General features: G+C 43.9%; 2 protein-coding genes across 5 annotated transcripts; both read right to left on the bottom strand.

Annotated features, from left to right (window-relative positions):
- Positions 1 to 25769: 25769 nt before the first annotated feature.
- On the bottom strand, positions 25770 to 44617 carry LOC125539322 (DNA topoisomerase 4 subunit B (DUF810)). Of its 4 annotated transcripts, none has more exons than XM_048702750.2 (29): positions 44024 to 44617; positions 43826 to 43890; positions 42854 to 43083; positions 42667 to 42730; positions 42424 to 42571; positions 41823 to 41990; positions 41650 to 41748; positions 41285 to 41491; positions 41047 to 41148; positions 38306 to 38533; positions 37400 to 37483; positions 36313 to 36399; positions 36032 to 36217; positions 35793 to 35945; positions 34976 to 35068; positions 34158 to 34229; positions 33581 to 33698; positions 32396 to 32568; positions 31427 to 31493; positions 30238 to 30393; positions 28970 to 29076; positions 28792 to 28869; positions 28599 to 28694; positions 28333 to 28428; positions 28058 to 28241; positions 27335 to 27549; positions 26610 to 26895; positions 26293 to 26492; positions 25770 to 26203 (listed from the first exon to the last, which is right to left on the bottom strand). In XM_048702750.2, the coding sequence occupies exons 1-26, from the start codon at positions 44600 to 44602 to the stop codon at positions 27398 to 27400; spliced, it is 3792 nt and encodes a 1263-aa protein (XP_048558707.2). In that variant the 5' UTR covers positions 44603 to 44617; the 3' UTR covers positions 25770 to 26203; positions 26293 to 26492; positions 26610 to 26895; positions 27335 to 27397. The 4 variants fall into 4 exon arrangements, with proteins under 4 accessions (XP_048558707.2, XP_048558708.2, XP_048558709.2 ...); XM_048702751.2 differs by having other exon boundaries at positions 42854 to 43124; positions 44024 to 44316; XM_048702752.2 differs by lacking the exons at positions 25770 to 26203; positions 26293 to 26492; positions 26610 to 26895; positions 27335 to 27549 and having other exon boundaries at positions 28062 to 28241; positions 28599 to 28690.
- Positions 44618 to 45145: 528 nt separating this feature from the next.
- Positions 45146 to 48400, bottom strand: LOC125539324 (E3 ubiquitin-protein ligase At1g63170). The gene is made up of 5 exons (XM_048702755.2): positions 47769 to 48400; positions 46855 to 46974; positions 46626 to 46758; positions 46273 to 46437; positions 45146 to 45577 (listed from the first exon to the last, which is right to left on the bottom strand). The coding sequence occupies exons 1-5, from the start codon at positions 48302 to 48304 to the stop codon at positions 45401 to 45403; spliced, it is 1131 nt and encodes a 376-aa protein (XP_048558712.2). The 5' UTR covers positions 48305 to 48400; the 3' UTR covers positions 45146 to 45400.
- Positions 48401 to 72089: the final 23689 nt, after the last annotated feature.

The following is a 72089-nucleotide window of genomic DNA, read 5'->3' as shown; positions in this document are numbered from 1 at the left end:
TTGTTTGTGCATTGCATCGTGATTAATTGTTGGTCATTTTCTTGTGTTCTTGGCTTGGGTAGATCCGGGAGACGAGTACGTGATCGAGGAACCTGTTGAGTACGCTAACGAGGATCAAGCTTTCGTCAACTCTGAGAACTTTGTAGGCAAGATGACCATACCCTCGAAATCACTTCTATCTTTGCTTGCTAGTTGTTTGCTCTTTTTCTATGCCGCGATACCTACCACTTGCTTTATCATGCCTCCCATATTGCCATGTCAAGCCTCTAACCCCCCTTTCCTAGCAAACCATTGTTTGGCTATGGTACCGCTTTTGCTCAGCCCCTCTTATAGTGTTGCTAGTTGCAGGTGAAGATGAAGTTTGTTCCATGTTGGAACATGGATATTGTTGGGATATCATTATTATCTCTTATTTACTTTAATGCATATATATACTTGGTAAATGGTGGAAGGCTCGGCCTTATGCCTGGTGTTTTGTTCCACTCTTGCCGCCCTAGTTTCCGTCATACCGGTGTTATGTTCCTTGATTTTGCGTTCCTTACGCGGTTGGCTGTTATGGGAACCCCTTGACAGTTCGCCTTGAATAAAACTCCTCCAGCAAGGCCCAATCTTGGTTTTAACATTTTCCTACCTACCACCACATACCTTCCCTTGGGTTCTGCAGACTCAAGGGTCATCTTTATTTTAACCCCCCCCCCCCCGGGCCAGTGCTCCTCTGAGTGTTGGTCCAAACCAAGCCGCCTGCGGGGCCACCTCGGGGAAACTCGAGGGTTGGTTTTACTCGTAGCCTATCTCATCCGGTGTTGCCCTAAGAATGAGATACGTGTGACTCCTATCGGGATTTGTCGGCACATCGGGTGGCTTTGTTGGTCGTGTTTTACCATTGTCGAGATTTCTTGTAACAGGGATTCCGAGACTGATCGGGTCTTCCCAGGAGAAGGAATATCCTTCGTTGACCGTGAGAGCTTGTGATGGGCTAAGTTGGGACACCCCTGCAGGGTTTTTGAATTGTCGAAATTCATGCCTGCGGTTATGGGCAGATGGGAAATTGTTAATGTCCGGTTGTAGAGAACTTGACACTTAACTTAAATTAAAATGAATCAACCGCGTGTGTAGCCGTGATGGTCTCTTTTCGGCGGAGTCCGGGAAGAGAACACGGTCTCGTGTTATGTTTGAACGTAAGTAGTTTCAGGATCACTTCTTGATCACTATTAGCTTCTCGTCCGTGCTTTGCTTCTCTTCTCGCTATCTTTTGCGTAAGTTAGCCACCATATATGCTAGTGCTTGCTGCAGCTCCACCTCACTACCCTTTCCTACCCTTAAGCTTAAATAGTCTTGATCTCGCGGGTGTGAGATTGCTGAGACCCTGTGACTCACAGATACTTCCAAACAGATGCAGGTGCCGATGATGCCAGTGTAGGGGACGCTACCAAACTCAAGTGGGAGTTCGACGAGGATTCGGGCCGTTACTATGTTTCTTTTCTGGATGATTAATAGAGGAGCCCAGTTGGGACGATCGGGGATCTAGCATTTGGGGTTGTCTTTCTTTATTTTGGTTCCGTAGTCAGACCTTGATTGTATTCTGGATGATGTATGACTATTTATGTATTTTGTGAAGTGGCGATTGTAAGCCGACTCTTTATCCCTTTCTTATTCAGTACATGGGTGTGTAAAGATTACCCCTCTTGCGACATGCCTACCATGCGGCTATGCCTCTAAGTCGTGCCCCGACACGTGGGAGATATAGCCGCATTGTGGGTGTTACACACCAGTATTGTCACAAAAGATTTTCATTAGACCCGATGCACTAGGTATGACACCTAGATCGGATATGAAGTCCTTCATCCAGGCTCCTTCATTTGCTGCTTCCGAAGCAGCTATGTATTCCGCTTCGCACATAGATCCCGCCACGACGCTTTGCTTAGAACTGCACCAACTGACAACTCCACCATTCAATAAAAATACGTATCCGGTTTGTGGCTTAGAGTCATCCGGATCAGTATCAAAGCTTGCATCAACGTAACCATTTACGACGAGCTCTTTGTCACCTCCATAAACGAGAAACACATCCTTAGTCCTTTTCAGGTATTTCAGGATGTTCTTGACCGTTGTCCAGTGATCCACTCCTGTATTACTTTGGTACCTCCCTGCTAAACTTATAGCAAGGCACACATCAGGTCTGGTACACAGCATTGCATACATGATAGAACCTATGGCCGAAGCATAGGGAATGACTTTCATTTTCTCTCTATCTTCTGCAGTGGTCGGGCATTGAGTCTGACTCAACTTCACACCTTGTAACATAGGCAAGAACCCTTTCTTTGCTTGATCCATTTTGAACTTCTTCAAAACTTTATCAAGGTATCTGCTTTCTGAAAGTCCAATTAAGCGTCTTGATCTATCTCTATAGATCTTGATGCCCAATATATAAGCAGCTTCACCAAGGTCTTTCATTGAAAAATTCTTATTCAAGTATCCTTTTATGCTATTCAGAAATTCAGTATCATTTCCGATCAACAATATGTCATCCACATATAATATCAGAAATGCTATAGAGCTCCCACTCACTTTCTTGTAAATACAGGCTTCTCCAAAAGTCTGTATAAAACCATATGCTTTGATCACACTATCAAAGCGTATATTCCAACTCCGAGATGCTTGCACCAGTCCATAAATGGATCGCTGGAGCTTACACACTTTGTTAGCACCTTTTGGATCGACAAAACCTTCTGGTTGCATCATATACAACTCTTCTTTAAGATATCCATTAAGGAATGCAGTTTTGACATCCATTTGCCAAATTTCATAAACATAAAAGGCGGAAATTGCTAACATGATTCGGACGGACTTAAGCATCGCTACGGGTGAGGTCTCATCGTAGTCAACTCCTTGAACTTGTCGAAAACCTTTCGCAACAAGTCGAGCTTTGTAGACAGTAACATTACCTTCAGCGTCATTCTTCTTCTTGAAGATCCATTTATTCTCTATGGCTTGCCGATCATCGGGCAAGTCAACCAAAGTCCACACTTTGTTCTCATACATGGATCCCATCTCATATTTCATGGCCTCAAGCCATTTTACAGAATCTGGGCTCATCATTTTTTTTTGAAATAAAACGAAATTTTATCCATTAGCAATAACCAATACATCGTTTGTGAGAAATGTTACAATTTCACTAATAGGCTCCTCAAACCAAACCGAAGTCGGAAAAAATCTAGCTAATCTAGCAAGTTCATGTGCTACTTTATTTGCCTCTCTATTACAATGTTCGAATTTAGTCATGATAAAATCACAAGCATAGTGATAGCAGTCATCGAAGATTGCCGCCGCCGCTCCCGCTGACTGTCCTCCGTCTTGCATTGTATCAACCACCTCCAGATTGTCAGAGTTGATGATTAGGCGATTACATCCCGCCCTCTGCGCTAAATTTAGGCCAAATTTGAGAGCTAAGGCCTCCGCCATGAGAACATCCGCACAGTAGTCTATCTTTCCATTCCCTCCTGCAATAAACCTACCTTTGTTGTCTCTCAATATTGCCCCCATCGTACCCTCCAGCAAGTCATGGTCAAAAGAGGCGTCAACATTGAGTTTCACAAAGCCCCTAGGAGGACATTGCCAACCGCCCTTTTTTATGGACGCATTTGAAGATGATGCATTTACAAAATTATATGTAAGAGCTATGATCCCCATCGAGATCTGAGTCGCATTTTGAGTGAATTCCTTATGCACTAATTTCCTTCTTTCCCACCATAGATACCAAACAGAGATAGCTACCATTTCTCGAACATTTTCGTACCCCATAATGCGCAGATCTTGATCTGGAAGGAGTAATAAGTATTCCAGTATTGCCTCCCCGGCACGATCAATCTCACAAGCTCTCTCAATAATCATATCTAACCCTAGCCTTTTCCAAACCTCCTTCGCTTTTCTACATAGGAAAAGCAAGTGCTTTGTATCTTCTACACCCTGGGAGCATGTAGGACACAAGGGTGAGACCTTCATGTGTCTATTAGTGAGTGTTTCCCGACATGGAAGAGTACCATGTAGTGTCCGCCATAAAAATATTTTGACTATTGCCGGACAAGATAACTTCCATATCTGACACCATATAGGGTTACGTGTGCTCCGTCCCATCCCGTTGGAATATTTTAGTTTGCTCCCATATTGATAGTTCCACTCCACAGAGTAAGTAGACCGTACCGAAAACAGACCATTTTCTGTATAACTCCAGGCAATAAAATCTGTCATATTATGTTGCGAAATTGGGATTGAAAGAATCCGTTGTGCGTCAATGGTCCACATAGTTTGTCTAATCAGGTCCTCATCCCAATCATTGGAGACCGGGTCAATCAAATCTACAACTTTTGATAATAAATGCCCCCTCCTAGGAGTCACAATCTTTCTAGTGGCACAATTTGGGATCCGAATCTGGGCTCATCATCGCTTCCTCATAGTTCGTAGGTTTGTCATGGTCAAGTAACATGACCTCCAGAATAGGATTACCATACCACTCTGGTGCAGATCTTACTCTGGTTGACCTACGAGGTTCGGTAGTAACTTGATCAGAAGTTTCATGATCATCATCATTAGCTTCCTCACTAATTGGTGTAGGAATCACTGGAACTGGTTTATGTGATGAACTACTTTCCAATAAGGGAGCAGGTACAATTACCTCATCAAGTTCTGCTTTCCTCCCACTCACTTCTTTCGAGAGAAACTCCTTCTCTAGAAAGGATCCATTCCTATCAACGAATATATTGCCTTCGGATCTGTGATAGAAGGTGTACCCAACAATCTCCTTTGGGTATCCTATGAAGACACATTTCTCCGATTTGGGTTCGAGCTAATCAGGTTGAAGCTTTTTCACATAAGCATCGCAGCCCCAAACTTTAAGAAACGACAACTTGGGTTTCTTGCCAAACCACAATTCATAAGGTGTCATCTCAACGGATTTTGATGGTGCCCTATTTAACGTGAATGCAGCCGTCTCAAAAGCGTAACCCCAAAACGATAGCGGTAAATCAGTAAGAGACATCATAGGTCGCACCATATCTAATAAAGTGCGGTTGCGACGTTCGGACACACCATTACACTGTGGTGTTCCAGGTGGCGTGAGTTGCGAAACTATTCCGCATTGTTTCAAATGAAGACCAAACTCATAACTCAAATATTCACCTCCATGATCAGATCGGAGAAACTTAATTTTCTTGTTATGATGATTTTCCACTTCACTCTAAAATTCTTTGAACTTTTCAAATGTTTCAGACTTATGTTTCATCAAGTAGATATACCCATATCTTCTCAAATCATCTGTGAAGGTTAGAAAATAACGATACCCGCCACAAGCATCAACACTCATCGGTCTGCATACATGAGTATGTATTATTTCCAATAAGTCTGTTGCTCGTTCCATTGTTCTGGAGAACGGAGTCTTGGTCATCTTGCCCATGAGGCATGGTTCACAAGCATAAGTGATTCATAATCAAGTGATTCCAAAAGCCCATCAGCATGGATTTTCTTCATGTGCTTTACACCAATATGACCTAAACGGCAGTGCCACAAATAAGTTGCACTATAATTATTAAACTTATATCCTTTGTCTTCAATACTATGAATATGTGTATCACTACTATCAAGATTTAGTAAAAATAGACCACTCCTCAAGGGTGCATGACCATAAAAGATATTACTCATATAAATAGAACAACCATTATTCTCTGATTTAAATGAATAGCCGTCTCGCATCAAACAAGATCCAGATATAATGTTCATGCTTAACGCTGGCACCAAATAACAATTATTCAGGTCTAAAACTAGTCCTGAAGGTAGATGTAGAGGTAGTGTGCCAACGACGATCACATCGACTTTGGAACCATTTCCCACACGCATCGTCACCTCGTCCTTAGCCAATCTTCACTTAATCTGTAGCCCCTGTTTCGAGTTGCAAATATTAGCAACAGAACCAGTATCAAATACCCAGGCGCTACTGCGAGCATTAGTAAGGTACACATCAATAACATGTATATCAAATATACCTTTCACTTTGCCATCCTTCTTATCCGCCAAATACATAGGGCAGTTCCGCTTCCAATGACCATTCCCTTTGCAGTAGAAGAACTCAGTCTCAGGCTTAGGTCGAGACTTGGGCTTCTTCACTTGAGCAGCAACTTGCTTGCCATTCTTCTTGAAGTTCCCCTTCTTCCCTTTACCCTTCTTCTTGAAACTGGTGGTCTTGTTGACCATCAACACTTGATGCTCCTTCTTGATTTCTACCTCTGCAGCCTTTAGCATCGCGAAGAGCTCGGGAATTGTCTTGTCCATCCCTTGCATATTATAGTTCATCACGAAGCTTTTGTAGCTTGGTGGTAGTGATTGAAGAACTCTGTCAATGACACTATCAACTGGAAGATTAACTCCCAGCTGAGTCAAGTGATTATGGTATGTAGACATTCTGAGTATGTGCTCACTGACAGAACTATTCTCCTCCATTTTGCAGCTGTAGAACTTATTGGAGACTTCATAACTCTCAATCCAGGCATTTGCTTGAAATATTAACTTCAACTCCTGGAACATCTCATATGCTCCATGACGTTCAAAACGTTGTTGAAGTCCCGGTTCTAAGCCGTAAAGCATGGCACACTGAACTATCGAGTAGTCATCAGCTTTGCTCTGCCAAGTTTTCATAACATCTGGAGTTGCTCCTGCAGCGGGTTTGGCACCTAGCGGTGCTTCCAGGACGTAATTCTTCTGTGCAGCAATGAGGATAATCCTGAAGTTACGGACCCAGTTCGTGTAGTGCTACCATCATCTTTCGACTTAGCTTTCTCTAGGAATGCATTAAAATTCAACGAAACAACAACACGGGCTATTAATCTACAACAACATAGACATGCAGAATACTATCAGGTACTAAGTTCATGATAAATTAAAGTTCAATTAATCATATTACTTAAGAACTCCCACTTAGATAGACATCTCTCTAATCATCTAAGTGATCACGTGATCCATATCAACTAAACCATGTCCGATCATCACGTGAGATGGAGTAGTTTTCAATGGTGAACATCACTATGTTGATCATATCTACTATATGATTCACGCTCGACCTTTCGGTCTCAGTGTTCCGAGGCCATATCTGCATATGCTAGGCTTGTCAAGTTTAACCTGAGTATTTTGCTTGTGTAAAAATGGCTTGCACCCATTGTATGTGAATGTAGAGCTTATCACACCCGATCATCACGTGGTGTCTCGGCACGATGAACTGTAGCAATGGTGCATACTCAGGGAGAACACTTATACCTTGAAATTTAGTGAGAGATCATCTTATAATGCTACCGTCGTACTAAGAAAAATAAGATGCATAAAGGATAAACATCACATGCAATCAATATAAGTGATATGATATGGCCATCACCATCTTGTGCTTTTGATCTCCATCTCCAAAGCAGCGTCATGATCACCATCGTCACCGGTTTGACACCCTGATCTCCATCGTAGCATCGTTGTCTTCTCGCCAACTATTGCTTCCACGACTATCGCTACAACTTAGTGATAAAGTAAAGCAATTACATGGTGATTGCATTTCATACAATAAAGCGACAACCATATGGCTCCTGCCAGTTGCCGATAACTGTGGTACAAAACATGATCATCTCATACAACAATTTATATAATCACGTCTTGACCATATCACATCACAACATGCCCTGCAAAAACAAGTTAGATGTCCTCTACTTTGTTGTTGCAAGTTTTACGTGGCTTCTATGGGCTTAGCAAGAACCGTTCTTACCTACGCATCAAAAACCACAACGCGGTATAGTGATTGCTTTTTGATATTCAGAAAGAACCATGTTCATTGAATCCGATTCAACTAAAGTTGGAGAAACTAACACCTGCCAGCCACCCGTGTGCAAAGCACGTCGGTAGAACCAGTCTCATGAACGCGGTCATGTAATGTCAGTCCGGGCCGCTTCATCCAACAATACCGCCGAATCAAGTAACAACTAGTGACGGCAAGCAATATGTATATACCCACGCCCACAACTCCTTTGTGTTCTACTCATGCATATAACATCTACGCATAGAACTGGCTCGGATGCCACTATTGGGGAACGCAGTATTTCAAAAAAATTCCTACGATCACGCAAGATCTATCTAGGAGATGCATAGCAACGAGAGGGGAGAGTGTGTCTACGTACCCTCGTAGACCGAAAGCGGAAGTGTTTATCAACGCGGTTGATGTAGTCGTACACCTTCACGATCCGTCCCAATCAAGTACCGAACGTACGGCACCTCCGCGTTCAGCACATGTTCAGCTCGATGAAGTCCTCGCCTTCTTGATCCAACAAGAGGAGCGAAGTAGTAGATGAGTTCCGGCAGCACGACGGCGTGGTGACGGTGTTGGTGAAGAACAATCTCCGCAGGGCTTCGCCTAAGCACTATGAAAACTATGATGGAGGATAAACTAGAGGGGACGGGGTTGCCGGCACACGGCTTGGTGTGATGTGTCTTCGGTGCTAGCCCTACCCATCTATTTATATGTTGAGCCTTGGGGTCGAAACTTGGAGTAAAAACCTACACAAAGTCGGTTTCACCCAAAAGGCAAGAGTCCTTCTCGGACTCCAGGACCAGACGCCAGGGTTCCCGGCGACTGGACCCAGACGCCAGGGACCCTGGCGATTGGACCCAGACGCCAGGGACCCTGGCGTCTGGCCCCTGGAATCCGCAAAACTTCCTTTTGTGCTTTCCAAAAACTTTGTGGGCTTCCACCTTTGGCCCAAATAAAGTGTTCTCGTACCCAAACTTTTCAGGAAACATCTGGAACCCCTTCTGGTGAATTCCGGAACCCTTCCGGAGACCAAAAACTATTATCCCATATATAAATCTTTATATCTGAACCATTCCGGAGTTCCTTGTCATGTCCTTGATCTCATCCGAGACTCCAAACAATATTCGGTCACCAAAATACATAACTCATATAATATTATATCGTCAACGAACGTTCAGCGTGCGGACCCTACGGGTTTGAGAACTATGTAGACATGACCGAGACATCTCTCTGGTCAATAACCAATAGCAAAACCTGGATGCCCATATTGGCTCCTACATATTCTACGAAGATCTTTATCGGGTAAACCGCATAACAACATACGTTGTTCCCTTTGTCATCGGTATGTTACTTGCCCGAGATTCGATCGTCGGTATCATCATACCTAGTTCAATCTCATTACCGGCAAGTCTCTTTACTCGTTCTGTAATGCAACATCCTGCAACTAACTTATTAGTCACATTGCTTGCAAGGCTTATAGTGATGTGCATTACCGAGAGGGCCCAAAGATACCTCTTCGACAATCGGAGTGACAAATCCTAATCTCGATCTATGCCAACTCAACAAACACCATTGGAGACACCTGTAGAGCATCTTTATAATCACCCAGTTACGTTGTGACGTTTGATAGCACACTAAGTGTTCCTCCGGTATTCAGGAGTTGCATAATCTCATAGTCATAGGAACATGTATAAGTTATGAAGAAAGCAATAGCAATAAACTAAACGATCAAAGTGCTAAGCTAACGGATGGTCAAGTCAATCACATCATTCTCTAATGATGTGATCCCGTTCATCAAATGACAACTCATGTCTATGGCTACGAAACTTAACCATCTTTGATTAACGAGCTAGTCAAGTAGAGGCATACTAGTGATATTCTGTTTGTCTATGTATTCACACATGTACTAAGTTTCCGGTTAATACAATTCTAGCATGAATAATAAACATTTATCATGATATAAGGAAATATAAATAACAACTTTAGTATTGCTTCTAGGGCATATTTCCTTCAGATCCCACGTTGCATGCATTTAATTTGCATTTTCAACATTTCAATAAGCTATAACTTTTGAACCGATCATCGGAATTAAGATTTGTTTTCATGGCTAGGTTCCTCGCGATGAGCTCTTCAAAATTAGAACACATATGAGTATGTTTTGACTGACTTTTTATGAGCAACTTCGGTTGAAATGGAAGCAACTTTAGTGCTATAGGAAAGTAACTTACTATTAGTTCTGTAGTTGACTGTCTATCATCGAAAATCCCTTCAAAGTTAGCTACCATGACTACCAAGTGAACTAGATTCACCTTTAAGTTTGCTACCATAACTAGTTTAGTTCCGCCTCCAAGTTGATAGTATTGTAGACAACTTAGTTTTAGAGGTAGGCTAACATTTATCCCGAGTTGCCTGCCATGACTAGCGAGTAGTTTAACATCATCCTTAGTTGCATAAAATACTTTTTGGTATGGTAAGCAACTTAGTTTCATAGATATGTGTCGGTGTCAAAACCGGCGGATCTCGGGTAGGGGGTCCCGAACTGTGCGTCCAAGGCGGATGGTAACAAGAGGCAGGGGACACGATGTTTACCCAGGTTCGGGCCCTCTTGATGGAGGTAATACCCTATGTCCTGCTTGATTGTTCTTGATGATATGAGTATTACAAGAGTTGATCTACCACGAGATCGAAGAGGCTAAACCCTAGAAGCTAGCCTATGGTATGATTGTATGTTGTCCTACGGACTAAAACCCTCCGGTTTATATAGACACCGGAGGGAGCTAGGGTTACACAAGGTCGGTTACAAAGGAGGAGATATACATATCCGTATTGCCTAGCTTGCCTTCCACGCCAAGTAAAGTCCCATCCGTACACGGGACGAAGTATTCAAACTTGTATCTTCATAGTTCAACAGTCCGGCAAAAGGATATAGTCCGGCTATCCGGAGACCCCCTAATCCAAGACTCCCTCAGTAGCCCCTGAACCAGGCTTCAATGACGATGAGTCCGGCACGCAGTGTTGTCTTCGGCATTGCAAGGCGGGTTCCTCCTCCGAACATACCACGGAAGAGTTTGAATACAAGAACAGTGTCCGACCCTGCAAAATAAGTTCCACATACCACTTTAGAGAGAATAATATTTCCACAAATCTAATCTGCTGACACGTTTTGATAGCATGACATCACGCCATGACCTGGTCATTATTCAAACCGTTTCCCTCAACCAGCTCTGCACATAACGCGAGGCGGTTTTCTTGACACGTCTTGTTAAAGCAGAGATCGTGTCCCCCTTATCACGGGATTCTCATCAATACAAACGTGGGTAACCCAACCGTGCCTGTTGGTATGACTCCTAGATCTTAGGTAAGTCCCAAACGGCCACGAGGAGGACGCCTGATATTCACCCTCTTTATAAAGTGGACAAGGCTTTTTCTTTTTTCCCTCCCGTGCTCAATCGAATCCTTCCCCGCCTCGAGTTCTAACACCCAAAGCTCAGGTCAGGTGCTCCAGACCTTCAACTATTTCCGGATCCAACCTTCAAGGTCGGTGGATGCCTTCCTCCGTCATAGAGGAGGACATCAAGAAGTTGAGGGAGGCCAGATATCTAACCGCCGAAGTTCCGCATAGGCTGCCCACCCGAGGGCAGGTCGTCCCTACTCCCGAACCCAACGAGAGTGTTGTGTTCATCTCCCACTTCCTCCGAGGGCTAGGCCTCGCTCTGGATCCCTTCATTAGGGGTCTTATGTTCTATTACGGGCTGGATTTTCACGATCTGACCCCAGATTCCCTTCTTCACATCTCATCATTTATTGTCGTATGTGAGGCCTTCCTCCGCATTACCCCTCACTTCGGCCTGTGGCTCAAGACCTTCTATGTGAAGCCGAAGATGATCGAGGGGCGGCACGCAGCATGCGGGGGTGCTTTAATAAGCAAGATCGCTGACGCTCCATGGCCAGAGGGTTCCTTCCCAGAGGTGTCCGGATTGTGGCAGCGGAAGTGGTTTTACATCACAGCTCCCCGAAGTGCCAAGTGGGTAGCTGCTCCCGCCTTCTGCTCGGGCCCTCCACCACAACTGATGTCATGGATCAGCAGGGGACTGAGCTGGGGTCCAGCCAAGGACGTGCCAATACTGCAGAGCCGTATCCGAGATCTCTTCGAGGGAGACTTCAGTCTGGTTATGGTAATGCAAGTTATGCTGGTTCGTCGAGCCCAACCTTGAAAACGCCGGCCCCTCCGCATGTGGGAATTCAACCCGGAAGGACCACGAGTTATTCGGCATTTCCTCGGCATGACGCACGAAGAGATGTACAAATCGTTCTTCGGACCCCCAAATAGAGTGTCCGGACACCACCGAGGACGTGGGCCTGAGCTGCAACCGCCCTGCTGCCCAAGTAATTAATCCCATGCCGAACCTGCTGTCCTTACATTTATCATGGCATCATTCTAAAGAGTCGCTCTTTGACCAGGACTGGATAACAGAGGCGATGATGATCAGGTGTTCAGCCCCCCTTCCTGAGGGCTTGGACAATCCGATATTGGACAAGATGCTTGAGCCGGCGCCTTATCCAGTGTCCTCAAAGGAAGGTGATGGGGGGAATAAAGAGGGCGAAAGCGAGCCTCACTCGCTACTTATTCTAGCCGGGGGAATGAGCACATCTGCAAGGGAGGACAATCAAAGGGAAGAACCTGACATTCTCCCTCCCCGGCGAAGGAAGAGGACTACCTCTGAAGATCCGGAAACTAAGGTTTCAAAATGGGAGAAGAAATCTTCATCAGAGGGTCCTGCCTCGGAGGGTATTCTTGCCGCACAATATCTGCGCGGGGATCAGCCCTCTACCGAGCTGTAAGTAATCGAAAAGTACTTAACCGTGAAAACATCCTACCTTATTTCCGAAGACAATAACCAATGCTTATAAATTGTAGTCCGGATCGTAGCCCTTCTCGATAGAGTTCATCTTCGGGGGATCTTCTTCCGGAGATGATGGAGAGCGAAACGCCTCCCCCGGACACCCCGTCTCAAGAAGCGGGCGACCTTGAAGTGTTGCCGCAAAGGGTATCTCTGGATCCACTAGGGCCAGAGGATAACCCTTTGGCTGCTCGGAATCCCCAGTATCCGGCTCCTAAGGAGAGCGACAGCAAGGGTCCGTACAGTGTGCAGTCGAACGCGTTGAAGGATCTTTTGGGGCAAGCGGCCGTCTCGGAAGCGCATCATACGCTGATGGGTACGGTAATTGAAAGGATTTCATCCGCTGAAAGCGGTTTGCATGAAGCCTTCATGAGTCTGTTGAAAGGCTTCGAGGTACGTTAAATAATGTATGTTTTTAACAGTACCGCATACGTTAGATATGCCCTATGCAGATAGTAGCCCCTGAGACTCTGTTGTCGTCGAAAACAGCGGCAAACAGAGGATCATAGTCCCAGGTAATAACCAGACCGCCTTTATGTGCAGGTGGCTGAAGCTCCAGTGGCTAGCCGGACTAATGGTTTTGCCGAGCTAAAGCGGCAACTTGATGCGGCAGACGCCGACATCGTGCTTGTCAACAAGCGGCTTGACGAGGCACAGGGTGAGTGATTTTTCTGGTGATCGTCACATAATAAGAGTAGCATGATGTCATTATCTTTAATGTGATGTGACTGCAGATGGAGCTGCCACCGTGGAGACCCTTTGGGCGTAGCTTGCCCGAGCCAAGGAGCAAGCAAGGAGTAGCAATGCGGCCGCTTTAAAGGCGGCCGAAGAATTAAGGGCCGAACAGGCTGCGCATTGCGAGAGCAAGGAAAAAATAGCCAAGATGGATGTAGAGTTAAAAGATGCCGCTGACCGTTACCAGCTTCTTGAAGAAGAGGACCGGGTGAAGGCGACGGGCCTGGAGAAGGCCCGGGTGGCTGCAAAGGAAGCCCGCTCCAAAATTAGAGCAGCGAAGGAGGAGCTGAATCAAGCTGCAGATATCGTTTCTGGGAAGCCCCTCTTGTTGCGGACTAAGTTCGGAGATCCGAAGTATGCTCCTCTGGACCGGCTATGGAGTTTTGCGGACGTGTACATGGATTTGGCTGCAAGTGTTGCTGATGCGGCCGAGTACTTCAAGGATCAGAAAGGTCCCGAAGTGGAAAAGTTGTTCTGGTCACAGTTCCACGCTCCAGTCCGTCCGATGCTGTTGAATGAGCGATTGGCCGAGTGGGCCGAGCTCCATAGGTTGTCCGGACTTGCCATGAGGTCCGTTGTGGATCACATGTGGCCGGGAGGGCCAAGGCCGAATAGCTACTTTAGCTTAGTGCAACAATTCCTTGGTGTTGTGCCACACATCAATGCTGTAAAGAGATCGGCATGCATAGAGGGTGCGCGGATGGCCTTTGCCCGTGTCAAGACATACTGGGCGGAGATGGAGGCCACCACTGTTGCGACACAGGGTTCAGCCGTAGGCCGAGTGGCTGTCGAGCACTACTTTGAAGAAGTTCTTGAAGGCGCTCGTTCGATAGAGGCTCAGTGCTCGAAAAATGTTATGTTCAAGTGACATGTATTCCCATTGTAAAAACAATGTTTTATTGAATTATCAAGGCTGTATTTATACTTTTGCCCGAAAGTACTATGGTGCCTCCTGTGCGGCCGTTTATGTATATATGTGTATAACCTGAAAGTTTGCAGTCGTCGGCTTCCTCCCCCACGCATATAATGCGGGGGTGTTCGCAAAAGATGCATATCCACACTTGATCCAACGTCTTGGTCTGTTAAGGAGGTGATAGCGTAGCGAACGAGGCAATCGAACTATATTGCTTTAACACTTTTAGTTAGCCATAGGAGTTTGACAATGGGGCTACTATATAGCCCCTGGTGCTTCTGCGCTCGTCCGAATACGGGGCGCGTACGTACATGACCGGGAAACGGTCCTTCGTTAATGCGGAGGAATCCTGAAGATTCCGATGAGTCATCGAGTGGTTGACCAGTCTCTCGCTATATCATGACAGTCAGTTTTCGGCTTTCTCTACTGAGGTGCTCATCCGGATGAACCAGGGCACAATCGCAGTAGTTCTCCCAGTGCTACCTTAGCCGATATAATGGAACGTAAGGTACCAAAACGTGGGAGCCGGGCAAACCGAACATTTGACCAAAGACATGATTCGGAGCTGATGCATATAGGGCCAAACTCGCGACGCCGAACACTCCCTAAGGTGTTCAGTCTTTATAACATATACCGGGCTAAACAATGCCCTTAATAAGAAACCCCATGTGTCCAGGTACGTGCAGAATCCTGGCGTGGCCACATGCCAATAACGCCGGCACCCTTCTCGGTTGTGTGGAGTATCTGGAGGATGTGAGCAACAAGAGACAGTAAAAAAGGTTTACGCAAGGTCTTGATCTAAAGAGAAACCTTTGGGCGGGTCCCTGCTGCACGTCTGCGCCTATGTCTCCGTTGTGTCGTGTCCTGGACGGGTGTAGCACGATTGTCATCTGCAAAAGGAAAGAGCTTAGGTGAAAGTTGTCGTGCCAAAAAAAAGGTTGGTTATTATCAATGAACTATCAAAATTCAAGAGAAACCAAGTTGAGCCGGGCTGGCCCTGATTACACGCGGGAAGCCCCTAGTATCATTTTATGAGGGTTCAAAAATCAATCTCATGCAAATATGATGGAACACCGGATTCGTCTAACCGTGTCCGTGGTCTTGACGATCTTCCATTTTTTCTGGTTGGTGAGGCCATCTAGTTCGCGGTTGTTAGAGTCGTCGCGTCCTCTTCCGTACGTAAAAGACGTTCGGTATTTCTGCTAACTGTGATGATGCCACGTGGACCAGGCATCTTGAGCTTGAGAAAAGCATAATGTGGTATTGCGTTAAAACGAGCGAAAGCCGCCCTTCCAAGTAGTGCTTGATAATCACTTCGGACTGGAGCGATGTGAAAAGTTAACGTTTCGCTTCGAAAGTTATCGGAAGAACCGAATACCACCTCTAGTAGTAGAGAGCCCGTACAGTGGGCCTCTTGGCCTGGTATTACTCCCTGGAAGGTAGTATTACTGTGGCTTATTTGTGTTGGGTCTATCCCCATTTTGCGGACTGTGTCCTGATATATCAGATTTAGATCACTGCCGCCGTCCATGAGGACCCTTGTGAAATGGTACCCATTTATTATTGGGTCTAACACCAAGGCCGTCAGTCCTTCGCGTCGGATATTTGTATCATGATCCCTACGATCAAAAGTGATCGGGCAGGCCAACCAGGGGTTGAACCTAGGAGTGACGGGCTCTATGGCGTGTGTGCATCGGAATGCATGATTGCTTCTCCTCTTTGTCACATGGATCACGTTTACTGTTTTAACCTCTGGTGGGGACTTTTTCTGTCCTCCGGCATTTTGGTGGCGAGGTTCATCTCCGTCTTCGCTTGGTGTCTCTTCCCCTTTGTGTTCGGCGTTTAGCTTATCGGCCTGCTTGAAGACCCAACATTCTCTGTTGGTATGATTTGCAGGTTTGTCTGGGGTGCCGTGAATCTGACAGAGTTTGTCAAGAATTTTGTTTAGGCCAGATTGTCCTTCTCTACTGCCTTTGAAAGGCTTTTTCCGCTGACTGGTCGGGAGCCCCTGAATCCGGCGTTTATCGCCGTGTTATCTGGGCTACCTTCTTTATTTCGACGCTTATTTTTGTTGCGCCGTGGTTTACCATTGCCATCCCTGACTTCGGATGTGCTTGGGTCACTGGTGCTGCTACGGGCCAACCAGTTGTCTTCGCCCGCACAAAAGCGGGTCATGAGGCTTGTTAGGGCTGCTATTGTTCTTGGTTTTTCTTGACCGAGGTGTCTGGCGAGCCATTCGTCTCAAACACTGTGTTTAAAAGCTGCTAAGGCTTCGGCGTCCGGACAGTCGACAATTTGGTTCTTCTTGGTGAGGAACTTGTTCCAAAGTTTTCGGGCGGACTCTCCGGACTGTTGGATTATATGACTTAAATCGTCTGCATCCGGAGGTCGGACATAAGTCCCTTGAAAATTGGCCCGAAAAGCGTCCTCGAGCTCCTCCCAACTTCCAATTGAGTTTTCGGGGAGGCTTTTCAGCCAGTGCCGAGCTGGCCCTTTAAGCTTGAGGGGCAAGTATTTAATGGCATGGAGATCATCTCCACGAGCCATATGAATATGGAGGATGAAGTCCTCTATCCAGACTCCAGGGTATGTGGTTCCGTCATACGCCTCTATGTTCACCGGTTTGAATCCCTTTGGGAATTCGTGATCCAACACCTCATCAGTGAAACATAAGGGGTGTGCGGCGCCCCTGTAATGGGATGTGCCATGGTGTTCAGACAGTTGTAGTATTCGGTGTTGGTTGTGTACCGTAGCGCGCTTCCTAGATCCATAGATAGATCTGGTCGCGCCGGATTTTTGACGCAAGTTCTCACGTAGATCGTGTGTTGACTTATGCGCGACTTTGTTAGCCGCTCTATCGTGTTCGCAGGGTGGTGGGTCAGGCCGGTTGGTCGTATCACTTTTCGGCTGTATGGGCTCTAAGGCCTCATCATCGAATTCCGGTAATAGCTTGCACTTTGGATAGCTAGTTTTATGGTAACTTCCACCATACTTTGTTACTTTGTTCCACTTGCTGTTGAGCATATCTTGTGCAACCTTGAGCCTTTGCTTCTGTTTCTTCAGGCTCCTCGCTGTGGCAATAAGCCTTCTGCGGAGGTTCTCTTGCTCCAAGTGTGTTTCCGGGATGATGTGTGCATCTTCGTTCGGACTGCTTTCTTCCCCATACGGGGTTTGGTGAGGCTTATCCTTGGCGTCATCGTGTTCGGGCGTCGGATCCGTACTATGTTTGCAGTTTACATCTTGATCGTTTTCTACCACCGGGGTGGTGCAGTTGTCGTTTCTTCCAGAGTTGAGTGGACTATTATTCCCTCTTGCGCTGTTATCGTTGTTTTTGCTATGGGGGGACTTAGGGTGGCGCCGCTTGGGTTGCTTGGAGGGTGCATCCCCCGCTGTCTCTTTGCCATTTCCCTCTCTGGGTGTATCCACCATGTATACGTCGTGTGATGAAGTGGTGGTCCGGCGCCCTGTGGGCGGTGGTTCCTGTTTGTCTCCGGCATCGTCGTCCATACCGTCGATGTCTTCAGAGTCGAAGTCGAGCATGTCGATTAAGTCATCAACAGTGGCTACTAAGTGGGTAGTGGGTGGGCAGCGAATGTCTTCGTCGTCCGCATCCCATTCTAGCCGGACATAGTTCGGCCAAGGTTCTCCAGATAGGGAGAGGTACCTTAATGAATTTAGCACATCTCCGAAAGGTGAGTGCTGAAAGATATCCGCGGAGGTGAACTCCATGATCGGCGCCCAGTCGGACTCGACGGGCACGGATGTGAGCGGCTCGGAGTCCGTGGCCAGAGATGAATCCAGTGGTTCAGCGACACGGCTCTCGTAAGGGGTGAAGTCAGTATCCGGCTCTATCACCACTGAGAGTGCGGCCTCCATGGAGGGGTCCATCCCTCCGCTCTCAGGTGGCGCGACTTGCTCCGGATTGAAAGCCGGAGTGGTTGCGGATGCGATCTCCCGGACATCGTTCGACGGCAGAGTTACGTCATGCTCGTCGCGACTGTGCGGCGCGTCCGACATGGGCTCGAATCCATCGAAGATCAAGTCTCCGCGGATGTCGGCCGTGTAGTTCAAGTTTCCAAATCTGACCTGATGGCCAGGGGCGTAGCTTTCGATCTGCTCCAGATGGCCAAGCGAATTGGCCCGCAGAGTGAAGCCGCCGAATACGAAGATCTGTCCAGGGAGGAAAGCCTCACCCTGGAACGCATCGCTAGCGATGGTCGAAGGAGCCATCAAACCTTGCGGTGATGACACAGTGGAACTCTCAATGAAAGCACCAATGTCGGTGTCAAAACCGGCGGATCTCGGGTAGGGGGTCCCAAACTGTGCGTCCAAGGCGGGTGGTAACAGGAGGCAGGGGACACGATGTTTACCTAGGTTCGGGCCCTCTTGATGGAGGTAATACCCTACGTCCTGCTTGATTGTTGTTGATGATATGAATATTACAAGAGTTGATCTACCACGAGATCGAAGAGGCTAAACCCTAGAAGCTAGCCTATGGTATGATTTTCTGTTGTCCTATGGACTAAAACCCTCCGGTTTATATAGACACCGGAGGGGGCTAGGGTTACACAAGGTCGGTTACAAAGGAGGAGATATACATAGCTGTATTGCCTAGCTTGCCTTCCACGCCAAGTAAAGTCCCATCCGGACACAGGACGAAGTCTTCAAACTTGTATCTTCATAGTTCAACAGTCCGGCCAAAGGATATAGTCTGACTGTCCGGAGACCCCCTAATCCAGGACTCCCTCAATATGCAACTTAGCAACACTTGTGGACAACTTCTGAATGTATTGTAGGCAACTAAGCATCACCAGCAGACAACTTCGGTGTGTTTGTGGGCAACTTAGAAAAACAATGATAAGCAACATCACAATATTTGTAGGCAACTAATTTGCAAAATTAGAAAAGTGAGCAGCAATGGTAGGCAACTGTGCATCAATGGTAACTGAGCAGTGACGATAGGCAACTAATTACCAATAGCAGGCAACTGGACATCTATGGTAGGCTAACATTTTATAGTATTTGTAAGCAATTTCATTACTATGCTCATGAGATATATGCTTCTAGTGAACCTATGGCCCCACTCGAGGCATCTCTCTCGAAAGCATGTATATGTATGGTAAACAAATTGTTGTTGGGCAATTGACAAAATAGCGTAAATTATTACAATGAACATTCATGTCACAATCTCACAAAGGCATTACGTCTTTGATAAGTAGATTGTAATCCAACTTCACCTACTACTACTATTACTCCACCCCAAGACGAGTATCTATAATGCATCTCATTTCATAAGAAACACAGTAACATAATAAGCAAGATGACATAATGTAGATAGGAAGAGAACAATCAATATGACCAAACCTTGTCGTTTTGCCCTTAGTGGCAACAACACAATACATGCCTTTTTCATTTCTGTCACAGATCACCGCAAGATTGAGCCCACTACTATGTACCACTCCCTCTGAAGATAAATCAATCAAACTTGGCCAAAGTAGACGAATAAATCATAGAGCATACATAGCTATATAATTACACACGAGAAAGACCTAAAGAGAACCAATAAATCAATGAACAATCTGATCATAATCCACAATTCATCGGAGCCCAACAAACACAACACACAAATTACATCGAATAGATCTCTGAAGAGATCATTGTATTGGAGATCAGAGAGAAAGAGGGCTCATGATGGTATTGCTTCAGAACAAAGGCTTGTTGTGGCGATAAAATTGGTTTGGTGTCGCTTTGAGGGTTTCAGACTATATGGATATTTATAGGCCAAGAATTAGGGCAAACGGAGCTAGAAGTGCCCACAAGGCAGGGTGGCGCCCCTGCCTTGTGGGCCCTTGTGGGTCTTCTGGTCCTTCCGTGAAGCTTCTAGGGTCTCTTATTGTCTAGAAAAAATCATCAAAAAGTTTCATCGTGTTTGGACTTCCGTAGATATGGATTTTCTGGAAAGCTAGAAAAAATGCACAAAAAAACATGAACTGGCACTAGACACTAAATTAATAGGTCGGTCTAGAAAAATAATATAAAATAGCATAAAACATACAAGAGTGATAATATAATAGCATTTAACAATCAAAAAATATATATACGTTTGAGACGTATCATTAAGTAAAGATTTTTGGCGGCATTAATAGGACCTTGCCATCAACCAAATTTATGACATTGTTAGGATGAGTTTTTTCCAAGAAGGCATAAGTCCTTCATTCAATTGTTTTACTTCCTTATTATTTATTTTGCTTATTTATTTTTTTCTTTAATTGTATTTCATGTACTTCAAAAAACTCAAAAATAACAAAAAAGATTTGAATTACAGCAAGTAGCAAATTTTTTTATTTTAACTTAGTTATCATGGTACTTCTCTTGAAAATGCCAAACTTTATGGCTTTAAAAGTACCAATAATTATGATTTCATTAATACACCTATTTCTCAGCCAATTACTAAGTTTGAATCTTAAGAAATGAACCTTGCTTTATTGAGCTTGGTAATGAAATATCAATTTTATAGTTCTCATAACGAAGATGTTACCTCTCATTTAAATGATTTCATTGAGCTATGTGATATGACAAAAATATGTAAAGGTGGAGGTTGATATTGTCGAACTAAAACCTTTTTATTTTCACTAAGAGCTAGAGAAAAAGAATGGTTGCTATCTTTACCTAAGAATAGTATTGATTCATGAAATAAATATAAAGATTATTTCATTGGAAAATACTATCCTCCTGTAAAAATCATACAATTAATAAATCTTATCATGAATTTCAAACAACTTGAGCATGATCATGTAGCCCCAGCTTGGGAAATAATCAAAATTATAACTAAGATTGTCCTGCATGGGTTTTGATTGATCGGATGGTATTACAAACTTTACATGATGTATTGGACTATATGTCTAGGAATCTACTAGACTCTGTTGCAGGTGAGACCTTCATGGAAATTATACTTTGGGAAGAGCCACCAATCTACTTGATGAGATGATGGCAATTTATGGCCAATGTCACACTAAAATAGCTCCAACAGGTAAGAAGCTAAGTTATGTAGAAGAAATTGCTTGCTTAAATTATAAAGTTGATATGAGTATGTCTAGGATTACTTCCAAACAAGTTCTTATAGATCCTAAATATGTTCCTATAACATAACTTACTAAACAAAATAATGATCAAGTTGATGTGAACTTTATTGCAAGAAACAATTTTAACAACAATGCTTATAAGAACATTTTGGTAACAACTATGCTAGAGCATCTTCTCAAAATACCCAAGATTCTTATGAAAGTTCTTACGACCATAATAATATACCTACTTATCACTCCTGAAGGGGTCACTTGTTATCTTGGGTGGTGAATTTTATTGATCTGGATTCTAGTAACTGCGATGAAGATCTGGTTAGATAAACTTTATCGTCTAGTGATACACACGGGTTCTTTCCATCCCTCTACCTCAACATGGCATGCAAGATTTTGTCTCTTGGAGCTTCATGGAAAACGGTTCATTTTTGGTCTGGTCAACCTACTTCGTGGAATGGGACCATCAACATGGAACGAAAATGAGAAGTACTAATGGCATAGGACAAACCAATGTTAACCCTATTTGGTGTAAGGTTTGGTACAAAGGTTAAGATTTTTATTTGACGTATGTTGCATAGTACACTCCCGTGTCGTGTTACACTTGCAAATGGACATATGAAAGTATTGCCACGATGTTTGTCCTGCTTTTATGGTCCGAAAGTAGGGTCGGCCCTGAGGGGGCGGAAGGGGCGGCCGCCCCAAGCCCCCGATGGCTTGGTTCTTTGTTCCCTATACATGTTTGATGTTTAGCCCATATAGTAGATCGATCGATTGATTTTAGAGAAAAGAAAAAGGAACCATAACAAATCGATTACTTCTCGGCTTGCCGCACGCCGCATACTTCTTGCCTACTACTCCTCTCCCTCGATTTGCCAATGAATCAACCATGCCAATGTCTATGGCACCCCACCAGCGTATTTCAGATGTGTTTTTTGGCTGCTAGGCACAATTAGTGGAAGTAGGTAATGTGATTTTCCAGATTCCAATCAATCTTATCTTCAATGCAAATCCCCTCTTTCAATAGTCTTGTCAGATCATTCATTTGTTTGAAGAAGTTCATCCTCATATATATGTCCTCCTCACACTGATTTCTTGTGTTGATTGGGATTAGAAAAGAGGAACTCCAAGTTTTCTCGTGACTCGGAAGCGGCGGAAAAATCTTGCAATTTCTAATTTCAAGCCATCTAGGTACTTTGTTCCATGCCTTTCTTAACATTTTATTTTAACTAGCAGCATTCTTAATTACTTGTATCATATGTTTAGGTGGTACTTAACAAGATTTGTTGTTAATTTAAAATTGTTAGCTAGAATCCATATGATAATAGAGTAAAAGAGGAAAACATGAATATGAATTGAGTGAGTTCCAAAAAGAGGATTGGCATTTTCTTAAACATATAGAAGTACTTCTACCGCTAGGAATTCTGAGGAATTAGCTTTAGTTTATCGTTGAAGAACAACCTAGTAAAAAATATGATGATATTTTAGTTGGCACAAAAGTGCCATGATTCACGTAACATAAAAAAAATAAGTGTTGATTGATAAGAGCGACAAACTATCATTATAAATGTTTATGCTCTCGGTTTTTTTTGGATAATCCAGGTGACAGGGCAACACAAAATATAGTGTACTAAGTAGTACTGTATTTATTTGCACTTAAAATAGGAAAAAATGTGGCCTTAGGGCCCCTCTACATTGGCCCCTGAAATCTCAGGACCAGCCATGTCCGAAAGATACAAAACAGATGTTATTTCTCTGCAAAAAAGCAAGACAAGTTGAAGGAGGCTAGGGATCAACGAAATTATTAATACAACCGGCGAAGTTGATGTAATGGGAAGGCGGTTCTGGGATTCCTACTTCTTTTACCAAATTAGAATTTGTCTGTTGTGGATGTTCAGAATGTTCTGGGGGTGATTGCAATTACTATGTGGTATTTGTGGTGGGAAAATATGTAAGTTGGTCCATGAGGAGACAATTCAAAGTGCCTTACAAATTTCAATGGGGACTCGTGCACTCACGACTAGCTTTTTGTCATTGCTTCTTCTCCAAGGCTACCATGTAAAATGGGGATGGATCATGCCCCCTCGTGGTTTCGTCAAACTAAATGTGATGCATCTTTTGATCAAGACCTGCTTAGGGACACAGTTGGGGCGGTCCCGAGGGATAACAAGGGCAAACTCATTGAATGTGTGTGGGGGGGGTGCGCAAATATCTTAACGGTTGAAGCTTTGGCTCTCAAATTCAGTCAATCACTTGCACAAAGGGCGGGGCTACAATTGTCTCGTTATTAATTCCGATAGTTTGGAGGTCATTGAAACCATGAAGAATGGAGGACAATCAACAGGTGCGGCGGTGGTGTTTTTTGACGACTCTTATCATTTTGCTTGTGATCTTCGTATTTCTAGGTTTGAGCATTGTAACAAAGTAGCAAATAAGGTCGCTCATGAGCTTACTAGGTTGGCTTGATTTCATCCGACTAATTGATTGGTTTGAGGAGCCTTTAGATGAAATTATGGCCCTTCTCACAAACGATGTTTCAAATGAATAAAGTTGGTGGTTTGATTTTAAAAAAAATGTCATAAAAGAATTAAGTGCTACACACACAAATCAATACTATGGCCAGTAGCAAGCTTGAAAACCTAGACAACATATCACACAAAATTGATAATCTGGCACATGATGTTGAAATGCTTAAAATAAAAAAATATGCCTTCTAAAGATGATATGTCTAAGTCTTTAAAAGCTATAGAGGCTAAAATATATTATACACACTTGTCATGATTAGGGCTGGAAGGGAGAAAGAGAGATTGCAAAGAGAAACTGGCTGAATTATTTGCTGAAAGTGGTATTGAAGAGGTCGACTTTAGGTACCATTGAAACCACTATTACCGAGGAACTTAAAGGATTATATGTTCGCAATATTCCTAAAAAATGGCTTGGAGAGGCCATGAATTTAGTCAATGATGATCCCACTAGTTTAATATCATTGCAATTATGCAAAAAGTGGCTTTGGAGAGGTCAAATCTTAGGTAGTGTTTATCTCACTATTTTGGATAAAGAAACTTACAAATGTGATGATTGTACTCTTGCTGAAATGATAAAGGTTCTACAAGAATTTGTTAAAATGCCTAATGCTAAAGAATGCAATAGTCTTTACATAACACATTACAGAAGGCGTCATAAAAAGCTAGAGAAGAAAAACTGAAACTAGAAGTTCTATTCCAGAAAAAATTAGAAGATGGATGGGAACTAAGATCACAATTAGTAACTTTGAGTTTAATGATTTATGTGCAAGCATTTTGTATGATGTTTTGAGTTTAAAGACTATGTCTGATTGTTTCTTGAATTTACATTTAGCAAGCAAATTCAACTATCAAGAAGCCATTGGGAAGAGTAGATGATGTCCCTATTATAGCAAATCAAAATTATGTTCCCCTGACTTTACAGTAACGGATATCGAATGCAATCTTTCATGTCCCGTTATGCTAAGAAGACCATTTCTGAGAACAATTGGGGTTGTTATTGATATGAACAATTGGGGTTGTTGTTGATATGAAAGAAGGTTTGATTCCCTGTAAGAACAGGGATGGAACACTTCTCAATGAAGAAAATCAAACTACCAAAAAGTCACTTTGGTGCAAGGGTGCATTTGAGCCCTATATTTTGAATAGTGTCAAAATGGTATTTTTGAAGTTTAAAAAAATCCAAAAATAATTCCACATGTTCATATGGATGTATGTTAAACATGTGCAAACTCTGATGATGAAATAAGTAACCATGTGAATTACACACAAATGACAAAATCGTGATTCTGAAAAGATGAACATAGCATGGATTATTCAGCATTTAGAAATCATCATTTTGTCTTTTTATAGCTCACATGTTTACTTATTTCATCACCAAAATTTACACATGTGTAATATCCATCCATATGAACATGTAGAATTCTTTTCAGCATTTTTTGAAATTTTAATGTGATTTTTAAACTATTTAAAATAAAGTCCTCTAATGCACCCATGTTTCAAAAATCCACTCTCATCAAACTACCCTATGAATCTATTATGAGAGCAACATATTCTTTGGGAAAACGATAATGGAAAATCTACACCTATTCAGTTAAAGAAGTCAGGTTTATCAATATAGACAGATCCATAGCTTAGGATTTAAGCCCTACCGGAGCAAGGTCAGTGGGGCACAGAAAACAGGGTTGCCAAAAAATACTAAGAAATCATAGAGGCACATGAAAGAAAGTCATATGATGCCACATACTAGTCAAAAAAGAACCTCCAAAGTTCAGAACACAGCAGTCACGCTATAAATGTTTTGAGTAAGCTTCCCATTGGCTGATCTCAGTTTATATACTGGATTCGCTTCAGTATTAGTACATACATACATATAGCCATATCAGAAAAGTACTGTCACTGTCTTGCTATTCATGTATATACCATTCCTCTCTTGAAAAAAAAAGATAGAATAATTACCGACGATTTTACATAAACAGGAAAAAGGAAACCATCTCCAACAAATTGTTTGACAAATGGTGCATCTATTGTACTAATTCATCGCCATAAAAAAATCAATATTTTTTGTAAATAAAATTCATTGTCATCCACAGATTCGGCTATACTGGCTGATATCTGCAAACATTTTCTGGAATACAATATTTAGAAGCTTGGTTTTGAAGGAGGTCGCCCAACCCTTCCTTTTTCCGCATATTTACACATGCAAGCCTGTTTTCACTTCTCATTAAGTGCTGGACAATGCAGAACAAAATTTGGCGTCTTGTGAGTGAAAAATCAAGCTGTTCTATGAAAAGATCAGAAATGCTCGCGGACAATGTACCTGGTGATCTTTCCTGGAATCTGTTAGTATCTGTGATACTACAATACAACAGATCTCCACATATATTGATCTGCAGCGAAGATTTAATCAAGCTGGGGAGGCAGGATTACGTCACCACAGGTGGCTGCTATGATTTCCACATGGAAATTGCACTGAGAAAGAACAGAAACTTAACATGTAGTATTTTCAGAACTGAGACCCTGCAAGACAGAAAATAGGAACATTATTTTCAGAACAGAGATCCTGCAAAACAGAAAAGATAACAATTTATTTTTTTCGCTTGGCACATCGTATGTGGTACTAGTGAAGTAACTTACCTGTGATGCTTCTCTTCCTTGCGAGGGAAAATCTTCATCTCTTTTAGCTGGATCATGATGATCTCAGGTAAAAAGCTCAGTTCGTCATTCACAAACACCAATTGAAGCTTCTTTGCTTCTTCCTCATCTCTTGCTTAGTGCCAGGTGGCATCAAATGAGGTCGTAACCGTTTAAAGATCGGGACGCCATTAATCCATTATGTGTAGAAAAAGGCCTTATAGCAATGCCTTCGTTCGCTACTTCGTGAACATATGCAAAGTTGCATCTTCTGTCCAAACAGCGTGATCTGCAACGTTGACGAGCCTTCTCATCAAAACAAATAAATAACACCCTACTCGTTCTGAATTTTACAAGTGCAATAACTTTAAAAAGTTAAACAATAATTTAAGAGTGCATAAAAACACAAACATGAAGATGTGGATATAATCATTAGGAAGGATGTTGTGTTAATCATATAATCACAGGGAATGCTTCATCCCTTGTGGATAAAATTGAAGTCTACAATATTCATCAGACATTGTAGCATTATATGCAGGAACAAATGTTTGTGCATAGTAACTCCACAGTCCATGGAACGGGCATAAGTAATTCAATGCAGCATGTGAAGGCAATAAGAGGTAAAAAGAGGGAACATTAGGTTCAGCTTGACTGCAGAAAACAAAGGGATAACATCTATTTGCACGTATCCATGTGCTATACAAATTTAGATTTTTCTTATTACTTGCCTATTTCACAGATATGTGAAGGACATGTGCAAACTCAGCAGAATTTTCCAACCGAGACACCTTTTACTGCCAACTAGCTTCTTGCAGTTTCTTCTTCATAATCCTAAAACTCTGCTGCCCAGTTTCTGACCAATTAAATGAAGCACCCCTATTCAGCATGTCTGAAAATATAGGCACTTTAGATGGTGCATCCTTCACAGGAACATCGTCATAATCTGCATCAACGGAGAACTTGCGGTCATTACATAATTCTTCAGATATGTAATGAAATGATTGTACTTCAGATATGTATAACATTTGAGGTGAAGTCTACTTCATTTTACTTCACAGGAACTGAAATGATTGTAATTCTTCAGATATGTATAACAGTTGAGGTGAAGTCCGCATGCTACTCGAAACACGCATCGGCAGTGAGGAGCATGGGGCACTACGGAGTGGTGATTACAGAACTGACATGACATCATTTGGTTGTTTATGACGAAACCCCACAGACAATTAGGGGGGGGGGGGGGGGGGGGTGTTAGTGGAGGATATCCATAAGTTTGATCCCATAGGTTTAGCATTTTGGGGCTGTGAGTATGTAAGGTAGATCAGAGTTATGTGCATGTGTTTTGATAATGATGAACTGAAGCAGAGGATCAGGGACCAAATTACAGAAAATAATAGCGCGTATTACTGTTGCTGAGAGACTTAAATCATAATGCATCACTAATTTTGTCTCACCTGAGGACCTTGGAAGATGATACTGGATTTTCAAAAATGTGGAGGCACCATTATCCTTTTTATGGCACAAAACTCGAAGGAGGGTATGGATATCATGTACATTTCTTCTCCGAGCAGCTGCGGGTTCAAGATGGTGTGACATATGTTCACTTGCTTTCATCAGCAAATCAATGATAATATCAGCCTGAAAAACAGCAGTCGGTAGCTTTCCTTAAGTTAGTTACTGCATAGCATTTTTCTTGGATAAAAGATTGAAGGAAAAAGAAGCACTAGACCTTTAGCACATAGAGGTCTAAAATCTGCTGAGCTAATTTAGCCTCCTTTTCAATAACATCTGATGGTAAACCTTGGCCTTCTGCTATAAAAAGATCCTGCAAGAAAATATTCAACAGTTATAAAAAATAAATCTTACAATCATATATCCAGTTTCATAAAGGTGTCAACTTGTTAAAATGATATGCTCAATGTCTTGCAAGCCTCTTGCTTCTTTTCTAACTCACAATATGTACAACATACATGTGCTTAAGTCTTATTTTTTCACCTTGAGAATAGCCAGATCATCTTTCATCAAATTCACATCTGTCTCCAAAAATGCGCGGGATGGACCTCCATCAAGTAGGACCCAAATGAATCCTTCCTAATTAAAGTTAACATTTGAAATTTAACCATCTTGTACATCAAATAAATAAGATATTTTTGAAAAAACTGCACCTATGAGAGCATTAGACATATACCATGCATGCTTGAAAAACTCTCAGCACAACTCGGTCTCTCAACACGTCAACGATTAGATCACATACCTGATCAAGAACCTGCAGCATATGTCATTCATCAGTTAATAAGGCTAAAAGCAAGACATGCTTACTGACTGAACATGTAGGTAACTAGGTATCCCAAGTTTGGATTCACTGCCTGTTCAATTGTAGGGATAAAAATCTCCATGCGTGCACTTTCAACGCTAGTACGGTACAAGGAGAAAAGAAGCGAGTCCCTCATATCCCAGAAAACAGCCCTTGTTCCTGCAAAACATTTCTCTGGCAACTCAAGTGAACTGTATCGGGATAATGATTCTTCCAAGAAATATCAGGCTAACGCAACAACAGAAGAGTGCAAAACTATTATTCCTTATACATTTAAAATGAAATTTCGTTTGTGTATTGCTCGGGAACGAACACAGGAAGTTCCACAATTGCAGCAATAGTACATCGCCATGATCTATGGTGTACCTTACCCAAAGCACATATTGGTCTAACTGAAGTGCTATACAATGAGCTAGTTGTATTATAATGGCTCAGTGGGGGTATGTGCACATTACGAGGAAACATAAAGTGAATGCCCTACCAGAGAGAGAGAGAGAGAGAGAGAGAGAGAGAGAAAGAGAGAACCTACTCCAATATAAAGCAGCTCAAGAAAGAACAGCTCAGCCAATTGCTAGAAGTTATGACAGTATACACTAGATACGCCATATGGATTTTATATTCTTGTTCATATATTTCCCAACTGCATATTTATGCAGCCAAAGGAGCACTAGATTAGCAATTTGATGGCAACTCTAGCAATATACTATCATGGGCACATGGCATCAGATGTCCAGTCCGTTCAGCCCGTCAAGTGTTGAGTCCCATGGAGTTGGTGCACCTAGGGTAGCCATAGCACAATACAAGGGTCGGCTGAATAGGCTTAAGAATAATTCAGTCATCTTGGGGGCAAGTTGATATTTAAGTTAGATGGAAAGTTATCTTATCTTTAGAAGGAAATTTTGGTTTAGACATACATTCTTTCTCTAGAGGATGAGTTCAGTTGGTATTTTAGGGCTGAAACGGTTCTGGTACACGCGGCTCTGATTCTATCAGTTAGGACTTCTTCAAGTTCAGCGCTCTCACACATTAGTTCCACGAGTCCACGGTCTAATCTCATCTTTCTTTTAAAATCCCTCCCATTCAGCCATGCTGATCAGCTCAATACGGTAATTACCCAGATGTACTAGTCGAACATTACAACACTTCCCTAGATTTTAAGAGTTAAAGATAAACAAATAGCAAAATGTTTCTAACAGGTTGCCTGTTCCATGATGTCATGACTACGAACTATCGAATAGAATGTATTCTTAAATATGCTTGCATAAAGTTTATTTCAACTAATAGAAGTGAATTGTGGAGAGCACAGACTAAGTAGCTCACCAATGAAGTTCAAGATCGTGTCAGTTATATTCACCGCAGTCCTTCGCACATCATCAAATATTGTAAATAACTCATCAATCGATTCATCAGAAGGCGAACTTTTTGAAGTAGCTCCTTCACTGGCCATATAAGACAAATAGTCTAACAATCCCACAGCTGCAAGAAAAGAGGAACAAACATTAGTCATGTATAATTTTCCTTCCATATACTGTAACTCATCAATCGAATCATCACACGATGACGATTTTTCAGAGAACTCCTTCACTAGGCATATAAGACGAGAAGAGTCTACCAACTCCACGACTTTAATATAAGTACAGGAACAAATACTACTTATGCATAAGGTATCGTCTATAACACTAAGCTTGGCAAACTTCACATAGGGACAACTTATAACTCTTGCTTCATTTGTTTTGCTCTGTTCTGTTGGTTTTTATATAAAAAAATCTGTTTGTTTTGCTGTTATGCCTAGGAGTCTATGTTTCTGTTTTTGTCTTGCTGTACTTTTGTTATATTGCTGTTATGCCTAGGAGTCTATGTTTCTGCTTTTTTCTTGCTATACTTTTGTTATATTGACGCCTTCAATCTAATGAAAAAGACAAGCAGTCAGTTGTATGTCAGGAAAAAAATCATAACCCTTGCTTACGGTATCAACAGTCTAAGAAGCCCATGGCATAAAGGCTCGAATTTCTCACCACCAATGCTCCTAGACATGCATATGAAATTCCTCTAGAGCAGCTCGTTAAACAGTATTTGAGCTTGTAACCCTTTTTAAGGTCAATCTAACAGCCCCCCAACCCTGCATTGTTCATAAGTCTCCATTGACCCATATGATTGCACAAACAAATGCCGCCCCAGTTAGGGAAGAAAAAGGCATAAAAATAATTGGTTACCATGACTTCAAGGATACCTTGATAACAACCATGTGATATGAAAATTACAGAAGGACAAACTTGTTTGGTATTGCTGTGGAAGTGTGGATTTTGAAACACACTTACTTCCAATAGATTTGATCATACTAGTTAGTTAATAGCATTGTTTTTTGGAGTTAAAACAACAAAATCTTGCTAGAACTAATAAGACTAGTAAGTCGAAAGCATGTTTTTGGATCTACAACAACAAAATCACTCACTAACTAGACACAATGCAGCACTGTAACAACAAAAATGGGCCACAGAGGGTGGATTACCTGACTGGACATCGACCCAGGATTGTTTGATGCCCTCTTCTATGGTATCAAGTTGATCTCTAATGTACTGCAGCATTCAGCAAATAACTGGATCATAAGAAAATTGATACTAAAAATAGTGCATGTGGTGACAAGAATAATGGAAGCGATTCTGTTTATCTAGACCATATAGAAGATTAAAAATGCCGGCAAAGTTATAGAACTTTTATGAAATCATTCCATGACAAGATTAGGGATGGCAGAAGGGATGGTTTGAGCGGGTAACGCTATCCAAAACCCGCCAATGCAAGCCTGGTACTCGTCTGGCCCTCCTTTCATAGACAACAGGTATGGTACCAAGATGGTAACTGGAGGTGCGACGTGCTGAAAAGGGTACAGCTGGATGTTCGTGGGCAATGGGCTGCTAAGAGCTATTTGCAAGTGCGGAGCTCATATGAAGCAACTGGGTCGATATGCTTTTACCTAACACAAAGCAGGCTTACACAATTGTGTGAGAGGTGTGGAGTAGTGAAGTCATTTATTACGTATTTTGATATTCGAGTAACCATGCCCTCTCAGTCCCAGTGACATTCATGGGTATCTTCCATGTAGGAGACAAGCCCCCTGTGCCCACGCTCCACGGGTGCACCCGGATCCGTGGGCAAGACTGCCATTTTCTCATATGTGTTTTGGAAACTCAAAATTATTAAAATAAAACTTTGATTATGGAGGGGTTATGCTTGGTGCAGTGCCGACCTGCGTGTCGAAACTGACTGAGGATTTTTGTAAATATGATGTTTTTCCATAACTGAATAACCCATTTTCAAAACAAAACAAAAACCTTTGATTCTACGACCATGGCAGCATTTGATCAAAATGAACACAATTGGGCATCTACAAAACACAGGTCACAGATGCATTGCTGAAAGGGTTTAATGAAAAATCCAGTCATGCGGTTTGGGAAGAGGTGGGGTAACCAAAATGTCTTGCCTGAAGGGTGTTGAGTTTCACACATAATTGTGGGACTGTCAAATTGTTCAATTTATTAGCCACCTTCTCTTCACGAACTGCAGGCTCAATAGGTTTCCTTCTGGCAAATGGATTAACTGATTCCGCATAACGTGTCAAGACTGGCGCAACAGGTAGCAGGGTAGCTCTAGAAACTGCAATCGAGAAATAACAGATGAAGAAAAAACAGTTATTGATACAACAAAGCAAAAGTAATTAATACCGTTTTTAGAAGATACAAAAAAAGCACTCCCTCCGTAAAGAAATATAAGAGCGTTTAGATCGCTACTTTAGTGTTCTAAACGCTCTTATATTTCTTTACGGAGGGAGTAGATGCTATATACTTGTGAAACTGCTACATGCTATTGTGCTTCATAAGTATTAAGGCATTGCTTAAAAGCAAAGAAGATGATGGCTGTAGCGGTATCCCACAGCCTCTAGGATGTAGTAGGCAAATGTATCAGTCTTTTGATCAGTTGATTCGGTTCATGTATATTTTCAGTTTTTGTTATATGCGCAAAGTTAGGGACTACGATGACACAGGCATTTAAACAACTCACGCAATTAAAAAAAAGCTTCTATAGCAATGCATCAGCATTTAACTTCTGTAGCAACGCACAAGCATTTAGCTGGTATGTCTAATAATCCAAGTACTAATTCAAATATGTACTGAAAACAGTACCACATGTGGCAAACTCATAATCTTTTCAAAGATACATGGTGTTTCACATTAAATTATAATAGTCCTTAAATTGCAAGAATACCAACACAGAGATCTCATGATACCCATTGACAGATCTGTTAATAGTAAACCTAGTCACAAGGCTGTGCAAGTAACACCAGCATCAGTGTGGTGCCTAAGAGTATGATGCCGACTCAGTGTAGTCTTCGTTCCAAGATCATTTGAGGTCAACAGTTCACTTATAAAGTGGGCAGTTCCGTTGACACACCTGACGTGATGAGATTAGGACTCATGTTGGTTACTTACTGTCATACCTACTACTCCCTCTGTTCGGAATTACTTGTCTCGGATATGGATGTATCTAGAACTAAAATACGTCTAGATACATCCATTTCTGCGACAAGTAATTCCGAACGGAGGGAGTACAAATGAGACCTCGTGGGTTCAAGATAGGGCATTGCCATTTACGCAGGATTAAGGCATACCTTGTTGATTTTCCATGTGAAGCAAATAGACTTGAAGGCTGCTAGTGATCCCTATAAGCAGACTCCGCAGGTGGACAATATCCAGAGGTAGACTTGAGTTAAAAAACTGATCAATAGTCTGCACATAGAATGATCAGATAAGCCCCAAGCAAATATAAGAGTATTAACTGAATAAAAAATGAGAAAAATGTGAGTTTGTAATAGAACAGCCGTCAGAATTTTTTTGAAGAACTTCAACATTCAGGCAGTGACTGCAAATATTGAAGATTCTGCCTCCATACTGAACTTCCAAATATTCAGCTTGCATCAAGATCAGATAGCATTTTTTTTAAGGGAAGCCCCGGCAATATAAATAGGAGGCTAAATTTGTGTCCATGATGATGAACCCAAGTGGTGGGATTGTACACCTACTCGTCCAATCAAATGAATGGGCTAGGCTCATTTCCTAGTAATCACCATGTTTACTAATAAGTTTGCACCAAGTCATCCAAAAGCAAGAGATTTTTTTTTGTTCTCTTCATTTTCTTCAGGAACATAAAATATGGTGGTAACTGAGCTCATTAGAAGAAAAGCTGACCTCCTCCACAATCCGGAAGACTTCAACCATAGATGTTGCTAGTTTCCTGTGAACTGACAGAGGCTCCCAATCCTATGGACCAGAGATGAAACAACAGCCCGCATGAACAATTTGTCTTGGACACTTAAAAGAAGACAAAAAAATACATACGAAAGACAAACAAAAGAAATTTATGATGCATAACAAAAGTCTGAAGTAAGAGTTGGCTATTAAAGAGGAATCTTAAATAGAAAAAATTGAAGTACCCAACTAAAGAATGTCATATGGGCTACCGTTATCTTGTTGCGACGGCAGTACTAGTTACAGAGTTGTGTCAATAACAACAACCATATGCGTCTGATTATATTACATATGTAGCACCAGTACAGTTCTGTTGAAACTTACCATGCCAGTTTAAGTAAAATCAACACTGAGCTATCCCACTGCACTAAGGTTGTTCAAATCTGACATTGTAGTTAATATATTATTATCTTGTCACAATAAATGAAGCTCAAATTTTCTTCTTTCTTGGCAAGATTCAACCTGACTGCAAGACTGTAACTACCAATTTAACATCATAAAATGCATTGAGCTAGCAGTCAAGTTACTGTATGAACCATGTGGCACTAAAAATGAATGTGATCAAATTTGCACCAAATAATACCCGCATGCACAATTTTACAATCACGCCACTTTATACCAAAATCTACAGAGGGATTTTCCTATTTTCCATGTGAGCATCAATGCAAAGTAAATACAGAATCATTTTCAGGATGTTCTAGCAAAATTAACTATGCACTAAAAAATCTTAGCAGTGAATTTTGCATAGGGTAACAAACCTCAATCTCAATGGTACGCTTTGTCCACTCCAAAACATTCTCATGTTGAGCATGAAGCCACTGAAGAATGATGGATGAAGAAAAACGATCTATCTGTTTAAAATTTAAAAGGTGTCATTTAGTCCAACATAATGTAACTGTGGAAATGCCACTTGGCATACCAATACAGTTTGATCTAAACTAAAAATGAGAAGTTGCTTGCAAGGTATTTTGAAAGTTAAGTGCATGAAATTTGTTAAGTCCAACATAATGTACTTTAATGTTTGCCTTATAAGTAAATGGAAACTGATTGCTGTTGTGAGAAGTTGCTTGCAAGGTATTTCGAAAGTTAAGTGCATGAAATTTGTTCCATGTGACTCCCAACTCGGTTGTTTATAATTTTATTTTATTTTGCAAAGTGTATAAATAGTTGTCCTGGCATTGTAATAAGATTAGGTTTTGACGTTATGAATAAACTACTAGGGAAGACATTGCGTCAAGATGATTGTGTCAAGAAACAGCAAGGTATCTACGAAATCAGGATAGCTTAGCAGTTTGACAGGCACAATAAAAAAGGTTCTTAGTAGCATATCAAACCACTGACTTCCATAGTTCTACATTACTTTGGTACCATCAGCTATGCAATTAGCAGAACGGATTATACAAGATATTTCATGTTTATAAAAATCGCATCATAGGGGTAGAGGGAGAAGATTATTTTACACTCATTATGTTAACAAAAGCCCAAATGTATAAAGCGTTCCCAAGTATTTTCAGGATAAAGCATACTTTCAAATATTCATGTATAACAAGCACAAAGCACATCCTCATGCCTTACCATGTATGGTTTTAGGAAGTTAGACAATGAAGACCCAGCAGCTTCCCCGTACATTGAGTAAAGCTTCTGAGCTATACAGAGCTCAAAGCTATTCGATGCTCCCAGTATCTCTTTCAAGTTTTCTGAATGATCCGTCCCTTCCAGGAACAGCTCCTTCATACCAATGGTAGTAGCAAACATCATTACAAGTTGACACAACAAAAATATTGCAGCTGAGCCGGACAAGGGAGTTTACTAACCAGTTGTTGGCCATAAAGTAGGTGAAAGACAGTTAGTGCTACTCTTCCAGCTTCAGGATAATATTTGTGAAGTACTGGGCTGAATGCAGAGCACTCTTTCTCCACTAATAGCTTTAGCTCACTTGCAAGCAATATCAATGGATGCTTAAATTCTGCTTTTGATTGGCCATCTGCTGCAATTAGGGCCTAATGAAGCATAATGGAAATATGAAACATTAAAAATCATGCTCTATTTTTTGCCAAATGTATTTGATAGTGGGACACAGGATGATTTAACTCACATGCTTATATGCAGCTTGAATGGATCTGACAACGAGTATGTGGATCAATGTAGATTCTGCTGAACTGCCAGGCGGGGTCCCAATGAGCTGAAATAAATCCAAAATATATCAAAGCATTGCACTGTGGACCCTGAAAGCAACTTATGAGGCAAATTTGAGTGTCTTAATGGAACCAAAATTTATTAATAAGGCCTTGATTGGATGGAAAGGATCCCAGGTCATTCAAACAAGGCCTAATAAGGGGAACAAGAGAAGGTTAGCATCCCAACACAAAAGACAAACTAACTGATGAGCCAAAACACTCCAAGTGACTTTACATGACAAGAGGGATCAAACTGACCAAAAGGGAGCACTCATGTCCGTGTTTTATTAAGACTGCGAAAAGAATTTGATGGAAGTATTATGAAAAATATCAATTCAGGCCTTCAGGATGATGATCTGTAGCTTATCTTAACTCCTTACAACATTGATTACATTAGCAACCACGGTACAAACATGACTAGTGAACAATCTGATCCAAGTGAAACTTTTTTTGTTTCTTATATCTTCTCACATTCTGTAGGTCATGACTAAAGTCTAGAAGTAGGACATACAAAGCAAAATGTGTGATTTACCACATAACATTTTTAAGGAAAAAATTTTATGAGGAACGTTCATGTACGGCCAGCCAGCAAATATCTCCTAGTTTGAGCAAGTTGTAAACGCTTCTTTTCTGAGAATTTCCCTGCTGAATGGAGTTTAGTGTCAATTATCATGACTATGTCAGGCCTTGCAGGGTATATATAACTTTGATAGTTTGGAATTAAATATGTCACATCAATATTCAGAGATTATCTCTACTTATGTCAAACTAACACAAGAATATTTTTATTTAACCAGAATGGGTAAGGCACTGTAAGGGCAGGATGCATCGGATATACACTCGAGGAACTAGGTATCGATTTAATTAAGAAAAAAGAGGCACGCCAATTCAGTTGGAGAGGACTCAGTCCTGGCCCACTCCCCTGCCCAATTGAGCTAGGCCCCATTCCAGGTAAACGAGGGTGCATATATAGAAGTACTATAGTAGAAATAAAAAAAATCTAACCATGGATTCCTCGTCATCATCATTAAGATTTGCCGCTGAAAGTAACACCAAGTTCAGCATGCTCTCGAAGATTGAACAGTTAGCCTGTACCAGAAAGGCAAGATTAAGAAGCTCTTATGGCAAACTTTGTCGCAGCATTATGCCAGTTTTGCGGATTGGTTTCTGGTAATATAAATCGGAAGGACCAACCCCTTTTTCCCCTATATAAAAGAACTTTTAGACAAAACAAATGTAAATCGGACTAAATCATTGTTGAAACTGATTAAGTTGAAGGCCATGACTCATGAGACAAATAATAATGGATGACTAACCTGCATCTGCAACTGTCTAAGTGTTTTGAATTTATGTTTTTTTTCTCGAATATGCATTTGTCTAGGAGAGAAAATGTCAAGGTGACACAAAGTACAGGCAAAGGCCGAAAAGAGTAGAAATCTAGAAAAACTAACCAAAAGCCTAACTAAACAAAAACCTGCAGAGACACAGAAAACAGCCTACAGAAGAATTAAAGCGGAGAAATAGAAAACTTATGCTTATTCAGTAATAAAAGAATTGGCGGGCCATGGTTATAATTCAACAAACTATACTTCCATCATCTGCTTGGCCTATGATAAATTTCTAACATGGACATGGATATAAACATTTGTCAAATCATAGGTCACAAGACAGTCAGGTTAACTTCAGTACCAGCCTGAACCTAAGAGTTCATCTAAGAAGTAATATAGATGACCTAGGCTATAAGCATCTATGCATCCTTCATGCATTACAGAACAATAACTAAATGATATAACTTGTGTTAATAGGTTTGGTAGAACATGAAGGCACATCTACCTATAAGTTGATGGCCTGATGGATTAAAAAAATCCTCAGCTGAAATATTTAAAGATCCAAACAAGGGAGGTAACAAACCTGACTGAAGTATAAGTGATAATTCTTCAGTTGTCTGCGACACCACATGTTTATTTTAAGAAGGGCACTGTCCACCAAATTTAGAGCGCCGTTGCTTCCAAATCCTTCCACAGAACAAACAAAGCTATCCATATACAGCTCTGCTTCTCTAACATTATTATGTAACTGAAGTTTCTGTATCTGAAGATCTGTCTGTTTCAGTAGAAGAATTTCCCTAGTTTGAGCAAACTGAAAAAAAGGAAATTAACCATACAAATCAGTATGGCATCACTGGCATGGTACTAGCACTAACAAAATGCTCTTGCCAAGAAAAACATTTTTGAAGAATGGAAGAAGGAAGCTTTCCATGTAAGAAGTGAGCTGAGCAGAATAAAATCGAATTAGTTTATCATTCACAAGACAATCGGTCTGTACCAGTTGTTCAAAAACAAGTCTGAAAATGTTTCTCAATTCTAAGTTCGTATTGGAATATGTCTATATACATCCGTATGTAGTTCGTATTGGAATATCTAAAAGGGCTTATATTGAGAAACGGAGGGAGTACTATAAACATAACAGTTGGTGGCGCTGGCCCGTCTGCCGCTCCCTTTGCTCTGACAAGTGGGACCCTTGCAATTTTCTAAACCACCCCGGAAGTTGAGTTGTTTTTGCCCACAAGAACCACCCAATCATGTGGCTTAACCCAGGATTTAGGTCCACAACTGTTTTGTAGTACTATATTATCAGCCAAATTTGGACCAGCATGTGTAGTCTATGCAATATATTGTCCATGGCAAAAGTGAGTTCACTGTTTCAAATATGCCTGTCATTTTTCTGGTAGTGATTTCAATACGCAAATAAAAATACTGTTAATATTCCTTCTATCTGTTTGTGACAAATGGATCTTCTGCAACTCCAAATCTAACAGTATGCATGATTATAATGCCACAGTAACGTGACGCAGTAACGGACGAACAACTTGCTACTACTCCCTCCATTCCATAATGTAGTGCTTCCTCTATCCACGTGCTCCAACTTTGACCGTAAATTTAACTACCAAGACCGATTGCGGCGGGAGCAAAAATTATATCAGTGAATTCGTATTCGAAAGAAGTTTTCAATTATATAATTTTTTCTCCCGCCGCAGTTGGTCTCGTAGGTTAAATTTATGGTCAAAGTTGGACCTCGGGAAGCGCGGGCGCACTATATTTTGGAATGGAGGGAGTATAAAAGAAATGCCTATTATTCAACACAGAACTCTGGCTAAAGTTCAGTTTTCAGCATTGGACTCTAAAACTGTTTTGAGTTGCAAACATAATCTGCTGGAACATACTTTTCACCCTCAGATGGTTCTGCGGGTGGTTTTAACTGACATGGATGCCATGTGTCCACCACCTCACTGCCATGAACAAACAAATACTACAATGAGGCACAATCTAAAACAAGCCCCACCATTTTGATTAAAAAAATCACAATAAATGCTAGAGATGGAAGAAAAATTGGTAGGAACAGATGAATACATGGAACTTGGTATAGCAATGATGTGTGGACACATGTCATCCACGTCACCCAAAACCACTTGTGAAACTACCAGAGGGTGAAAAAGCATGGTTTCTGTTAAGAGTTATATTATATTGCATGTATAGCCTGCATATTCTCCCCGTTGTATGAGGGGTTTTCTGCATATTTCCCACCTGTACATGCATATATATATTGGCCATTGGCCCTCAGGAAATACAAGTTGCATATTTCCTAACATGGTATTAGAGCCCTAGGGTTTTTTTTTAGGCACGCGCAACTCGTGCTTGATCCTCTCTCGTGCCGCCGGTTTCTGTTCTTGCCGGCTACGCTGCTGCCTACCGCTGCTGTACCTCCCATCCACCCACAGGTCAACGCCCCAATCCCACAGGCCAAGTCCCCTAGGTCGAAGGCATGCGTCGCCCGCCTGCTGAAGCACTCGCCTGCAGGTCTTGGCCCTGGAGCTCGCTGCCGTCCTGGTCAACTCTGCCCTGCCGGATCCATCCAGCTTCAGGCCTATTTGCTACGTGGGGTAGTAATCCCTCGGATCGCCGTTCACTTTCTACTTACTGTGTTTTTCTTGGTGGTTCTCTCATTGCCTGGAAGACAAAGAAACAGACTGCAGTTTCCTGTTCGAGCGCAGAGGCTGAGTTGCAGTCTATGGCTTTGTTGACGGCAGAGGTGTCTTGGTCATGATGGTTACTTCAGGAGTTTGGTGTTTCTGTCCTACTCCCCTCTTGTCAGACAGTATAAGTATTATCAGTATAGCACGTCGCCCTGTGAAGCATGAGCTCACCAAGTGCTTCTATTGTGCGCGCTGGTGTGCAGGATCGGGTTATTGCTCTTCAGTATGTGCCTTCCGAGTTACAGTTGGCGGATTTCTTTACGAAGGTCTGGATTAGAGTGCAGCATCCAAACTCAGTGTTGTGGATCCACCCTGAGTTAGAGGGGGGGGGGGGGGGGGGGGGGGGTAGAGTTATATTATATTCCAGTATAGCCTGTATGTTTGCCCCATCGTATGATGGGTATTCTGCATATTTACCACCTATATAATACTGTATATATTAGCCATTGGCCCTCAGGATATACAAGTTGCATATCCCCGCAGAAAAAAAATATGAGTTGCATATTTCCTAACGGTTTCAATGGTTGAAGGTTGTGAACCAACCGGTCTGAAGAGTTCAGGGTTGAAAAGTAGAATTCTTCCGATAAAAAAAGGGGAGCAAACAGTGTAGCAAATAGACCTTCTGGAAAAGCACCCAAGCATACAGGGCATCATGCAACTTTTGGGTAATGCCCAATATAGGCCAGGTCAGCTTCATTGTTTCAAGTATTTCATCAGCCTCCTGGTAGCAAACAGAATAACACTGTCAGGAACTCAAGATGCAACCTTTGACTTAATGCCACATTGTCGTTCAAGAACAATTCTGGTACATATGCAATAAAGTGAGTTTTCTAAGCATACCAAAAAGAAAAACAAACCTCTACAAGTTGCCCATCTTCAAGAATATCGAAGACACTGGAGAGTAGCTTCTCATATAGCCTAGAATTAAAATGATAGCTCTGAGTCCAATGGTAGGTTTCGCCTTTAAGGCCGAACTTCTTTGAAGCTGTAGATAGTCTTGTGTTGTATCTTTCAATGATAGTCAAGACCTCAATACGCCCATCAGGAACACTCACGACCCAGTCCTGGAATAGTTTATGATGCAAATATAGACGCAACTCAGTATTGAGACCGAGGGCAACTTGAAGAGAAAGATTAAATAATTGATGTGGCTTATGAGACACTAGTAACATTAATGATTAATCAATACAAAACGATGTAAGATATGGATAATGGTACTTGCCTCTGTATTTTTTAGCTTGGAGAGAACTATCCGCAATGTTTCACTCATGTTGCACTCATGAGATGCTGAGAACAGAAGTAATTCTTCTAGAACATTTACCTGGAGAGAAGAATTGTGAATAATAGTTTGAACAAGCATCCATGCTGTAGAGAGAAACAACTAAAGATTCTTGCCTGTCTTCTTTGCCATTGTACACGCAATCTTTCTGTTGGGAAATCAAATTTGCCAACAGAGCTTAATAGTTGTAGTGCTATGCAAGGCACGTCAAGTTGTCCCTGCACCATCTTCGAACCAATACGTCTTAAAGCTCTCTTAGCCAATGTATCCATAGATTCTGATATCTGAAATAATGTGTTCTTATAGTGAGTTCTATCCACACTAACCCCTTGTATTATAATCAGGGAAACAGAATAAAAAGAAGTTCAAAACCACCAAGAACCAAAAAGAATGAACTTCTCCTAGCTAGAACCTTCTGTCCTTGGGTCAGCATAGGAAAATTTAGAGTCCCAAAAAAAGAAGAAAATGGTATTTTAATGGGCAGATAAAAGGGAAAACAAATACAAATAGAGTCCTTTGATAGTCTAATCTTCCAGAGATCATTATGCAGTATGCATACTTCCAGTATGCACACATGGAATGAAGGGAGACCACATGAGTTTGGCAACATGTGACCCTTGCTATCATTGCCAAGTATTTTAAAAGCAAATCACAAAAGTTATTTTAGTTAAACTAACAAAACGATGGGACAATACAGAAATTGGTGAAGGACCTTGCCTCCATTTGTACTCGGATCAAATCAAGATGGTGGGTATAATAATTTTCCATCTGAGGTACTGAATTAGATCCTTCAGTCTTCGACCTCAAACCCTTCAAGAATTTAGGCTTCTTTTCTCTCTTCTCTTCAGCGAAGTACATTTTTCCACTGTTGGTTACATATCATTAAGGAAGAGATCACAACAATGAGTTAATGGTGTAAATATGAATATGGACATCGAGTCGGGTTTATGTGTGAATTACCTGACAAATAGAGAAGCGAGAAGGACCTCATAAGCTGTTTCTCTTAGATCATCATCAGACAATTCTTAAAGGTCGAATACAGAGTACATAATTAGTTCAAGAATACAAATTAGGAAACCCTACTTGCCCTTTGTAAAAAGAGGGGGGAGCCAAGCACAGCACAAATGAAGCATGGACATTTGTCTACCTGCATTTAATCTAGGTAAACCTAGAGAAAGAAGATCCATTTCTTTGGCTTGCCGAGGAGACGTATTTGCCAGACTAAGATCCTTCAGAACATAGGATGCTCCCTGAATGTTAACTGCTACTTTAAAAGAATCACTATGTTTCCTTGCTCTACTTGAGTTCTCTTCTGCAGGTGGTTCGGGTCCAATGTCCGGTGCTACTTTCTTTGGAGGAGAACCAGAGCCTTCTGGCCTTGAAAGAAGAAAATATGAGTTCCCTGATGGCGAGCTCGTCTGTTGAATGGAAAATTCTTAACAATTGCAGAAAAATTGCAAGCAGTTGTTCATGGATCATTAAACTGTTATTTAACTTCTAGCATTTAATTGGTGAATTGCGCACCAAGGTGTAATGGGTTTATGTTTAACACTTCATACAAAACATCAAACATGGTAGGGCAAGACGAGTAATTAGTATCTTCATACAAAGTATTGTGCAGAAGTGCAACACACATATAAACCTCGAAAATGATGGAGGGCTGCTTAAATCTGGTAAAACTCTATTCTTAGCATCAAAGGCTAGTCATCTCAAATTATGCGACTACAGTAAGATACTGCTTAGCGTTGAGGGGGGATTTCATGTCTAGCTGCATAAAAATATTTGCACCATACAGCCATGTCATTAAAAAAATTACTACAAGGTGAATATGCTTCCATTAGACTTCAGCATAGGCTTAGAAGAGTCAAACCATGGCTCTGTAACGCTGCTATTGCTGTTGTTGCACGCGATTTGAATGCATTCTTACTAGTATTAACTAGAGGGGGGCAAACATTAGGATCACTCTTAGCTTCCATCCCCCCGCCAGCTCCTAGGAATTTCTGTTGATATAACACTACTCATTGATTGACCAGGAGCAATTATCCAACGAAACAAGGTGCCAGATCAAACTTCGGAGCTGAAATGGATGGGAAATTTCGAGCGGGCAGCTCAAGCATACCATGATCGGGTACCTCCTGTCGTCAAAGTACCTCCTGGTGGCCTCCGAAGCGTCAAACTGCGCGCCTGATATATCAACAAAAACACACACACCAACCGACAGTTAGCTCAATTCAATTTTCAGAATAAACGCTCCACCCGCGCCGCACACACACGGCCGGGTACGGAGGGGGGAGGGGCATGGGAGAGGCCGCCTTACCGGAGGCGACGCAGTCGAGAGCGTAGTCGGCGCTGACGGCGTCGAGATCGACGCGGGAGAGGTCGACGGCGCGGCCGCCGGCGGAGGAGAGGAGGAAGCCCAGGAGGCGGCGCCGGTCGCGGCGGTACGCCTCCAGGAGCGACGCCGCCGAGTCCATGGCTGCCGCTGCCGCCGCGCGCAGAACCTCTCGAGGGTTTCGGGGGGCGGAGGAGGAGGGAGCGGGGCGGAAAGCTGCGCGGTGCGAGTGCGGAGTGCGCAGAGAAAGTAGCTGTGGGAGAAAAATAACGGAAGAATGGGGGGAGGGGTTTGGTCCGCGACCGGCGTGGGGAACAAACGAGGCCGCACGCAATCGCGTGAGCAGAAACCGTCAAACAGTAACGACGATGGGCAGCCGCCTTGTTCGGCCCTCGGCGGTGAAGGGAGCACTGAAGACGGAAGGCTAGTAGCGAGAGCGACCGGCGTACCGGGTACGGCCGTCTCTCTCCTTTTGAATATTTTCCCTGCGGCAGTTCCTCTCAAATTTTGACGTTCTCTCCTAAAGTATAATATCTGGTCATCGATGGTAGGTCTCCTGCTCATCTGGTGAAGTTTCGGGCTCCTAAATCGCGCCCGATGTGCAGGTGTCGTCTGTCCACAAAGGAGGTGATTTCTCCAAAATCCAAAAGAAGAGAAATTTGCGGGGAGGTGATTCGAAATTCCTGAATCATCTGGCGGTCTGGGTGGGTATATTCAATACTGCTGGATCACAGACCAGCAGACAACCGTGGGTCCTCCATTATGTGAGATTCCAGAACGGCTACATTTCGAATATTTCACCTTTTTACTGAACACTCGGTCAATCGAGCCACTGCTTTTTCCCGATGTGATGGTTTACTGAAGCGAAATTGCACCAGTACTACGAACAGTCCTCCCTTCCATGGCAACCAGCTCAGTAAAATGCTTTGAAAAATTATACTGTAAGATATAAGAGTACCAGTCAAGAAAAGCAATGCTGGAGGAGAACCGCATATAAGTTACCACACGAGATGCATCATTGAGCAAACCAATTTACAGCCCGGAATTATATCCCTGGCCTCTTTCATCAGCTGTAAAAAATCAACCAAGAATTTTGCAAGCCCGATGTGACACAAACAGGTAGGAGGATATAGTATGAATCGCTCAAACATAATTATACAGCCCACTGGGTAACTAAGCATATAGTCCGAACTGCAGAGATACACCCCAGAACTAATTCTGTAATATGGACAGCACTTTAGTCACCTTTAAGACATGACATGGTTGACACTATCAGCACATTTGGGATACAAAAATTTACACCACATTAGCGAGGACTCAGGCGTGAGGTTGGAACCGATGGCATTCTCAAGTTGGATACATTTATACTTCCTCGCTTCCGCTGCTGCTGCCGCCCTTCCGGATACTGAACTTGCACAGGGGGCATGTTGCGTTGATGTGCAGCCACTTGTCGATGCAGGCACAGTGGAAATGGTGGCCACAAGGGAGTTCACGCAGCTCTGCACCATCGTCGTATGCTGAAATGCAAATGCAGCACTCCTGCATTGACAAGGTGAACAATGAATGGATGAATTATCAGAGTAATATCATAAAGCGCCACCTATGCTAACAATACAGCATGGTGCATAGACTTCATAAAATTCTTATGCAACAACTGGCTTATATAGGTTGGCAGCATTGGCTGCAATAAATGTTCCTGCCGGGAGTTGGAAGATAAACCAGGTAGCGCAATAACAGAAAAGTAGTGCGGAAAACAATGTTATATCCTGGAGTGCACAGGTTTTAGTTCCTGCCGGGAGTTGGAAGATAAACCAGGTAGCGCAATAACAGAAAAGTAGTGCGGAAAACAATGTTATATCCTGGAGTGCACAGGTTTTACAGAAGCATGAATGCAGAGTTCCCTATCATGAGCCATACAACAAGCAAATGGTTTAATGCTCGTAATTCTTACCGATGAAGACTAAACTTAAGTCATGCATGGGCTAACATATTTTCCCAAACCAATAACTAAGTGCACCAAAGCCAAGTATTTCATTAGTATGAGCTGACCAAAACAGAATAATGGTTTTATTCCATCCCATTGACTGGACATGATTCAGTCATGATGAATGATGAACGAACAATACTACATGAGATGGTCCAAAGTATAATCGAACAGGTTCAGAGGTGCAGCAACTCATGCATTGTTAGGGCCAAGACATGCATGACCAAAAGATGAGGACATGAAAACTTACTGCATCTTCAGCTGCAAGTGCTTTCTCTATAGGTTGGTTGGTGCCACACTCTATCATTATTCCACCAGAAGACTCAGTGGCATCAGCAGAATCCTTTTCAGGTTCATCCACCCTACGGAATTTGTATTTCGGAATTTGCCGAATGTCATCTTCAGATGCTCCTTCCTGATTTTGATAGTATGGCAAAGAAAGGTTAACTAATTGCAAGACTGGCATACGAGTGTTAACTGCTCACAGTTAAATCTGTAGGAGAATCAACAGTATGACACAGAACTGGATCCGTTGTTCTAGATTATATACGTAGCAAGCATCTATAATTGTATCACCGTATTTTACATACTTGAAAGCCATACCTGATCAGAGACAGCATACAGAATTGCTATAATGCAAGGGAGGCAGCAACAAACGGCAATACCAATAATGCAAGCCAGAGCGACACAGAAAACAACAAAGAACACATCAAACGCCAGAAAGACTATGCAAAGCCTGCAAAGCAAGACATAACAAAAACATGTTTATGATACCGAACAGAAGAAATAAGGAAAGTTGAAAAGTGGGATATCACTTCAAACATATATGTACCAGTATAGTTGAGGTGCATCACGGATAACCTCTTCACCCCCGGCAGATATCCAGTAAAATCCAATTATCCACCATATGAAGGAGAACATTGTATTCGCAGACTCCAGATGCTTTGCCAAACTGCCAGAGTAAACCACAATGATATAATCAGGTACAACTGAACAAGACATAATGGAAATATTGCATGCTGACACATGAACACTCGTATATGGAATCACATGATGACTATTTAAATAGACACATCATGAATACACCACCAATGTGACACTAATAATCACTGCATGTTTTAACGAGCAGAAGAAAGAGGGAGACATACAAAACGTGTCATAAAAACAAGGAAGAGAAACTTATGCCAGCATGATCGCGGATAGTAAAATATAATGCTATTATCAAGAGCACAACACTAGAATCTTTGAACCCCCTTCGGTAGCAGAAGTACACCTAAACAAGATGAACGGGACATAACAGACCAAACTAAACTTCACAACTGTATTTAGAACTCTGTACCATGAATCCACTCCACCTTCCTTGCTTCAGCCACATTTTTTATTCAGCACTGAAAATTGCAGATTAAGAAACCATCCATGGAACCTACAAACATACTGTTGCAGGACTATAACTTTTGGGGGTAGAGAACTGTATAATACTGACACGGCTTTTATGCAATGGTCTGTCTTTCCTTGTAGAATGGCGCACAGGCACTATATCAATCAAAGTTTCTTTTTTTGCGGGTGTATATCAATCAAAGTTATCACTACCGCGGCTATGGGCTACTTGACGAAAAATCAATTTTAGGAATTAAACTTTCATAAACCGGTTTCGCTGAACTTTCGAGGTAACTTGAAACAACCAGGGTTGTGCCTAAACAGCTTAGAAATGTCCACTACTCCTACTTGTCAAATCCCTCCAATTACCTGACGTAATCGGTGTCGCGACCACGAAGATGGTGCTCGCTGGCATCCTCGTCGCTGGACGAGGACGAGCCGTCGCTGCCCCTCTCCTCGTCGGCGGGTGCTGGGGCCCCGCCGCGCTGGCTTCGGCGCATCCGGTACTCGACGGCGACGCAGACCATGTGGACGACGCACTGCAGGGCGTAGCCGGCGACCCAGGTCCGGAGCGGCATGGGGGATTTCTCGTTGCGGCTGAGCACGAGCACGACGGCGGCGACGGTGATGAAGGAGATGTTCCAGAGGAGATCGAGCGCCACGACGGGGCGGGAGTAGGCCCAGTCCGCCTGCCGCTCCTCGAGGTGCTCGGCCGCCGCCTCCCGCACGAGCATCGACGGCTCCCGCATCGCCCGCCGCCCGCTGCGGCGCAGCAGGCGCGCGGCGCCGCGCAGCGACGGCCGGCGGAGCGCGTTGCCCCGGCGCTGGCCCCCGCCGCCGGCGCCGCCGCCGCCGCCGAGCAGCGGCGCCGAGTCAAGGAGAGCGTCGCCGCGGCTGCTGGACATCGGGGGAGGGAGGCCTGCGAGATCGAGAGAGGGGAAGAAGTCTATTTCCACGGGGGGAGGGAATTGGGATGGGTTGGAGACTGGAAGAGTCCTTTCTCGTTTTTCCCCCTTTTCCTCCCCCGGTTCTATGATGGGGAATGCGGGTTGGACCAGCTGTGGTTGATGATGTCACATTGCAGGCAGTTCGCTGCCGACGAAAAAAAATGGATAATGTACTCGTCCAGTATTGCAATTTGTGATTTATTTTCACCTGGTTATTACTACCTCCGCAAGGAAATATAAGAGCGATTTGATCTATGCGCTCCTCTCCATAAATAAATATAAGAGTGTATACTAGTAGATCATTATTTCTTTATAGAGGGAGTACACATTAAGTTTATGGTGTTCACATTGACTCCCCCTGCGCCACCTCTCCTCTAGGGACACGCCGGAATCCCCTTGTCGCGTTGTCGTGTCCCCCCATCCCACCTTCCCTCCTGTCTCGCCGCTGCTCGAGGGGCCGCCGGCGAAGGCCGTGTGCGCTCCGGGGAAAGTGGCGCGTGGGGCGCATCTGGATCCTCGTGTTCGTTTCCTCGTCAGAGGAGGGCAACACGCTGTGCTGGATCTGGAAACTCGGAGGCGGGCGGGCGGGGGCGGCGGCTTCCCTTTAGCGTGGAGGTGGCAGCTCGGGTGTCAGTCGTGGCGCAAGGTGGAGCTAGGGCTACGTGGTTGGCCTAAGGCTGGGTGGCGACGATACGGGCCCCGATCTGGGCCAGCACGTATGGGGTGGAAGCTCGATTCTTTGTCGGCGGCCATGCCTAGGCGCGACACCTTTCGTCGCATCCCCCTCACAAGGTGGGCGTCAGTGGCTCCTACACTACGTTGGTGGTTGCTCCGGTGCCCAGATCTGGGTCATGCGGGTCTCCACCCCACGAGGGTGGTGGTGGTGTGACCGTGGTCGTTCCAGCTAGTGGTGGCAGTGGTGTGGTGTTTGGCGTTGTGGCGGTGCAGGTCTCCAGGTGTGTTATAATTCTCAGTTATCGGACGCTTCCCATGGGAGGGCGCTGTGGCAAATCGAGTGTAAACCCTACTCCAACCGGAGCCAGCGATGATGACTCCTATGGGGTCCGTAATCCTCTTTGGAGGCTGATACGTCCATTTTGCATCATGTTTCTTACCGTTATTTATAATGTTTTTATCCATAATAATGCTTTTTGGAGTAATTCTAATACTTTTTCTCTCATAATTTACAAGGAACACACCAAGAGGGAGAATTCCGGCAGCTAGAAATCTGGACCTGGAAAAGCTACGTCAGGCCACCTATTCTGCACAGCTCCAAATGATTTGAAACTTTACAGAGATTTTTTATGGATTATTTGATAAATACTGGAGCCAATAAACACCAGAGAAGGGCCACCAGGTGAGAACAACCCTGAAAGTGCGTTATATCGACTAGAGGGGGGGTGAATAGGCGATTTTTATGAAAGTCTTCAAAACGTGAAAGTTATGAAGACAAACGATAGAAATAAACCTATTACCATGCAGCGGAAGGTAGACTACACTAGGCAAACCATAGTCAAGTATTCAATGGAGTGAAAGCACAATGACTAATAGCAGCAATGTAGTAAGGATCATGTAGGAAGATATTATGAAGCCAAACAGAACACGCAGTCACTCAGTGAAGATAAAAGATAGTGCAATCATACAATGACTTCATAAGGACCAACAGTAAGTAAAGGGAAGGAAAGGATGAAACCAGCGACACGTTGAAGACAATGATTTGTTGGACCAGTTCCAGTTGCTGTGACAACTGTACGTCTGGTTAGGGCGGCTAGGTATTTAAACCTGAGGACACACAGTCCCGGACACCCAGTCCTGAACACGCAGCTCAGGACACCTAGTCCTCACCGTATTTCCCTTGAGCTAAGGTCACACAGACCTCGCCCAATCACTCTGGTAAGTCTTCAAGGTAGACTCCCAAACCTTCACAGACTTCGTTCACCGGCGATCCACAATGTCTCTTGGATGCTCAGAACGCGACGCCTAACCGGCTGGAGGATTCACAATCCTCAAGTGTAATAAGTCTTCAGATCACACAGACAAGAAGACTTAAGTGATGCCTAATTCTCTTTGGCTCTGGGTGGTTAGGGCTTTATCCTCGCAAGGAATTCTCTCTCAAAGGCTTCGAGGTGGGTTGCTCTCGAACGACAAAAGCCGTACACTAACTCTGAGCAGACAACCATTTATGGTTGTAGGGGGTGGGCTATTTATAGCCACTAGGCAACCCGACCTGATTCGTCCGAAATGACCCTGGGTCGCTAAGGAACTGACACGTGTTCCAACGGTCAGATTTCAAACTCACACGGCAACTTTACTTGGGCTACAAGCAAAGCTGGCTTGTCCGACTCTGGACAAGATTCGCTCTCATAGTCTTCACTCGAAGACATAGGTTTTGGTTAGGCATCACTTCAGTCATTCTGACTGGTTCTCTTGGACCCCACTTAACAGTACGGTGGTTCCTATGACTCAACAAAGAAGAAAAAGAACTACGAAAGATCTAAGTCTTCGAGCTCCATAGGCTTCATGCGATGTCTTCTCTTGTCATAGTCTTCAATGTGAATATCTTCATATACCACCTTTGACATCAATGTCTTCATACATTTTTAGGGGTCATCTCTGGTAGGAAAACCGAATCAATGAGGGACTTCTACCTGTGTTATCCTGCAATTCTCACAAACACATTAGTCCCTCAACTAGGTTTGTCGTCAATACTCCAAAACCAACTAGGGGTGGCACTAGATGCACTTACAATCTCCCCCTTTTTGGTGATTGATGACAAACTAGTTGAGGTTTTCAACGGGGAATATAATATGTGAAATTGTAAAGGATAAGGAATTGTCTTCATAAGTTGCAAGGGCTCCCCCTGAAGATGTGCATATAAGTAATTTGCTTTTGGAATGCAAATGCACATGGCAGGTTGTGCTTGTGGAGATCCTCTTCAACTTATGATGACAATCCACTATGCATGTGAAGGTATGTGAAGATAATGACATGCATAATGGAAAATGGACGTCTGCAGAATGATCTAAGTGTGGAATTTATCGTCGCACATGCGGAATTTATCATCGCATCGCGAGGTGGCAAATAAGTAGCAGACGACCATCGAGTTTAAGTGTTACAACTCAAAGAACCAAATGTATCAAAACGAGAGTTGTAAACACGAAGGAAAATATGAAGCACCCGCCCATATGGACCCGCTTGAAGACTATCAAACTCATATGCTTATCCCCCTTTTGTCAGTAAGGACTAAAAAGGTTTGAAGACATAGAGCATCTACTCGTTCCCATGAAGAGTAGGTGAAGCGGCAAGGTCGTCGGTGGTGTTCGGCGGTGCAGAAGAACTTGGAGCAGTGTCAAAGTGTGCTGAAGGAGGTGGCGGTGAAGTAGCATCGTCTTCATCCTCGATCACTCTGGCATTCACAGTTGCAACAGAGGAAGAGAACTCAGAATCTTCAAGAGATGGAGTTCGTCGCAGCACTGCCCTTCGAGGAGGTGTGGAGTCAAACTTGAAGCGCTCAGAGAAGCCATCCTCTTGAAGATCATCTTCAGAGCACATCAGCGTCAGCCCTTTCCATGTGCGTCGAGAGGTTTCATGGGCAACAAAGGCATTCTTGGTGGCAAGATTGCGAATGCGATTAATATCCACCAAGAGGCTTTGCATCTGACGCTTCAGCCAGTCATGATGCTTATCCTGTTTCTGATGAAGAACCACAAGAAGCTCTCGGTCATTGAGAACACGAGTGCGCTTCTTGGGTCGTTGGGCAATTGTGCTATCAGTGGCTTCAGTGAGAGCAGGATGCGGTGCACGTGTAGTGCCAGCCAAAGGATACACACGAGTGACTGCTTCAACTCCTTCAATGTTCTGAGAAAAACTTTGATGCTCCGCATTCTGAAGACTTAGAGGTTCCTTGGCAGACTCAGGATAGATGGCTTCAATAGACATATCCACATCAGGCAGAAAGATCCGATGATTGCGAGCAGATGGCTGATATGAGATAGCGGAGTGAAGTTTGATCAGCCGCATTACCCATGGGGCGTAGAACTTCAAGCCAAACAGATCAGAGCCTGATGCAACAAGTTGGCGAATGAAGAAGTCATGTGCATTGAAGCATTTGCCATGAAGAATATAGAAGACCAAAGTCTTCATTGCACCTTCCAGCTTGGCATGTGGAGAGTGCCCTTTGATGGGCCAGAGAGTTCGCCTTATGATGTGATAAATAGTCCTTGGCAGATACTCTAGGTCTTCAACAAAGAACTCTTTGGGATATGCAGCATCTTAGGGCAATGGCTTCATCATACTGAGCATCTGACTCATGTTAGGTTCAGGCTTCTGAAAGATGCTCTCCACAGCTTCACTGTGAAGTTGACAGCCAGATTCATAGAGATCGCCAGGAGTGGGTAGACCAGTGAGCTCAATTATGTCAAAGGCTTTGGCTTCGTGATGAACGTTTCCTGTCATCCACTCCAGGACCCAAGTCTTCGGATCTCTGTTATACCCGCGGATGTGAAGTGTGGCATAGAATTGGAGCAGCAACTCTTCATTTCAATGCTCTTGGTCAGTGACGAACGGCGGCAATCCAACCTCTTTGAAGCAATCCAGAGCTTCTTCCAGACAAGGCAGACCAGCTATTGCTTCAATGTCAAGACGCTTGTGTGGGAAGATGCGACCTTGATTGTATAGAATGCAGGAGTAATAGCTTCGCTGCGGATAGCTCCAGAACCGATCAGATGATATTCTTTCCCTTGAGTAGGGGTTCCTGGAGCTATTGAAGAATGTGTTGTCTGCTCTGAAGCCATTGATATTGAAGGATCCAGGTGCTGATGCAGGACCTGGGAACCTGGGCAATCTTGGGATTGGCTTCTGTACCTGAGGCCTGTGCTCAACATGATAGTCGAACTGAGGACCGGCAATAGGCGCAGGAACAGAAGCAGTGGGATCAGTGGCTTCGCTGACTTCTGGTGCTTGGGTTGGTGGAGGCTCCACATTAGCTTCAGCCATGACAGCGTCAGTGGCTTCAGTGGTGTTGGTGGTGGCAGCCTCAAGATTTTCAACCTCCACTTAACGAGCTGGAGGGTCGGTCACAGTCACGTTCTCCTCGAGAACCGCTTCTTGGTGGGACAGGGGAGTAGCAGCTTGTGGGGCTTCTTCTTCATCAGCTGATGCAGCCGGAATGTCTTCAGCAGCTTTAGCTTCAGACCCAGAGACTGGAGGCCTTGGTCCTTTGCGAAGCCTGTGCAACGCTGGCGACGCCTGTGTAGTTGGAGTTGGCTGGGCCTCAAAGTCTTCTTCCTCTTGTGGGCGATCAGCCCATGAAGCATCCTGAGCAATTGGCGTCAGAGGACGACCAATGCTGATGAGTTCGCTGTGCTCGAGCTGAGGAAGGACTGCATCATCTTCAATATGGTCATGGTGACCAATGTCTTCAGCAGCGATGGGATCAGCTGCTGGAAAGTCTTCAGCTTCATGAGCCTCTGTGAAAGCAGGCTCATGGATAGTCAGTTGACGTTCTTGCGGTTCAGCGTCAAGACGAACCATGGAAATGGGTTCAACAATCAAAGGCTCTGTGGGAGCAGCCCGTTCTTTCTTGGTCTTCCTCTTCTTCTTGGAGGGGGCAGTAGGAGAGGCTTCAGGATGTTTCCTCTTCCTGGCTTTAGCCTCAGCAGTCCTCGTCTTCTTCAGCTCTGAAGCGGTTGACCAGGATTTTGGCTTCGAGCCAGTCATGCTGGTTGGGAAGACAATGGGATCTGCTTCCTACCTTGGTGCGAGAGGTTCGGCCACAATGGGCTTCTTCTTATGCTTAGCAGCCATTCTGGGATCAATGCCCGGACGCCCAAGGGCCTTACGCTTCTCAGCTTCGTTGTAGCCTTGCACACACTTGTCAGCCAGGCTCTTCATGCGCTCCCGAGAACCTTGAGCTTCTGCGCGTTTCTTGAGAAAGGCTTCTTTGAGCTCGTGCAGCATAATCTTGAAGTTTTTCACCTCTTGCACGCTAAGCTTGGCCATATGCTTCTTGAACTGAGCCTTTTCATAGTCAATATTTTGCTTCAGTTCGACGATGCGCTGAGCGAGAGCTAGCTCTGAAGCAATGGCGCCATGAAAGGCGACACCGAGGCCAATGGGTAATTGCAGATCCTCGAAGCTGATGTTTGGCGTGTCAAACCACTCATCAATGAAGTTGTGGATGATTGTCACGTCAAAGAGAGGCAGATCATTGAAGATTTATGCTTCTTCTTTGCTCTTGATGAGTTGCTCAAGAGCGCCATCTGCAAGATCTTCATCACTGGACAGATCAATGGCATCGTTGCGCAGAATGGCAGCAGCTGTCAGTTCTTGGCCGGTGTGTGGCAGAGGCATCTTGACCTTCTGGGGCTTGGAGATGCGTGACAAATCTTCAGACTGCACACTGTCTTCAGGAGGTGCAGTTGCCAGTGGCTTCGCCCGTGAGATTTTTGGTGCAGAGTCCGGCTTTGAAGCTTTTGGCTGCTTCGGCTTCTTTGGCTTCGGCGCTGCAGGCGCTTCATCTGATTCAGCGTCATCTGCAGGCTCATTTACAGCTGTCCCTTGAACCACTATGTGGGTGATGAGACCTTCAAGGTTGTAGAAGGGCCCAAGAAGATTGGGTTCAGCTTCGCGAGTTCCATCGGCACGGGGAGCAGAGGGACCAGGGTTGAAATCTAATCCCAAAGACTTCTTGTTCTGCTTCGCTGAGTTCTGGGCAAACTGGAAATTGCGCTTGAACAGATTGTCGTCACGACACAATAGCAGGGACGATGGGTCAGCATCCGCAGGCTCTGGTCCACGGACCATGCAGGGATAGAAGCCTTGTTCAATGGCTTCATCTCTGGTCCTGGGTTGAAGATTTTTGTAGAGGATGTCTCCGCATGGTCGCTTGATGGCATTCTTTTCAGCATATTCCTTGGTCACAAATCTGTACTTGAACCACTGTTCTGCCCAATAGCGTCGAATCCATTGGATTCGTGTCTTGCGCTGATTGTAATCCTCTTCAGGATCTGTCTTGTACAGCTCTGAGAGGTCATCGGGCAGATCTCTTGATGTTTCTCCTCGATGCTTTCTGCCACCCTTCCTTGCTGATTTCTCTGAAGCCATGAACTTTAAACTGAAAGGCTTCAATACGTTCAAAGGCTTCAAAGGTTTTCGCTTGCTGGACAAACAGGAACTGGCTTCGGGAGAATTTATGTAATGCTGTAAGTATTCTGCAAATGAATGCAGACTATGAGAACCAAGGGATTCTCCCACGGACATGTACCTGTGACAGCATTAAGGTGCGAGGGAAGGGGAAGAGGTCATATGCATTCTCAGAAGATTTTGAAGATAAATCAGTTTAGAAGACATTGACCTCATCGTGCAAATACATTCACTCATAGATAAGGAGTTGGTTCCAGATTTGTACGAATCCATGGATCAGTACAAGTGAGGAATCTAACTACTTTGTGAAATACAAGTGAATATACTAGGCATATTATGAGATGCAGTATGTAAGAGATCCAACTTGTGTGAACAGAAACTGCTTGTGGTGGAAAGTGACGAAGCTATAGGATCAAGGGGGCTGTAAAAAGGAAGTTTTATTTACCACACGAAGAACTGCTAGACGGAGTGGAAGAGGAGGCCGAGCAGTTCGATCGTCCATGCCCTAACTTGGCGACGGAGGACACCTACGGCGACGGCGGAGAAGACGATGTCCGCGGTCGGCGTGAAGACGGCGTTGGAGAGGTTGCGGCAGCGAAGCGCTTCGTCGCCGACGTCGTCGAGGGCTAGCGGTGGCGCTAGGGTTCGTGTGAGAGTGGAAGAAGAGATAATGACTGCTGTGAGGTGTGTATTTATAGGTACAGGGGCGGCACTGCGTTATTACACAGGTGCCCCTGGCGATTCACATCTGAGGAACACGTGGCCATCATGCAGCATATCGGGGGTTGTTCCACGTCCCACGCATGCCTGATTGTCGGGTGGTTGTTCCCACTTCTCTGGGTTTCAGGTGAAGGAATGAGCATTTAAAACGGACTTAATGTTTGTCTCTGTATCTTCTGCTGACAAGGACGCAGAGAAGACATTCGACAGTTTCAATAGAATGCATATGACTTGGAGAGATAGAGTTTGAGATAGAAAGCATAGAGAGGTTAGGGCAGCCCTCGGCCCGATCATCCAATTCGCTCCGACGATCCAGGCATGGTTCAGTAGTCAAAGCAACTTCGTCACTTTCGTGTACCCATCGGACGGCAGCCCTCCGATCACATTCACTTAGTTCAAAAGATTCAATAAGAAGACATAGCTATAAGTGAATGTTGTAGAGGACAGAACACTAGTATATATATATAATCAACATAGTGAGGATAATCATGAAGACATGTTGAGATTGAAGCCAAACCAAATGTGAAGACATGGCAAATGTAACGCCATGAGTGAAACACTTCAAATAGAACCTTTGGTGGTGCCGTTACCCACCATATAGGAAGTATTAGACCCAGACACGGCGCACAATTATCGTGGTGCTCCGAAGTCAAATTCCACATTAATGTATTCACACTTAGAATGTATGTCTTCATTGATTGAGGATATACTTTACTTCATGTGTTGCACATCTAAGTCATCAATATGCATAAGTGTTAGGATGTGTGCCTGATCACAGGACATTTGAGGATTCCAGGATATTTAGCTCACACCGTAACTTGCAAAATCTCTTCTCATCCAAGGGCTTGGTGAAGATATCTGCCAATTGCTCTTCAGTGTTGACGTGTATGATATCAATATCTTCCTTCACAACATGATCTCTGATAAAGTGATGACGAATTTCAATGTGCTTTGTCTTCGAGTGCTGAACTGGGTTGTTGGCAATCTTGATGGCGCTTTCATTGTTGCAGTAGAGTGGCACTTGCTTCAGATGAATGCCATAGTCCTTGAGTGTTTGTTTCATCCACAGAAGCTGAGCGCAGCAAGATCCAGCAGCAATGTATTCAGATTCAACAGTGGAGAGAGATACACAGTTCTGCTTCTTTGAAGACCAACATACAAGTGATCGTCCCAGAAAGTGACATGTGCCTGATGTAGACTTGCGATCCACTTTGTCACCAGCATAATCAGCATCCGAGAATCCAACCAGATCAAACTCTGAGCCCTTTGGATACCATAATCCTAGAGTTGGGGTGTGAGCCAAATATCGAAGAATTCGCTTCACAGCTAAGTGATGCGACTCCTTTGATGTCGCTTGGAATCGAGCACACATGCAAACACTAAGCATAATATCTGGCCTAGATGCACATAGATAAAGCAAAGAACCAATCATGGAGTGGTATACCTTTTGGTCGAACTCTTTACCATTGTCGTCAGGACCCAGATGATGCTTGGCTGGCATTGGCGTCGTGAAGCCTTTGCAGTCTTGCATACCGAACTTCTTCAGGCAATCTTTGAGATATGAAGATACTTCTCTTGAGATATGAAGATGTCGTTGCGTTGCTGTCGTATTTGAAGACCGAGGAAGAACTTCAGCTCTCCCATCATGGACATCTGATATTGCTCTTGCATCATATATCCAAACTCTTTACTGTACTTCTGATTGGTGCAGCCGAAGATAATGTCATCCACATATATTTGGCACACAAACAGTTCACCATCATATGTCTTCATGAAGAGAGTGGGGTCGAGGGAACTAGGTATGAAGCCTTTGCTCTTCAGGAAGTATTTGAGTGTGTCATACCAGGCCCGAGGGGCTTGTTTGAGGCCATACAGTGCCTTGTTGAGCTTGTATACCATGTCAGGATGTTTTGGATCTTCAAAGCCAGGCGGTTGCGCAACATATACTTCTTCTTCAATCTTGCCATTGAGAAAGGCGCTCTTCACATCCATTTGATATAGAAGTATATTATGATGATTTGCATAGGCCAGCAGTATGCGTATGGCTTCAAGTCTAGCCACAGGAGCAAATGTTTCATCGAAGTCAATGCCTTCCACTTGAGTATATCCTTGAGCAACGAGACGAGCTTTGTTTCTGACAACTTGACCATGCTTATCTTGATTGTTGCGGTATATCCATTTGGTGCCTATTATGTTGTGCTTCCGAGGATCAGGACGCTTAACCAGTTCCCATACATTATTCAGCTCAAACTGTTGAAGCTCTTCTTGCATAGCTTGAATCCATTCAGGTTCCATGAAGGCTTCTTCAACTTTCTTGGGTTCTGTTATTGAGACGAATGCGAAGTGCCCACAGAAATTTGCTAGCTGAGTTGCCCTTGATCGAGTGAGCGGACCGGGTGCATTGATGCTGTCAATTATTCTCTCAATCTGCACTTCATTGGCAACACGAGGATGTACAGGGCGAAGGTTTTGCTCTTGCTGATCATTGTCATTGTTAGTGGGATTGTCTTCAGGCTGAGCATTGTCTTCAGGTTGATCAGGTGCAGAGACGATAAGTTCCTCTTCAGGTTGAGCTTCAGAGGGTATTATTTCTCCGGTTCCCATAAGCTTGATTGATTCGCTGGATGGAACTTCATCTAGCACATTTGGGAGGTGCTCTCTTTGTGAACCGTTAGTCTCATCAAACCGCACATCCACTGTTTCAACCACTTTATAATGAAAGAGATTGAAGACTCTGTAGGGTGCGAATCCTTTCCATATCCAAGCATAAAACCCTCATGTGCTTTTGGTGCAAACTTTGAAGTGTGATGTGGATCCTTGATCCAGCACCTGGCGCCAAATACTCTGAAGTAACTGACATTTGGCTTCTTGCCAGTAAGGAGCTCATAAGATGTCTTGTTCAGAAGCTTGTGAAGATAAACACGATTGATTGTATGGCATGCAGTATCAATGGCTTCAGGCCAGAATTTTCTTGGAGTCTTGTATTCATCAAGCATCGTTCGGGCCATCTCAATGAGTGTTCTGTTCTTGCGTTCGACGACGCATTCTGCTGTGGCGTGTACGGGGCTGAGAATTCATGTGTGATGCCCAAGGTATCAAGATATGTATCAAGGCCGGTGTTCTTGAATTCAGTGCCACTGTCACTTCTGATGTGCTTTATCTTGGTGCCATAGTTGTTCATTGCTCGATTGGCGAAGCGTCTGAAGACATCCTGCACTTCAGTCTTGTAGAGGATTATGTGCACCCAATTATATCTAGAATAATCATCAACAATGACAAAGCCATAGAGACAAGCAGTAGTAGTAAGAGTTGAGTAATGAGTGGGACCGAAAAGATCCATGTGGAGCAGTTCGAAGGGTCGAGTAGTTGTCATGATTGTCTTCGAGGGATGTTTGGCCCTCGTCATCTTTCCTGCTTCACAGGCACCGCATAAGTGATCTTTCTTGAACTTGATGCCCTCGATGCCTATGACATGCTTCTTCTTTGTAAGGGTGTGGAGGTTCCTCATGCCAGCATGCCCTAGCCTCCGATGCCAGAGCCAGCATTCTAAAGCTTTTGCTAGAAGACATACGGCAAGCTGTGGTCCTTCCGAGAAATCTACTACGTACAAATCATCTTTCCGATACCCTTCAAACACTAGAGACTTGTCAGATTCCATTAGTACAAGGCAGCGATATTTTCCAAATATTACGATCATGTTCAAATCGCAAAGCATTGAGACAGACATTAAGTTGAAGCCAAGGGATTCAACAAGCATGCCTTTATCCATGTGTTGATCCTTTGAGATTGCAACTCTACCTAGACCCAGTACCTTACTTTTACCAGTGTCAGCAAATGTGATGTGACTCTTGTCGGATGGACGTAAGGTTGAGTCCATAAGAAGGCTTCTTTTGCCAGTCATGTGATTGGTACACCCACTATCAATAATCCATTCTGAAGACGCTGGTGTCATACCCTACAGTGCAGTTAGGGGGATAGGCTTCACGAAGAGAATTGTGAAGCAAAAACATTTGACGAACCAGTGGGTTATGAAAGCTTAGATCCAGATTAGGACTAATAGGGAGAGTAGCAAGCGATTCAGGAACGAAGTACATAGTAAGACCATTCGGGCATTTGATCTTGCGCCCTACAAGATGTTTAAGGTCCCCAGCAATAGCGTCAGACGATTTTGGTTTTCTGCTGGAGACCTTTCCCTGCAAAAGAGAGTTAAGCTTTCTTAGCCACCCACATCTTCAAGGGTGGCTTAGAAGCAATAAGTCTAAGTGCAGCGTCAGAGAACTTTGGCTTTGGAGCCCTAGCAAAGAGTCTTGCAGGCGGACAATAGTACTCATAAGAATAAGCAGAATAGTTCTTGGTCTTATGAACATGGCGGTTTGATGAACCGCGCTCATATTCATAGGCCTGAGTATGGTTTCCCTACAAAACATTTGCGTTAGTGCGACTCAGGTGAGTCCTCTGTCTGTATGAAGCCTTTGGACCGTATGAAGCCTGTGGTCTGAGGTTTGTCTTCTTCACGTGTGGTGTCATGATGACATTCACAAGAAGATTCTCCAGACACTTTTTCGGAACCCAGATCTTCTTCATAGGCGGTCCATTCCTGCAGTTAGTACCAATGTACCTCGCAAACGCTTCACCATTATGATTCTTAAACAGTTTATAGTTTGCATCAAAGGATTCATCAATGACAATGGGGTTTGCACAAGTGAAGCCAGATAGAGTGGATAGATCTGCTGAAGATTCCTTTGCAGCAACCCATGTGGTTTTGGGGTACTGCTCAGGTTTCCAGTAAGAGCCATCAGCATTCATTTTCCTTACGAACCCAACACCCTCTTTCCTCGGGTTTTGGTTCAAGATCTGCTTTTTGAGGACATCACATAGTGTCTGATGCCCTTTAAGATTTTTGTACATCCCTGTTTCAAGCAATGTCTTCAACCTAGCATTCTCATCAGCAATAGCAGTGGTATCCTCAGCAAAGGGGTTAGTTTCCACATCAACAGTTGAAGATATTGCAACAGTAGCAGCAGTAGAACATTCAGCAACAGAAGTAGTATTATCACGCTCAATGCATTTAAGACATGGTGGTTCAAATCCTTCCTGAGCGGAACTGATCTGTTTGGCGCGAAGTGACTCATTTTCCTTTTGAAGATCTTCATGAGCCGCTCTCAATTTCTCAAGATCTTGCTTCCTTTGAAGATAATCATAGGAAAGCTTTTCATGAGTTGTTGAGAGCGTTTCATGACGACTTTCAAGTTCCTCATACTTAACATGAAGATTTTTTATGTCTTCAATTAAGGACTCAGATCGAGTCATTTCAGCGCCTAACAGATCATCGCTTTTGTCTAACAGTTTTTGAATATGTTCCATGGCTTTCTGTTGTTCAGTTGCAATTTTAGCAAGTGTTTTGTAGCTGGGTTTTGAACCACAATCAGAGTCATCGTCACTAGATGTTTGTGAAGGAAATATTCCCTAGAGGCAATAATAAAGTTATTATTTATTTCCTTATAATCATGATAAATGTTTATTATTCATGCTAGAATTGTATTAACCGGAAACATAATACATGTGTGAATACATAGACAAACAAAGTGTCACTAGTATGCCTCTACTTGACTAGCTCGTTAATCAAAGATGGTTATGTTTCCTAACCATGAACAATGAGTTGTTATTGGATTAACGGGATCACATCATTAAGAGAATGATCTGATTGACATGACCCATTCCATTAGCTTAGCACCCGATCGTTTAGTATGTTGCTATTGCTTTCTTCATGACTTATACATGTTCCTATAACTATGAGATTATGCAACTCCCATTTACCGGAGGAACACTTTGGGTACTACCAAACGTCAGAATGTAACTGGGTGATTATAAAGGAGTACTACAGGTGTCTCCAAAGGTACATGTTGGGTTGGCGTATTTCGAGATTAGGTTTTGTCACTCCGATTGTCGGAGAGGTATCTCTGGGCCCTCTCGGTAATGCACATCACATAAGCCTTGCAAGCATTGCAACTAATGAGTTAGTTGCGAGATGATGTATTACAGAACAAGTAAAGAGACTTGCCGGTAACGAGATTGAACTAGGTATTGGATACCGACGATCAAATCTCGGGCAAGTAACATACCGATGACAAAGGGAACAACGTATGTTGTTATGCGGTCTGACCGATAAAGATCTTCGTAGAATATGTAGGAGCCAATATGGGCATCCAGGTACCGCTATTGGTTATTGACCGGAGACGTGTCTCGGTCATGTCTACATTGTTCTCGAACCCGTAGGGTCCGCACGCTTAAGGTTACGATGACAGTTATATTATGATTTTATGCATTTTGATGTACCGAAGGTTGTTCGGAGTCCCGGATGTGATCACGGACATGACGAGGAGTCTCGAAATGGTCGAGACATAAAGATTGATATATTGGAAGCCTATGTTTGGATATCGGAAGTGTTCCGGGTGAAATCGGGATTTTACCGGAGTACCGGGAAGGTTACCGGAACCCCCCGGGAGCTAAATGGGCCATGATGGGCCTTAGTGGAAAAGAGAAGAGGCAGCCCTACATGGGCTGCGCGCCTCCCCCTTCCCCTAGTCCTATTAGGACTAGGAGAGGTGGTCGGCCCCCTCTCTCTCTTTTCCCCCTCCGCGAATCCTATTCCAACTAGGATTGGGGGGGGGGGGGGAATCCTACTCCCAGAGGGAGTAGGACTCTCCTGGCGTGCTACACCTTGGCCGGCCAGCCTCCCCCCTCTAGTCCTTTATATACTGAGGCAGAGGCACCCTAGAACACACAAGTTGATCCACATGATCTATTCCTTAGCCGTGTGCGGTGCCCCCAGCCACCATATTCCTCGATAATACTGTAGCGGAGTTTAGGCGAAGCCCTGCTACTGTAGTACATCAAGATCGTCACCACACCGTCGTGCTGACGGAACTCTTGCCCAACACTTTGCTGGATCGGAGTCCGGGGATCGTCATCGAGCTGAACGTGTGCTCGAACTCGGAGGTGCCGTAGTTTCGGTGCTTGATCGGTTGGATCGTGAAGACGTACGACTACTTCCTCTACGTTGTGTCAATGCTTCCGCAGTCGGTCTGCGTGGGTACGTAGACAGCACTCTCCCCTCTCGTTGCTATGCGTCACCATGATCTTGCGTGTGCGTAGGAATTTTTTTGAAATTACTACGAAAACCAACAGTTTGATAGTGAGTAGTGCGTGTGTTTACCTTGGCACCGCGTGCATGAAGCAGTAGGTAGGAGCGGAGTAGTCCTTGTCATTTGCATCGGTGTCAGTGATGAGGTCATTGTCTTCGGTGTTGAAGATGGACCTGGCAACGTATGCTGTAGCCAGACTTGCGACGCCAGAATCGGACTCCTCCTCAGACTCCACCTCCGCCTCCTCAGAAGCGGACTCCTCCTCTGAATCCATTTCCTTGCCAACAAACGCACGTGCCTTGCCAGATGAGCTCTTCTTGTGTGATGAAGACTTTGAAGAATACTTGGAAGAAGACTTTGAGTATTTCTTCTTCTTCTTGTCGTCAGAGTCATATTCCTTGCTCTTCTTCTTCTTTTTGTTCTCATTGTCCCACTGCGGACACTCAGAGATGAAGTGGCCAGGTTTCTTGCACTTGTGACATGTTTTCTTCTTGTAGTCATGAGCAAAAGCTTCATCATTCCTTGAGCTTGATCGGGAAGACTTTCTGAAGCCTTTCTTCTTGGTGAATTTTTGGAACTTCTTCACAAGCATAGCAAGTTCCCTTCCAATGTCTTCAGGATCATCAGAACTGCTGTCAGATTCTTCTTCAAATGAGGAGACAGCTTTTGCCTTCAAGGCACGAGTTCGCCCATAGTTTGGACCGTAGATATCTCTTTTCTCAGAAAGCTGAAACTCATGTGTGTTGAGCCTCTCAAGTATGTCAGACGGATCGAGTGTCTTGAAATCAGGACGTTCTTGAATCATCAGGGCTAGGGTGTCAAACGAACTGTCAAGTGATCTCAGTAGTGTCTTGACGACTTCATGCTTGGTGATCTCAGTAGCGCCAAGGGCTTGAAGCTCATTCGTGATGTCAGTGAGTCGATCAAACGTGAGCTGGACATTCTCATTGTCATTTCTCTTGAAGCGGTTGAAGAGGTTGCGAAGGACACTGATTCTCTGATCTCTCTGGGTTGAGACGCCTTCGTTGACCTTGGAGAGCCAGTCCCAGACTAGTTTAGATGTTTCCAAAGCACTCACGCGGCCATACTGTCCTTTGGTCAGATGACCACAGATGATATTCTTGGCAGTAGAGTCCAGTTGAACAAACTTCTTGACGTCAGCAGCAGTGACACCTTCTCCAGCTTTGGGAACGCCATTCTTGATGACATACCATAGGTCGACGTCAATGGCTTCAAGATGCATGCGCATCTTATTCTTCCAGTAGGGATATTCAGTTCCATCGAAGACGGGGCACGCAGTGGAGACTTTGATTATCCCTGCAGTCGACATAGCTAAAACTCCAGGTGGTTAAACCGAATCACACAGAACAAGGGAGTACCTTGCTCTGATACCAATTGAAAGTGCGTTATATCGACTAGAGGGGGGGTGAATAGGCGATTTTTATGAAAGTCTTCAAACTGTGGAAGTTATGAAGACAAATGATAGAAATAAACCTATTACCATGCAGTGGAAGGTAGACTACACTAGGCAAACCATAGTCAAGTATTCAATGGAGTGAAAGCACAATGACTAATAGCAGCAATGTAGTAAGGATCAGGTAGGAAGATATTATGAAGCCAAACAGAACACGTAGTCACTCAGTGAAGATAAAAGATAGTGCAATCATACAATGACTTCACAAGGACCAACAGTAAGTAAAGGGAAGGAAAGGATGAAACCAGCGACACGTTGAAGACAATGATTTGTTGGACCAGTTCCAGTTGCTGTGACAACTGTACGTCTGGTTAGGGCGGCTAGGTATTTAAACCTGAGGACACCCAGTCCCGGACACCCAGTCCTGAACACGCAGCTCAGGACACCCAGTCCTCACCGTATTCCCCTTGAGCTAAGGTCACACAGACCTCACCCAGTCACTCTAGTAAGTCTTCAAGGTAGACTCCCAAACCTTCACAGACTTCGTTCACCGGCGATCCACAATGTCTCTTGGATGCTCAGAACGCGACGCCTAACCGGCTGGAGGATTCACAGTCCTCAAGTGTAATAAGTCTTCAGATCACACAGACAAGAAGACTTAAGTGATGCCTAATTCTCTTCGGCTCTGGGTGGTTAGGGCTTTATCCTCGCAAGGAATTCTCTCTCAAAGGCTTCGAGGTGGGTTGCTCTCAAACGACAAAAGCCGTACACTAACTCTGAGCAGCCAACCATTTATGGTTGTAGGGGGTGGGCTATTTATAGCCACTAGGCAACCCGACCTGATTTGTCCGAAATGACCCTGGGTCACTAAGGAACTGACACGTGTTCCAACGGTTAGATTTCAAACTCACACGGCAACTTTACTTGGGCTACAAGCAAAGCTGGCTTGTCCGACTCTGGACAAGATTCGCTCTCATAGTCTTCACTCGAAGACATAGGTTTTTGTGACGCCCGGATAATTAGGCTACAGTAATCCCACGTTAACGATGCCACGTCACTTTGATTACTATTAGTAATCTCGCGTTAGTTCGAAACCGGTTCAAATTCAAAATCAAAATCAAGCAAACAATAAAAGTTTTTCAAATATTAAAACTAAAATGTTCAATAAATAGTAGATAAATCAGAGGCTATGATAAAATTGTAAACAACATTATTGAAATTTGATAAGTGACTTAAACAACCTCAAACAGTGGCTGAAAACATTATTTACTAACCTTTTTATTAATAAAAAAATAAATATGAAATGATAATTACCCCAAACTAGTTTTGGTGGTAGGATATATTGTGTTGTGAATTGTGGGCCAACTCTCATATTTTACAAAACTCATTTGGTGCCCAAACAATTAGCCAAAACAGAAAAAGAAATAAAAAAATAAAAAAAACAAACTAACAGAAAACTAATCTAAAACAAAAGAGACCCCCCCCACTGGACCCCTTGGCCCAACTGGGCCATGGCCCAGCCGCCCGCCCCCTGGCCTATAGGCCACCCCACACCACCGAACCCTAGCCCATCACCCCACTCCCCGCACGATCCCCACCTCTCCCCTCGTCTCACTCACCCGCCGCCACCACACCACACACACACGCACACAGGAGAGGAGCTCCTCGCCCCGGTTCCTTCGCCTCTGTCGCCGTGCGCCGTTGCCGGCGGCAACCCCGTCGCCGCCTCGCCTTCGTCCATCATCGCTCGGTGCACGTCCGCCTCGGCCACCACTTCGACGCTCCGTCGCATCCTCGGCCCCCTTCGACCTCGACTTCCCCTCGACCCTGCGCCCCCTGTGAGGCCCTCCGTCGACCCCCTCTTCCCCTTCCATTTCTCCCGCCGTAGATCGTCGCGACGAGCTCACAATGAGCACACACTCATCGCGCCTCTGTCTCGCACACGGCCGTGCCCGCTCGCGAACTGCGCCGCCCGCCGCAGCTCCCGACGTTCCTCCAACCCCCCCCACGCCGCGCACCAGCCACCGGCCCCACTTTCCCCCTGCTCTAGCCGTCGACTCCCACGCTCGCCGTGGCCTCGCCCTGCACCATCGCCCCTGCCGCCGCTCTTCTTCCCCCTGTTGTGTAGCCCCGCTGCTGCTGCTCCGCTACCAGTGCCGCTCGCCGCGCGTCCACGTTGTTCCGCCACCGCATCGTCGTGCGTCCCCGCACCGGCCCGGCCGCGCCCCCACCTCCAGCCTGCGCCGCCCCGCTCCGATCCGTCGCCGTGGCCGACGCCCCACTAGGCGGCCACGGGTGCACGCCCGGGCGCCCACTGCCCGTGAGTACCCGCGCCCGATAGGCCCCTCTGGGCCACAGACATGTGGGGCCCATGCCCTAGAACTTTATTAGAAAAAAGGAATTAAAAATAAATAAATAAATAATAATTACATTAATTAATTAATCAATAAGTGAATTAATTAAGTTAATTAATCATGTTTAATTAAGCTAATTAACTAGTTAGTTTAATTAAATAGTACTTAGTTTAACTAAGACCTAATTAACCTAAACAGGGTATGACAGGTGGGTCCCACTGGACCTACATGTCAGTTTGACCCAGTCAACTCAGTTGACTGCTGACGTCAGCATGACATCATGTCGTTGTCATTAATTCATTTTCGAATTAATTTAAATAATTAATTAAATACCAGAAATTAATAAAATCTTCAGAAAATCATATCTTTTAATCCGTAACTCGGATTAAAATACTTTCTACATGAAAGTTGCTCAGAAAGACGAGATGGATCCGAATACGTGGTTCGTTCGTCCGCCACCTATCCCTAGAATAGAAAACATGCAACTTTTTCCTTCCGGTTCATCTACCCAAAAATGCGAAACACCGGGGATATTTTCCCGGATGTTTCCCCCCTTCACCGGTACCACCTCATACCGCGTTAGGGCACACCTAGCACCGCTCATTGTCACGTCACGCATTGTCATGCTTATGTTTGCATTATATTTATTGTTTCTTCCCCCTCTTCTCTCGCTAGACACCGAGACCGACGTCGCTGCTACCCGGTACGACTACGGTGTTGACGACCCCTCTCTCTTGCCAGAGCAACCAGGCAAGCCCCCCCTTTGATCACCAGATATCGCCTACTCTTTTCTCTATACTGCTTGCATTAGAGTAGTGTAGCATGTTACTGCTTTCCGTTATTCCTATCCTGATGCATAGCCTGTCCTTGCTACTACTGTTGTTACCATTACCTGCTATCCTACTGCTTAGTATAGGATGCTAGTGTTCCATCAGTGGCCCTACACTCTTGTCCGTCTGCCATGCTATACTACTGGGCCGTGATCACTTCGGGAGGTGATCACGGGCATATACTATATACTCTACATTGATACATTACCTGTGATACTGTTCGGACATGGGGGCTGAAGGGGCAGGTGGCTCCATCCCGGTAGAGGTGGGCCTGGGTTCCCGACGGCCCCCGACTATTACTTTGAGGCGGAGCGACAGGGCAGGTTGAGACCACCTAGGAGAGAGGTGGGCCTGGCCCTACTCGGCGTTCGCGGATACTTAACACGTTTAACGAGATCTCGGTATTTGATCTGAGTCTGGCCACTGGCTTATACGCACTAACCATCTACGCGGGGACAGTTATGGGCACTCGACGTTGTGGTATCAGCCGAAGCACTTCGTGACGCCAGCGACTGAGCGGCGCGCGCCGGGTTGGACCGCGTAACGTGACTTCCTTTGTAATGGAGGTTGCTAGGTCTGCTCTCCGGCCGCGTACGCAACGTGCAGGTGTGCTATGGGCGATGGGCCCAGACCCCTGTGCACTTAGGTTTAGACCGGCGTGCTGGCCTCTCTGTTGTGCCTAGGTGGGGCTGCGACGTGTTGATCTTCCGAGGCCGGGCATGACCCAGGAAAGTGTGTCCGGCCAAATGGGATCGAGCGTGTTGGGTTATGTGGTGCACCCCTGCAGGGAAGTTAATCTATTCGAATAGCCGTGATCTTCGGTAACAGGACGACTTGGAGTTGTACCTTGACCTTATGACAACTAGAACCGGATATTTAATAAAATACACCCTTCCAAGTGCCAGATACAACCCGGTGATCGCTCTCTCACAGGGCGACGAGGGGAGGATCATCGGTTAGGATTATGCTATACGATGCTACTTGGAGGACTTCAGTCTACTCTCTTCTACTTGATGCAAGACGGAGGCTGCCAGAAGCGTAGACTTCGAAAGGACTAGCTATCCCCCTCTTATTCCGGCTTTCTGCAGTCCAGTCCACATATAATAGCCTTATTCCATTTGATACCCATGCATATGTAGTGTAGCTCCTTGCTTGCGAGTACTTTGGATGAGTACTCACGGTTGCTTTCTCCCTCTTTCCCCCCTATCCCTTCTACCTGGTTGTCGCAACCAGATGTTGGAGCCCAGGATCCAGACGCCACCTTCGACGATGACTCCTACTACACCGGAGGTGCCTACTACTACGTGATGCCCGCTGACGATCAGGAGTAGTTTAGGAGGATCCCAGGCAGGAGGCCTGCGCCTCTTTCGATCTGTATCCCAGTTTGTGCTAGCCTTCTTAAGGCAAACTTGTTTAACTTATGTCTGTACTCAGATATTGTTGCTTCCGCTGACTCGTCTATGATCGAGCTCTTGTATTCGAGCCCTTGAGGCCCCTGGCTTGTAATATGATGCTTGTATGACTTATTTTATTTGTAGAGTTGTGTTGTGATATCTTCCCGTGAGTCCCTGATCTTGATCGTACACGTTTGCGTGTATGATTAGTGTACGATTAAATCGGGGGCGTCACAAGTTGGTATCAGAGCCGACTGCCTGTAGGAATTCCCCTTTCCAACTCCTTGGCCAAAGTCGAGTCTAGTCATTGAAAAACTTTTACTAACATGGCTGTGCGGCTTACGGGCCCACGTCGCCATCTGGGTGGTAGTAGGATCTTTTATTTCCCGACCTATACTCTGGGACTCTGACATCTCTCCTATTCGGGTTAAATGAATTTACTTAAAATCTAACTTTAGGATCTCGTTACTACTTTCTCCCAGAGAGCCCCTCGGTACGAACGATCGCTTGCTTCACCATAAGATTCCAAAGACACCCTACGATGTTCTCTCGAGACTATGTGCCATCGCTTTTACGATTCCCTACCACCGATGTATCCTTATGGATATCTACCTACATTTGTCATTGATACATTCAACCCAGTTGGTCTTGTTATTACAAGATACCTTGAAATCCTTTCTATTTGTTCCGAGAATATTTTATGCCTACTGCCTGGCAGTTCCTTGCCACCTGAATATCCCTATGGATAATTTCTCGCCCTTATCGAGTATCCGTTCATCCCCGGTTGTTCATGTGTTTCACAATGGTCATCAAAATACTATTCGATCCTCCAAAAATCCTTAGTAGCTTATTGCTCTGCAATACTTGTCTGCTTGCATGATGGATGCTTTCCATATGTCTGGCAATATTCGTTAGTATCCTTAGGCACCGTCATTTTGATCCCTTTGATTCAACATGAGTGCGAATGCACGCAATCATTAGTTGATCCTTTTAAATTATCTTTTTGGCTCAGACGTCATTTTTGAACATGAGCTTGTTCTCGACCAATCGGATTGCCACCGATTGTACCCTTAAGTCTACGCAACTTATCCACCCTTAATCAGAGCGTTTGCCTTTGATCCCTTGATCAGAAATCATAATTCTTTTGCATTTGAGCTTTGAGTTAGTCAGTTGTTTCGGTAATCTGATCCCCTTGCATCCTTTCTTCAACTGATTGTGTGCCGATGCTCACATCAGCTCCGCTATGGACCGTCAGATCCTTTATTGGATTATTATTCGACAGTGTCCTCCTTATTCAATAACCTCATGATCCTTTCCTCTAATGCATAATGCTTTTGGTAAATTGTATCCTCTGTTTTCTCAACCATGCTCTGTTTTCGAGCTGGTGATATTTACGATTGAAGCTTGTGGTATATGTTTCCACAATACCCTGACGGGTTGAACCTATGCCTTTCTTAATCTATGTGAACCCAAAAGTTTTCACGGGTCATACTCCTTTGATAATTCACCAGGTAGGTTTTGACACTGAAATCAGTTTTATCTAGAGGAGTGAATGAAAGGTTATGCATTGAAGAAGTGGGAGTCGACCTTGAACTTGTGTTCATGCCCATGGACACGATGTATATCCTATCATGGAAGCTTCTTGCAATAATAACTATCCTCCTTGATATAATATCATTTGGTATCTGTGAATTGATCCTTGCAATCGTGGTTCCGACCATATGTTCTTCTTTGACCCCATTTCTCGGGCAAATTTAAGCACTTGTCTTGTGTGGACCAAACACCAGTCCAACCTTTACTTTGATCTACCGTCGAGTATTACACCCTGGTATCTCGGGAATATCATGGGACATCATAACTTCTTATGGGTTCTTCATAAACTATTATCACTCGCCGGATCCAATTGTTCCTAGGTTCTGGGTTGTCGTCAACCGAGAACATCGAATAGTGAATCGAGTCCGCACTCTGATTCAATAACTCTTAAGTAAATGTTGTTGCTTACGAGTTAATAATCATTCAAGTCATTCCTAGCCTGATCGGCTATATCATCATTGTGCTAAATTTTAACTGTGCTACCTGGTCCTTCACGGAGCACAATTCTCGACGATGAGCTAAGCTTACGTCGATTTTCCTCATCATATCATTTCTCCCTGAACAGCAAACTTGATTTCGAGTTTGTGTCATACCCATGGTTCCAATAACCATTCGCTTCATCATTCCTTTCACTTGATGTCATCACCGATCGATTACATCTTCGTGGAGCCTCTCGACTAAATTTGTCGTGGTCATCAAACAACATTTTGATTCCTTCTAGAATATCAACCAAACGGATGATGACATGTAACCATCCTTGTCCCTTGATGATTTGTGTTATCACCGACAACATTATTGCTTTCCCTCCAACACAAACTTGTTCGTGTTTTGTGTTATACCTGGAGACCCGTGCTATCCAGCAATTATTCTTCGATACCTTGGAGTATTACCATCTTTTATGTCAAGAATGTCGTGAGAATTTCACCACCTCCTAAGAATTCTTGATACAGGTAATACTTATCACCATCACCATTCTTTCTTGGTCCTCGTGTTGGATCTAACCGGGATACCAACAGGTGAACGGTGCTGTTTGGATTCTGCCCTTCTAGCAACCCTATTGCTTTGAAGTTAATGGTCGGCCGTTCGTTCTTAGACTATTGATGATTGAATCACCATTCTGACATTGGTCATGCAACCCAACCCATATTTT

Source organism: Triticum urartu, chromosome 2A, assembly GCF_056163025.1.
Source record: "Triticum urartu cultivar PI428250 chromosome 2A, HENAU_Tu73, whole genome shotgun sequence".
In the NCBI taxonomy this organism is placed as follows: domain Eukaryota; kingdom Viridiplantae; phylum Streptophyta; class Magnoliopsida; order Poales; family Poaceae; genus Triticum; species Triticum urartu.
This window is presented reverse-complemented; position numbering and strand designations above follow the sequence as displayed.

What these genes read in the sequence shown, in the direction of transcription:
- LOC125539324 (XM_048702755.2), bottom strand. Translation starts at nt 48,304, where the DNA reads ATGTCCAGCAGCCGCGGCGACGCTCTCCTTGACTCGGCGCCGCTGCTC. An exon ending in GATGCACCTCAACTATACTG is followed by an intron (nt 46,759 to 46,854) that starts GTACATATATGT and finishes CTTGCTTTGCAG; the next exon opens with GCTTTGCATAGTCTTTCTGG. An exon ending in TGTATGCTGTCTCTGATCAG is followed by an intron (nt 46,438 to 46,625) that starts GTATGGCTTTCA and finishes TATCAAAATCAG; the next exon opens with GAAGGAGCATCTGAAGATGA.
- LOC125539322 (XM_048702750.2), bottom strand. Translation starts at nt 44,602, where the DNA reads ATGAGCAGGAGACCTACCATCGATGACCAGATATTATACTTTAGGAGA. An exon ending in TGATCCGAGTACAAATGGAG is followed by an intron (nt 41,991 to 42,423) that starts GCAAGGTCCTTC and finishes ACATTATTTCAG; the next exon opens with ATATCAGAATCTATGGATAC. An exon ending in TGAAACTCAACACCCTTCAG is followed by an intron (nt 31,494 to 32,395) that starts GCAAGACATTTT and finishes TGAATGCTGCAG; the next exon opens with TACATTAGAGATCAACTTGA.